Genomic DNA, 72,089 nt, shown 5'->3' with positions numbered 1-72,089 from the left:
GAAGGGAAACATGCAGTATTTCTGTAAACAACATGAGACGTTCATTGAACCGGACCTAATCACCTCAAAGCCTTTACAGAGGAATACAAAGTATTTTCTGTCTCAGAACAGAAATGGAAGTGTCTTTACTGTGACTATCAATAACATGAAGAGGAAGGATGCTGGGATCTACTGGTGCGGAGTTAGAACTGGTGTGAATAATGTGGCTTTGACCAGACAGGTGAATCTGAATATCACAGGTGAGATTCATGTAGACTTCTTTATTTATTTATTTGATAGGGCCAATGATCATTGATTGACAGACAAAAAGCTGTAAATAAGCCGGAGTTAGCTTGTGGATGCTGATTATTGTCCGTTGTCTACAGCCAGTTCTTAAAAAGGCAGCCTAGAATAAAAAGAGCAAACAGAAACATTTACGTTTCTGATAAGTTTCTAAATAAGTCTTCTTTGACTTTACTTGCCTCATAATGATTATTCTGCTATTGAAAATTAACTTACCGGTAATGCATATTTTGCTAGAACAAATGCACATTCTCAGATTTATTGCACTGTAAACTCCATGTGGTATGCAGTTTCAGGAGAAAGAAAAGGGAACTCAGCTGAAGTGAAAGGATTTACAAGGGGAGGCATTGTAATCCGTTGCAAATTTAATGACTGGGATGAACACAAGGAGAGATACTTCTGCAAGGGAAATGATACAACCTGCCCATACAATCGCCTCAAGCCTGACACTGACAGGAGAGTCATTCTTCTTCCGAGCGTTCTTTGGAACGACCTATCAGTTGTTATTACAAACCTCACCTTGAACGATGCTGGGATATACCATTGTGCAGAAGATGGAGAACTGCTTTACTGCAGTCCATCTGGGTATAGAGGAGGGTAAGGATTTCATCTTAGACTTTTGCCCAAGTGGTCTAAAAATTGCTTCACAGATTATACAATTTATGGATGTTTTATATAGAGTCTATGAGATGAAAGGATATATAACGCAAAGCTCACTGAAAACACTGACTGCTGTGGCCAAACCATAAGAATAACTGAAGGGGAGGGAGGAAAGGCCATCCTTCAGTGCAAGTACCCTGTGGAATTTGCAGACAACATCAAGCATATCTGTGCACATAAGACTTGTATGGAGATTAATCTGTCAGAGTCCAAACCAAACATGAGTAAAAAATTCTCTCTATCTGACAACAAAAGTGAGAACATCTTTACTGTGAGCTCCAGGTTTTAGGTGAGCATTGCATTTACTGATACATTTGACACGCAGCATACAATATCATTTATTCTCTTCTGACAATGAAAGGCAGGTATATATCAGACACATTTGTCTATGGACAGACACTGATGGATACAGTAAAAATCTTAATCGACAAAAACAAATCATTACGTTGTATAATATTTGCTCAAGGCAAGTTGATCAATGTGTTCAATATGTCTGGTAACCATTACTGTACATATCTCATGTATGGAACATCTGATATTAAGTAACTGTGTGAGTTGGACTGTCTGCTAACCAGCTTATGTTAGCAGTTCTTATACCATAATGCTGGACTCAACCTTTGCTGCATCCTGGTATAGGGGCTTCAACCATTGCTACAGTCTGTGATAGGGGCTACTGAAAAGTTAACAAACATGGCTGCAGTCCAGTGTAGGGGCTGCTTAAATATTAGAAACAATATCTGCAGTCTGGTAAAATGCTGCTAATGAAGATAACATTTGCATTTATTAATTTTTTTATTATATACATTTTTTTATACAAAGCAAAGCAAGTTACATGTGTATTATCCCCAGAGCAGCTCAGGGTTAAGTGTACAACGGGTGGAAGTCAGGAACAGAACCCGCAACATTTTCTGCCCCCAGAGGCGAGGCAAGGCATTACAGTTGAATAGGGATAGACAATTGAACTAATAGATATCACCATACAACTTCCCTTGTTGATTATTTACTTTAAGACAATATATTTTATTTGCATTTCAAGTTTAATTTTATATGTAAGTATGTCTATTATGCATTACCTGATTAATGATGTGCTAATTTGCATATACTTCAACTACAGACATCTGACTATGGGAGAAAGGCAGGTTCAACATTCTTGTTTTATGTTAAATTATTGACAAATGTATTTACAGAGGGAATTTTTATCACTCCATATTAAAAAATACCAATAAAGGAACTAGCCTGGTTAGCATGCAGATCTTCTCAATTGTAATTGAGAGTGGTTCTGGAAAAGGTTCTTTGACTTACGACTTCCAGCAAGAGTGTAACTAGCAGTGAAATTAAACTTAAAGGAGAAAGAAGTTTTCACATAGATATCTGTTTCTCGAGGTCACCAAGTACTGTCAGTACACAAAAACCCCCCGAAAACAATCGGTTTTACCTAGCTCAAGTTGCTGCAACCAGCAGCTATAGTGCTACACTCTGGGGGCATGTCTGTGAGCTCCCATGTACATGCCCATAAAGTGTTTGTTGGATTTCTCCTTGAAGTTGGTGCATTTAACTCATACTAAATTGTTTCAGAAGTGTAGCAGTCTCGTAAACAAAGGTTTTAAAGGCAGTTGTTTGCTCAATTGCAATGAAATACACACCCAGGCCGGATTAGCAATTGTATTTCCATGCCCACATTTTAAGAACATTGGAAATGGGCTTCGATGGCCTCTTGGCCAGACGAACCTGCAGAGCAAATCCCAAATTTGCCAAAGGTTCGTATGGGTATTCCCAGTCTTTAAAAGGACAATAACTGAACACATGTTTAAAGATAGTTTAAAAGTAAAGTACATCAATTAATAAAGTTTTATTTCATCCTTTCATCACCACAGAACACAGGTGTTTGTGTTGAGGTACAATTCCCCATGTATTGTTAACCATTCATTCGGCATGCCATTTGCGATCACATATCTGTGTTGATGATATGCCGGTCAAATATCCTATTATCGCTTCTTAATTAGTCAAGTTGAGGAAAACTGGAGACAGGCTATGTGGCTTAAAGAATGACATAATCAGGCTGAATAGAATGCAACATGTTCATTAGCCTAACTTACGTAAACATGCCTAACAAGATCTAGCCAGTATATGTATGTTTTCATGGACAGCAAGAGTCCGCTTCGTTCATTGTTTTAAAAAGGCTACGTTGTTTGTGGCTGCTACCCACGTTATCTCCAGTGGTGACTGTTTAACTTGCACAGATGCGCACACACAAGAATGAGCGTTCACACCACTACCCCCTAATGCTATGCCTCTTTATTTGATAACAATAAATTAAGAAATGTTTCCTATTCTGGGAAATGTTTAGTTTCTTTTTCTTTTGGTCCGCGGTTCAATGATACCGTTTAATTGTGACGGAAATCATCCGCGGACCAGCAATCTCCTCGTCGAGGAGGCCCTAACCCTGATGAAATTGATAGTACAGTGAGCACTGTCTATGGTACTGCACAATGTCCCAATACTCCTAGTGGCATCCCCACACCATGCACTGATAATCCAGACCCCACAAACCCAGCTAATCAGGAACCCAAATACACCAAGACACCAAGAACACGGTGTGTAAAACCCCTCATTCACCAACACACACTTCTGATGATCCTGACTATTCAGTGGTCTGTAGTCCAACACGTACTCGAGTCAATAGTGTTTATGTCAACACAAAACATATTATGAATAATGATGGCACAATGTGCGCTGAAAAAGTACCCTCAAAACCAATTGATTCAGAATGAACTGTTCAAGTAGAACCACGCTACCCTGGGATGTCAGCTGTCTGTATTCCATCAGATACAACACACACTGACTCCATACAACCCAGTTACCCTCACATAAAAATGATGATGACCCTGCATACCCCAATTTCTAGGTACCCATAAACCATGACAATGCTCTCACTGAATCCATGACTTCTGTTGATGAGCCTAACATTTATCCTATTCATGTTCCCACAAACCCCAGTCCTGATCACATAGATCTATGTGGACCCCATAAACCCCATTACTGAACACACACACACACACACACACGTCCCACACATTCCACTGATGACCCCACAACTCTTCCTATTTCCCATGAACCTGAATGTTGACCACAAAGGCTTTACTCTCCAGGGTTCTGCAATATCCACTGATTAATAATGAACTGCCACAGCTCGTGTCCCCATTAAACCCCAATGACGTGCATGTGTGTTTTTATATTAGTGACTATAAACCACACGACTAACCCCACACTCAGCCCAGTGATGCATAATCCACGTTTTCTATTTACACCGTTCACTATGTGTTTTTAGCACCCTCAGGAAAGTCAACTATTGGTTTAGTGTTACTAGTTTAGACTACTAGTGATTATCTAGTGATTAGCTAGCATGCTATCGAGCAGACAGGGCCATTGTAAAGGGAGGTAAATCACGAGGAGGAGGAATCTGTGTTTACATCCGTGACGAATGGTGCCGGGACACTGTAGTAGTATGCAAACACTGCTCACCACTGGCAGAGTTTATGATCATAAAGTGCCGACCTTTTTACCTGCCAAGGGAAATTACTGCGATTCTGCTAGTCGCAGTATACATCCCGCCTACCAACAACAACAGCGATAAGAACGCGGCTCTTAGTGAACTGTACCAGGCTGTCAGTGAACAACAGACGGCACACCCAGACGGTTTCACCATCTTCACTGGAGATTTCAACCATGCTGATCTAAAAACTGTACTTCCAAAGCTACACCAGCATGTTGATTTTCCAACAAGAGGAGATAACATCCTGGACCTGGTCTACACTACACACAAAGGAGCATACAAAGCCACCCCCCTCCCCCACATTGGACTTTCAGACCATATCACTGTTATGCTAATGCCGCGCATACAGACAAAGGGTAAAAAAACGAACAAACCCGGTTCGTAAGCAGGTAAAAGTGTGGCCTGAGGGAGCCTCCGATGCTCTTCAAGACTGCTTTGACACAACAGACTGGGAAATGTTCAAGCAGGCAGCCACTTACAACAACCCGGACAGACATAGAGGAGTATACAGACACTGTAACCTCTTACATCACCAAGTGCATTGATGATGTGACCCACACAAAAGACATCATCACTCGGGCTAACTGGAAGCCATGGCTGACAGGGGATGTCCTCAGGCTGCTGAGGGCCAGAGACAAAGCCTACAGAGCTGGGGATGAAGCTGGCATGAAAACAGCGAGAGCCAACCTGTCCCGTGGCATCAAGGAAGCAAAAAGAAATACACTCACAAGATAACCACCCACTTCAAAGACAGCAGGAACTCACAAAGCCTATGGCGGGGCATTCAGGCCCTCACGGACTACAAGCCCAGCGCCACAGGCTGTGAGAGCAACATCCCTCTGCTCAACAACCTGAACCCGCTTCTTTGCTCGCTTTGAAGCACAAAACAGCACCTGCCCACAGAAGACCCATCCCCCTCTACATGAGCAGCCCCTGTGCCTCTCTGCCGACAGCGTGAAGAGGACACTTGCTGCTATCAACACCGTAAGGCAACAGGTCCAGACAACATCCCAGGTCGTGCGCTGAAGGACTGCGCAGGGGAGCTTAAGGATGTCTTCACAGACATCTTTAACACTTCCCTGAAGCAAGCCATCGTCCCATCATGTTTCAAAGCTGCCACCATCATACCTGTGCGAAGAAAACTGCTCCATCCTGCTTCAATGACTACAGCCCTGTGGCACTGACACCCATCATCATGAAGTGCTTTGGCGGCTTGTCATGTCACATATCAAAGCCATTCTCCCCCACCCTGGACCCCTTCAGTTTGCATACCGAGCCAAAGCGGTCTACAGAGGATGCAATCTGCTCTGCCCTCCACCCAGCCCTCACCCACCTGGAAAAAAGAGACTCATATGTGAGATTGCTGTTTATAGACTTCAGTTCTGCATTCAACACCATAATACCACAACAACTCATCTGCAAACTTGACAAACTAGGACTCAGTACCTACCTCTGCAACTGGCTACTGGACTTCCTCTGTCAGAGGCCCCAAGTAGTGCGTGTTGGCAACAATACCTCAAGCAGCATCACACTGAGCACAGGGGCCCCCAAGGCTGCGTGCTCAGTCCGCTGCTCTTCACCCTGCTGGCGATGACTGCACTGCAACCTACAGCAACAATCACATAGTGAAATTTGCTGGCGACACAACTCTGGTGGGTCTCATCACCAAGGGCGACGAGACTCAATACAGGTTGGAGGTCGACCATCTGACCACGTGGTGCAGGGACAACAACCTCCTGCTGAACGTCAGCAAGACCAAAGAGATTGTTGTTGACTTCCGGAGAGGTCACACCCAACACCTGCCACTGACCATCGGCGGTGCTGTGGTGGAGAGGCGAGCAGCACCAAATTCCTGGGGTGCACATCAGTGAAGACCTCTCCTGGACCACCAACACTGCATCACTGGCGAAGAGCTCAAGCGCCGCCTGTACTTCCTCTCGAAAACTCAGGCGAGCAAGTGCTCCACCAGCCATCATGACCACATTCTACCGAGGCACCATTGAGAGCATCCTCTCCAGCTGTATCGCTGTGTGGGGGCGGAAGCTGCACTGAATACAACAGGAAAGCCCTGCAGCGCATAGTGAACACAGCTGGAAGGATCATTGGTGCTTCACTCCCCTCCCTGAAGGACATTTACACCACCCACCTCACCCATAAAGGCGACCAAAATTGTGAGTGATGCAAGTCACCCCGCTCACAATCTGTTTGATCTACTGCCCTCTGGGAAGAGGTACAGAAGCCTGCGCTCCCGCACTACCAGACTCACTAACAGCTTCATACACCAAGCTGTAAGGATGCTGAACTCTCTCCCTCCTCTCCCCCCTCCACCCTCAGCTACATAACATCCTGGACATTGGACCCACAATGGCCGCCTGCACTACTCCACCTGCACACTTGAACACTTGCACACTTGTACACTTTACAACTTGGTGTTGTTGTCCTGAAAACACAACACTTCTGCTGCTCTTACATAACTTGCACCACTATGCCACTTTCTTTATTACTTAGGTCAAACAGTATTTTTATAGTAATTTACAGTATTTGCACTAGTATTTTATTGACTGTCTATGCACAATGTCAACAAAATTTTGCTGCTCTTATTTTTTCATTATTATTATATGTGCCCTCTTATTTACTTATTTACTTACTTTTTTGTTTACTTGAATGTTATGTTTGTCTGTGGACTTAAAATTGGTCAAATATGTCTTGTCTTCACCGTGGGATAGTGAGAAACGTAATTTCGATCTCTTTGTATGTCTGGAACATGTGAAGAAATTGACAATAAAGCTGACTTTGACTTTGACTTTGACTTTGATCTCATTGTACCTCATCTTCGCTTACCTAGGCCATTAGCATTGCATATTGCACTGGCACTGCATTGTCTATTACCTTAGCAAAGATGGTGTGAATGCAGAATGCATTGGCGTGGCATGCATCAATATTTATATTATATGATTTATGTAAATATTTTTGTGTGTGTTTTTTATATTTCAAAGATTTCCATTATCTTAGATGAGTGGCAATGTACAGTCAAACATTATCTGCTTTATATAAAACATGTTTATTTTTTTTTGTCTTGACCACACTTCTGTCATTAATAAAGTACAAAATAAATGATCACACTAGTATGTTGCATTCCGTTAGTTGTGTTTATGTACCTGTCTATCTATCTGTTTATCTATCTATCTATCAATCTATCTGATGCCAAGCAAGGGAAAATGTTACTGAAGCCAAATTGAATGAAGCTCTATATCCACATTAAGTTGTATGCTCACTTAAGTTGAGTGATTGCCAACATGCAACACAGCCCTGGCTCTGTGAACTGGGAACAAAATGGCTGGAGCCTGTCCCCATAAACAATAACAAAACACTGAGTGGATCTTCTCAGGGAGAATAGATGAGAGGTGTGAACTAAATCTCGTGTGTTTTCTTAGGTGTCTGGTTCAAATATAATATGAGTTGCTTTGCCTTTGTACAAAAGCATCTGCACAGAAATCACATGTATCACATCACACAAAAGAGCTGTTTCTCAGCTTTTAAACAATGTTATCCGCTAGTTGTTGTGGTAAACGATTTGCAAGAAAACTTTAATTTAATCAAAGTACATTCTGTGCCCATCTCCCTAACCATCCATTTCCCTCAACACATGACAAAACCATATATCAGAATAAACAGCAGACATTACCAAACACAAAGGTGTAAAGTATTCCCCTTTACAGTTAGCCATTCCAGAGTAATCCGGTTTTAAACTTGTAGCAATGTCTACATGTATGTCTCCAACTTTGGGCTTTAGGTTTCACAGTGTGTTTAAATTATTCAATACATGATTTCATAACTGGCCAAATACAAAATAAATGTTACAAATATCTAGATATCTGTAATGCCTAGATATCTGTAATAGTTAAAATCAGAGGATATACAGCGGACTAAGAGTTTGTCAAAGTAGCCTTAATGATCACAAAATGCTAAGCATGCATGATTTTTTGGGGGGCAGCCGTGGCCTACTGGTTAGCGCTTCGGACTTGTAACCAGAGGGTTGCCTGAACCCCCGGTTCGAACCCTGACCAGTAGGCCCGGCTGAAGTGCCCTTGAGCAAGGCACTTAACCCCTCACTGCTCCCCAAACACCGCTGTTGTTGCAGGCAGCTCGCTGCTCCGGGATTACTGTGTGCTTCTGTTCACTGTGTGCTGAGTGTGTTTCGCTAATTCACAGATTGGGGAAAATGCAGAGACCAAGTTTCACTCACGGGATCAAAAGAGTATATATAATTAATACTTATACATGCAGGCTATGAGTTTATTAATGCTGAACTGTGCTTAAATTGTTCAATACATGATTTCATAACAGGCCAAATAGACAATAAATGTGAAATATAGCCTAGATATCTGTAAATATTAAAAACAGTTCTATGATTTACAGTTCTATGTAATATGTGATGTTTCATGTTTTTGTACTGTTTTATACCGTGATGCAGGTCTGCTGCTGTGAATAGGCTAAATATAACTTTTATATTTTTTATATTTTTATGTAGCCTACTGTACAGTTAACTTTGGCCTTGGTGCCCTGATGTGTGGCCTTTGTGCCCCACACCAAATATGCCCAAGTGAAGGCCTTGCCCCTAAAATTATGAAATTCCAAGTCTATATATATATAATATAGGTAGTCAATAACATATTACTCTTCTTGAGTGACTTGTCCACCACTGGTGAAAGACAAATGTCTGTGTGTGTGTGTGTGTGTGTTACAGCCAAGGCTCATATGGACCTAGCATGTCTAGGGGATGTGAAATCATCTGGTTGAGAGTGTCAGTGATTGGAATGCCAGCAGGAAAATCAGAGTGAGAGTGAATGTTGTATAGTGAAAGGGAAATGTATGTGAGAGTGAGTGAGTGAGTGAGTGCGTGCATGAATGTATGTTGTGAGCCTGAGTCTGTGTGTGTGGCTAAATTGTGTGTGTTATTCTGTGAGTATGTCTGTATCACATGGTATATGTCTAAGCATGTTTATGTGTGTGTCTGAAAGAGTGAGTACACAGCAAACAGTATATAACATTGTAAGTGTGTTTTTCTGTGTGTGTGTGTGTGTGTGTGTGTATGCGTGTGTTTGTCTGTACACACGCATGCGCCAGGATGAGAGAAGGGGTGGTCAACAAGGTAACTGATCACGAGAGACACAGTGACCTTACCGTTGGCACTCCTCCAGAAGCTGTCCCTCACGTGCACTTCGCAGGTGTGTCCAGCCAATTAAGCACTCTGCTGTCTCCAGCAAGCCAAGGCTGTAGCACAGACAGCCAGAGACAGAGAGGGTCATAAGAGTCTGTGTAAGGGCAACTTAGTATGAGTATCTGCAGGTTAACATGTTGCTGTTGGGCCCTGCAGACCCTGCAGCTTGCTGAGGAAGCTCTTTAATTAAACTTTAGTCAGCGCTTACAGAGGAAGCTCCTTATCTGCTCTTCAGCGCTAAACCACAGCCACTCTGACACAACCAACTTTAAAACACTTTTCCCCTCCAACTTTAAAAATGTTTTATTTAATTTACATAAAGTTCATAAAAAGACTATAATAAAACTCAAAAAGGGCTTATAATCTAAATGTTTATAGTCCCAAAGACACAGGATGGATGCAATAAATTGATTGTCTAGACTATATCTTCATAGTCCTTGTTCAGTGACGATCACAGGACCTGCCAATCTGATAGGCTACGTTATCAAGAACAGCCAGTCCTGCTTGCTGGTTGATAGTTGGTGAAATTGTAAGTTGCCTGTAGCCTGTAGTATCAGTCCTCTGAGCTTGCTGCGTAAAGCAGTGGGCAGCAAGGGGTTAATACACTAAGAGGGTGTAATGGGGGAGTAGAAACGAATGAAGAGTGTGGTAAAGTTCAAGTTAGGTCACAAGCTAACAGGAAGAAAGCCACCCACATCACCAGGGTCGACAAATGATAAATAAGGTCACAGGATGATATGCTCATTCAGAATGAAGGAGATCTTATTTTCACTCTATGCCTTATTTCAGTTAAACGATACACACATGGAATCAATGCTAGTTAATATTGGTTGTTGTTTTTTTGCTTTGAGAACAGAATGTTTTGGTTCCTGCTTTGTTGACTTCTGCACAAGTGCATCCATGCTGTTCTGGCTCTAACATATTAGAGACAATTTCTGCAGCCTGGTAAAAACGAGAAAAGACATTTAAATAGATAGATTGATAGATAGAAACTTTATTGATCCCCAAGGAGAAATTCAAGATGCTTCTAATGAAGATAACATACAATCAAGTAAACTACTTGCAGGAGAAACTGTCGTTTGCATGCAACATTAAACCAAGGTCCTGACTCACTGTGGTCATTAAAGATTCCATGGCACTTATTGCATAGAGTAGGGGGTTCCCTGGTGGCTTAATTCCCCAACCTGACTCACTGATCCTTTAATCATCCCCCAATCTAATTGGCACATTCACTCCCTCACTCTACACCTCAAGCTCAATGGCTGCCATGCATCTCCTAGGTGGGTGCTACACATTGCTGGTAGTTGGTTCACCTTTCAATGTGGAGTGCTTTTAGCCTGGCGGGCCATCCTATATCATTGAAATGTATAGTCTGGAATCGAACCATTCACCTCGCTTAATCCAAGGGGCGGGCAGAGAATTGTCTTTCAAACTGCCTAGGCATGCAATAGGCCAGCGCTACGACCAAACGGCAAATACATCCTTTTTCGAAAGGAATGACTTAAGTGCATTGTGGCATCTTTCAAAAAAAAAAAAAGTCCAACTCCTCCAAAGTTGACGCCAACGCTGATTCAAACAACCGCTCTTCGTTCGCCATAGCCACCTTCCTTGTTGTTCATCGTCGCAGGACTGTCGTTATCCTGTTAAGCCCGCCTTAAGACTCTCTAACAAAATAGAGCGCTGTGATTGGATGACATCCACGGCGTCAGCCAATAGAAATCCCTATGGTTTGATACTAGACGTACAGGCTGAGCAAATTAATTTGCCGCCGCTAGGGTGCGTCTAGATTTCTAGGCTAGAGTGCTTTAAGTGTGTAGTAAAGAACTGGTATATCAGAGAGAGAGAGAGTAGGTTGCAGGTGCTCGACTAGCAGGACCAAGCATAAGTATCACATCCCTGTGTCACTGCAATTTAAAAACTTAAACACCTCATCTGTTGTAACTGCAATTGTTAATGCAGCAGACACAAAATACTTTGGACACTTCTAAATGTGTGTGTGTGTGTGTGTGTGTTTACGTGCAAGTTTCTCACTACAGGTTAACATGTTGCTGTCGGGACCTGCAGCTTGGGGAGGAGGCTCTAGACTTTTTCACAGCTTACAGCGGAAGCTCCTTATTTCCTCTTCATCGCTAAACCACAGCCTATCTGGCTTAATTTTCTTTTAAAATATTACTGTGTAAAGGTAAAGCAGCAGGCAGTGAGGGGTTAATGCTGCTGGTACTGTGAGAAGGGGGGATGGCAGAGACAACTGAAGAGTTTTTTTAGGCAAGGATGTGTCTTGAGGTAAAGCCACTAGCTAAAAGGAAGAGACCCACCCAACCAACCAACCATTGCCAGCAGCACACACATACTTACTGAAGCAAGATGGTGCAATGACATTCACAATGAAGGAGATCATCATTTTTTCTCTCTGCCTCATCGCAGGTAAAATACACATCGGAAAGCAGTTAACTTTTTTTTGCAACTTTCAAAACTGTGTTGACCAAGCACAGGTGCACCAGTGCAGCAGTTGTATCAGTATATCCAGCTGTCAATGTTTAACGTTTTGTTGTGTTGATACCATCTGTTTTACTGTTTTAGTGCCTGGATTAAGCGCAAGAACTGAAATTCAACAACTGGAAAGTTTCACAACAGGTGGAATACTTATTTTTTGCAAATATGCTGATCAGTATAACGATAAGGAGAAGTACTTCTGTAAGGGTAATAATAAAACTGGTCATTTGAAGCGGTTTGCCCACAATTACAACGGCAGAGTCTTCCTGTATAACAATGTTCAGAGGGACTCCTTAACTGTTCTCATCACACACCTCACCTCAAAGGATCTTGGGAATTATCATTGTGGAGTTGAAAATCGAGGCTTGCATACTTCATTCTTTTTGAAGATAAGAAAAGGTAAGGGGGCGATTGCTCTGTCGCTAGCTTAGCCACTTTTTAGAGTTTAACACGGTTTTAAACTTGTGTTAGACGAATACGTCACATGACTTCTTACTCCCCATTGCTGTATCATCAACGCCTCTGGTTTAATCTGCAACAGCGTTTTACCTTTGATCTTAATTGCTTTGTCTTCAAAAGTTTCATATCAGCCAGAGGGCACCTGTAGGTGTAGTCTTGACATAGATGAAGTTTAAGGAAAGATCAGAGCGTTTTTATCCCTTTTTTTTAGTAAAGTCTGTACACAAACAAATTCCTCAATGTTCGAGTTCATGTGTAGAGACCCTGGTGGAACTTCAAGTAAAGTTTCATGTTGTGTCGAGTCTTCTTAGTGTTTTAAAAATACTTATACGATCATAGTAACAAAGCCCCTATCACTCCCATTCAAAAGGCTGTTTAACACGAAAACGACTATACGGTCAATCTTAAGTGGCGTTCCATCCTAATTATGCTTTTAAACAAAAGTTTCAACTTGGGTATATTCAGAAAAACCTTTGGTTGCATATTGGTGATAGTTACGCTTTAAACCTGGATCTTAAAATCAGCTGCACCATCGAGGGTAGCTTAAATGTAGCCCATTTTGAATGAGTTCATTCATAGGCTCAACACGGTATGGGACTGACAGCGTAACATAGTCTATTCTTTATCCTTTTATGGAAAACATCCTTATTTTTTGAGGATTCAATGTTAATTGCATAATAAGTCTGTGTTATGTTTGAAAAAGTGGTAACACTTTATTTGACGGGTGAGTTCATAACACATTCATAGCAGCTGTCATAAACTGCACATAAAGCATTCATGACTGTTTCATGAAAGTGGCAGCCGTGGCCTACTGGTTAGCACTTCGGACTTGTAACCGGAGGGTGGCCGGTTCGAACCCCGACCAGTAGGCACGGCTGAAGTGCCCTTGAGCAAGGCAACTAACCCCTCACTGCTCCCCAAGAGCCGCTGTTGTTGCAGGCAGCTCACCGCGCCGGGATTAGTGTGTGCTTCACCTCACTGTGTGTTCACTGTGTGCTGAGTGTGTTCACTAATTCACGGATTGGGATAAATGCAGAGACCAAATTTCCAATTTTTTCCTCACGAGATTAAAAGAGTATATATACTTATACTATGAATGTGGAAGACATAACGACGGCAACTTGTCAAAATAAAAGTCCAACAATCGCAAAGCAGCATTGCCGTTTTTGTTCCAAACCTCTTACCTGATCACGTCACATCTGAGTCAATGGGCTAATCCAAAAAGACAGAACATGATCAAGCAGTGACATTCGATATAGACTTTATAAGATATTCATGAAATATTTACAAAGGCTGGAGAGATTAAATTAATGGTATCCAGGTATACAAATGCAGGTCAGCTGAATGAAGGCTAGTCTACAAAAACGGCAATGCTGCTTTGCGATTGTTGGACTTTTATTTTTAAACCGGCAGCCTGCACACCTCGAACAGCATGGGACTCATGAGTTGTAGCGCTGTCCTATTGCGTGCAGAGGGAATTTGAAAGACAACCGATTATCCCGCCCCTCGGACTGAGCACTGCCAACGGCTTGAATACTTTTTGTAAGCACTGTAATGGATTTGTCTTTCCATATCAAGGAATCAATAGTTGGTCATAGCATGCACAGATCAACTGTGCCTTGGGCCGCATAACATCTGCACAAATGTAAGGGCAGGTCACAAATGGAATGCAGAGCAGTATAAAGCACATCCAATGGTTCGATGACAGTGAATAAAACATAATGAATGAAGTACTTATATTGCGGAAATTTTATTTTTCCTCGATGTAAAGGTTGAAATAAGAAATATGCAACTATTATCACATAATACCTTCCACATCATACAATATATGCGTAGCCTAGGCTGTCCAGAAAAAAAGAAACAAGCTATACCTTACAATTGCCAAGATAAGAGCTTTAAACAAAGTAAAATTATGCTGAAAAACAGCCCTGTTCAATATATTGGGAGTAATAATAGTGTGTCCTGACCAGACAGACATCGATATATATGACATCAGAACAGATCTGAGTACTTTGTGAATGTTTGACAGGTGACTGCTGTGATTCACCTTCTACAACTATTGGACATGAAGGACGACATGTGAAGATTCAGTGCAAGTACCCTGAGGAATCGAACATAAACATCACATATTTCTGTAAACAACATGAAAAGTTCATTGAGCAGGATCTAATAAACTCAAAACAGTTACAGAAGAATGCAAAGTACTCTCTTACTGACCACAAAAATGGAAATGTCTTTACTGTTACTATCCATGACCTGGAGAGGAAGGATGCTGGGATTTACTGGTGCGGAGTGAGAACAGGTGGGGATAATGTGGCCTTGACCAGGAAGGTGAATCTCCAAATCACAGGTGAGACTCTTTGTGATAAAGTCAACACATTTTATTAAACCATAGTGTGTCTTCGCTGATCTTACTTGCTACATTATGATTATTCTGCTATTGTAAATGGACTCAGATCAAATAAAAATTTTCAGAATCATAGTATGTCATGCTCTTTGTGGCTCACTCTTTTGTATGCAATTCCACAGAAAGGAAAATAATTCAAATTAAAGGATTTACAAGGGGAAGCATTGTGATCCTTTGCCAATTTGATGACCAGGATCAACACAACCAGAGATACTTCTGCAAAGGAAATGCTACAACCTGCATTTATAATTGCCTCACACATCACTCTGATAGCAGATTTAAGTGGCATGAAAATGTTGTCTGGAACTCCCTAACAGTTGTTATTACAAACCTCACCTCAGACGATGCTGGTACTTACCACTGTGTAAAAGATGGAAAATTGCACACTGAATTCCATCTCAGCATAGAAGAGGGTAATCACTTTATTTTTTCATAATTAATGTATATGAGAGAGAGAGAGAGAGGATGGGATTGCATGCTATCTGCTGAAAGCTCACTGAGAACTCACTTGACACAGTGTATCACACACTCACATGCACACACACACACACACCACACTGTAAAATCAAATAGCTATCCTTATTTAAAATGTTTAGTAATCTATATAACTCAGTTTTTGTACTTATTTTGTCTTTTGAGACTACTTGCCTAAAATGAGTGTAATTTAATGCTGTGGAAAAGTAACTATCGTTATTTTTGTTTTTCAATGAAGCTAACTGTTGAAAGATCACTGAGAACTTAAGCTTGACAAATGTTTTAATGTTTGACAGGTTACTGTTGTGACCTACCCATAGAAAAAACTGGAGAAAAGGGAGGATATGTCTTTATCCAGTGCAGATACTCTGTGGAATTTACAGACCACACCAAGCATTTCTGTAAAGAACATGAGGGGTGTAAAAAGCTAGAAATACTGGATTCCAAACCAAAAGCAAATCACAAGTATTCTCTGTCTGACAACAAAAGTGAGAATATCTTTACTGTGACTATCCATGACCTAGAGGGTAAAGATGCTGGTATCTACTGGTGTGGAGTTCAACCTGGTGGAAGTTATACTGTTTTGCTCAGAAAGATGGAGCTGCAGGTCTCAGGTGAGCAAGGCATTCACACATCCTGTTCACACATCCTTTCTTGACTTTGATAAACTGCTACATGCTAACCGGCTAATGTGTGGCCACACTGAATTCACATTTAATCCTGAACACTAAAGCCCCTGCCATAAATGTTCAGTGTGTGGTAACGCCCACTTCACAACTCCACAGCTATAGAAACTGGGTATGTCCTGACTCCCAACAGACCATTCAAAAGGCTACATGCTAACCCATATCACACCATATCCATTATTGAATTTGCCTTGTTCACCCGGCGGCCAGAACAGTCCAGCAGATGGCGGTAATGCACTCCGTTTGCAAACTGCCAAAAAAAAAAAAACTCACTGAAGAAGAGTAAGGTTACTCTTTTTTGTGGCAGTTTGCAAACAGAGTGCATTACCGCCATCTGCTGGACTGAGGTGTAATGGCAAGTGTACCCTGTAGCCTCGTTCTGGCGTACAATGGCCGCCGGGTAAATAAGGTGAATTCATGTGATGGAATATAGGCTGTCAGGTAGAATTTGAGTATGTTGCCTAATAGAAAGATACATGGAGTAAATCAAAGCTAATGGAGTAAATCAAATGGAGTAAATCAAAACTAATCAACTTTCTTTGTGAACCTTGTATGTACCTAATATGTAATATGAACAATATTTGTTCAAGTTAATCATTTTATTGAATGTTTCTGTATCATCAGGAAGTCCATGCAGCCATTAGATATCCCATATGTACAGAGCTTCTGATAATGAGTGTCTGCATGGGTAGTATAGTGTGTTAACACACACACACACACACACACACACACACACACACACACACACACACACACACACACACACACACACACACACACACACACACACACACACACACACACACACACACACACACACACACACACACACACACACACACACACACACACACACACACACACACACACACACACACACACACACACACACACACACACACACACACACACACACACACACACACACACACACACACACACACACACACACACACACACACACACACACACACACACACACACACACACACACACACACACACACACACACACACACACACACACACACACACACACACACACACACACACACACACACACACACACACACACACACACACACACACACACACACACACACACACACACACACACACACACACACACACACACACACACACACACACACACACACACACACACACACACACACACACACACACACACACACACACACACACACACACACACACACACACACACACACACACACACACACACACACACACACACACACACACACACACACACACACACACACACACACACACACACACACACACACACACACACACACACACACACACACACACACACACACACACACACACACACACACACACACACACACACACACACACACACACACACACACACACACACACACACACACACACACACACACACACACACACACACACACACACACACACACACACACACACACACACACACACACACACACACACACACACACACACACACACACACACACACACACACACACACACACACACACACACACACACACACACACACACACACACACACACACACACACACACACACACACACACACACACACACACACACACACACACACACACACACACACACACACACACACACACACACACACACACACACACACACACACACACACACACACACACACACACACACCAAAACTAATCAACTTTCTTTGTGAACCTTGTATGTACCTAATATGTAATATGAACAATATTTGTTCAAGTTAATCATTTTATTGAATGTTTCTGTATCATCAGGAAGTCCATGCAGCCATTAGATATCCCATATGTACAGAGCTTCTGATAATGAGTGTCTGCATGGGTAGTATAGTGTGTTAACCTGTGTGTGTTAGACATCCAACCTTTGTACTCTGGTATAAGGACCAGACATGTGGACTCGAGTCACATGACTTGGACTCGAAATCATGATTTTAATGACTTCAGACTTGACTTGATAAAATTCCGCATGACTTGCGGCTCGACTTGGACTTGAATACTATTCACTGAGACTTGACTTCGACTTGGCCTCTTTGACTTGTGACGACTTGACATGTCTCGAAATAAAACTAAATTTCCTGATCGTGGACCAGTCACCCCAGAGATGCTTTCCCTCCTCACGACTAAAAAAAAAAAAAAAAATAGCAGAGACAAGCGGCCAGTCCAGAGCACAGTTCAGTGCTGCCGCTACCCCCACATGCGTTACGCACTGTGTGTAGGGCACCAAGAGACAGAGAAACGACCAACATTTAGCCAATAACTAGTAGCTTTACTGCAAACTGATTTGCACTCTTGTTAGAGAACGTTTACAATGTCAAAATGCACCAACAGCATGTTACATAAAGATGATACTTTTCGAGTCCTCTCTATTAAGATCCAACTTGAACTTATGATAGCCTACTCCATTTAACTGAGAACCCCATCTAAGCACGCACGAGAGGGAGAGAAAACGAGTGGCAGGTTCCAGCTGGCTTGTCATCATTGATGATGATTGATATTTTCTTTTAAATATAAGAAACGTATAAAAGGAAATCATGAAGGCAACAAATACGAGATTAGGGGAAATAGCGTATTTATCCGGTTCTCACTACTGTTATAAACTATGAGATCCAGGTCACTATGACATAGGCTGCACTCACTGTGATTTGGAAAGTGGACAAGAATATGAAGAGTTGTCTTTGCCTTTGTTTAATGGAAATGGTGAGTCTTGAAGTAGGCCTATTCAATAATTTGTTTACATGAAGCACATTGATATGCCGATTGAAACGCATTCCACTCAGCTAGCTAGGTGGCTACTGGCTACCAGGCTCATAATTCACATTTAATTGCAAACAGAAAATGTCAAGCAAGCATCATGTCATACATGCATCTGTTTCCAAAGGAATGAAAGCTGTTTGTGCCAACTTAATATAATGCTTATAATTGTTAATATTGTGCTATACATGTGGCACAAACAATGTTTGAGTTTGTGGACTAGCCATAGGAATGGAGCTGGTAAAAAAGATCATTATGAGAATGTGTGGACAGTGGCACACAATGGGCTTAAAGTGACAGTGCACCATTTACAAATGAGATAAACAGCATCAAATGTGTAGTATTTCTTAAGAAATGAATACTTTAAAACAAAATTACTGTGTCATTATTATCTTTTAAATAATATAAAAGTGTTGACCTTGGCTTCCCTTATGAGTCGCCACTGGCAGACAGCCTAATAAATTGTTTGCAGGCAAATCTGTGGCCTAGCGCAGTGAAATGCCATCAGTCAAATTATTACTCATCCTTACAGTGGGCTCCGAAATTTGGAAAAACAATATATATATTTGTCATGTAGCTATCCGTTTTGTACAGATTACTCAGGTATGCACATGTGTATATTGTATGCGCATGCATATATCGTAAAAGATTTCAAGACAGAAACATTGAACATATTTTAATCTGCATTTATAAAAAAAAATTCTGTGGATTAGATGGAAGTGTTAAAATTATGATCAATAGTCTAATAATGCCATTATTAAGTGAAGAGTACCTGATGACTTGTTCAGGACTTGAAAAAGATTGGTACTTGGACTTGGACTCGACTTGGCTTTGATGAGACTTGGACTTGGACTCGACTTGCCCTTCTCTGTATTTACTTGGGACTTGACTTGGACTTGAGTGCTAAGACTTGGGACTTACTTGTGACTTGCCAAACAGTGACTTGGTCCCACCTCTGCCTACAAGTATCTGGGTCTCCACCTGGACAATAAACTGGACTGGTCAGCCAACACTGATGCACTCTACAAGAAAGGACAGAGCAGGCTGTACTTCCTGAGGAGGCTGCGGTCCTTCAATGTGTACAGCAAGCTCCTCAGGATGTTCTATCAGTCTGTTGTGGCCAGCGCCATCTTCTATGCAGTGGTATGCTGGGGAGGAAGCACAAAGAAGAAGGATGCTGGGCTACTTGACAGGCTGGTATAGAAGGCTGGCTCTGTAGTGGGAGCTGAACTGGAGTGCATCCCTTCAATATCTGACAAAAGGACCCTAAACAAACTGATCAACATCTTGGACAATGAATGTCATCCGCTCTACAGCACTATCAAAAACCAAAAGAGCTTGATCAGCTGGAGACTTCGCTCACTGCCATGCACAACTGAAAGGCTGAGGAAGTCATTTGTTCCTAGGGCCATTGAACTGTTCAATGCCTCACTAAAGGGAAGAGGAGAGATAGACTTCTCTGCTTAGTCTGTCTGCCTCTCCACCCTCTCCATGTCCATGTTTGAGTACTGACTGCCCACTACTGCTTACTACTGTTTTACTACTGTACACAGCCTAATGTTTTCACTACGGTTTTACTGCTACACTGTTTTTCATGCTATATTAGCACACATGATCAATGGCTGCGGTCAGGCTTCTGCTACAATACTGAATGAATGAATGGCTATAACCCTGTTACCTCAACCTGTTCTTGCACTGAAATTGTTTTTTATTTTACCTTGTCTACATTATACTTTACTCTCCTATTTGTCCATATTATTTATGCTGGTCTCTAGACCTTCACCATGACACTCACTCCCTTTAGCACCTTACCAGTCCCGACCCTGTCACTACAAGTGTCTTGATCACCCTCAAGCACATTGGACTTTCTTAATTTAGTTTATATAGTGTATTTAGTTTTGTTAGTTTTCTTATTTTTCTTATCTTCTACTGTCTTTATTGTACAGTGGAGTTTAGTTATATGTTTATACTTATACTTATGTTTACAATTTCTGCTGTAAGTGCATGTTGTGTGTGATGTCTGTATACTACTGAGACCCTTGAATTTCCCCTTGGGGATCAATAAAGTATCTATCTATCTATCTATCTAAAATAACAGGCCGGGGAGAGATGATACGTCTCACTGCTATAACTGTCACGCTATTAAAGAAATACATCTTCAGTCACATTGTCAAAAGTTAAAAGGACAGTCAACTACACTGTAACAACGTAACGTAATTAATAGCTAATTCCGCTTCACTCTCGGCTTATTTAACAGCAGCAAAACTGGACATTGTTTTCATGAATTTTGTCATGCTTATTTGAAAACTGATGGGGATGTTCTATTAATTGTTATTTCATGCAATGTATGTCTTGTGACCAAATCACCATGAACACACTTCACTGATGATCTCACTCGCCTGATAACTGGTTCTCTCTGCCCGACTCTGGCTGGATCAGCAGGTTGCAGGATGTGTGGCGCGTTATACACGAGTGTTGCCAGCAGGGACGGTGTAGAGTGCCCTCTGGTGGACAAACTATACAACGCCAATACTCATGACATGGTTGAAGGGTGTTTCGTCCGTTTTTATTTTATTTTTAAAATATTCATTTATCGGCCATTATAAATGCCGATACCGATAGTTTGGAAAATGCCTAATATCAATCCGCCGATAAATCGGTCGGGCTCTAATTTAGAGCTTCAATTTTGAAAGACATTCCAAACATAACATACCGTTTGGACTGCTTCGATCCGAAACAGATTGTGATGCTTTCACTATAGTTGCTGTCATTTGCATTCACAGATCATGAGAAATCAGATCCCACAGATGACAAAACGATTCCTGTTCAGAACAAGCATAATACAGCTGTGTTGGTGTTGGTAGTAGCACTAGTGTTAGCAGTTGCACTTTTCCTGTGCTACAGACCCAGACAGAGTGGAAAACAGGGTAAGTAGTGACATTTCCTCTGCCACCTAGTCATACACACGCGTGTGCGCACACGCACACACACGCATACTCAAACGTGTGCGCGCACACACACACACATTTAGACAGTCACATTTTATTTATATGATGTTAACAGTATATCTGTGTTCTTCAGATAGATCAAACATAGTGATCTTCCACAAACCAGAGGTGAGTAAATGTGATAATGATTGAAATTATAATCAGTCATGATGTATAGTGTGATATTACTGCACTTTTGCCCTGTGTGTCTCTCATTTGAGTAGGGTTCGGTTATGATATATCATGAAAACTAGGATGTAATGTGATGAAAGGACTTTTACTTAATATTGATTTCAGATATATATATATATATATATATATATATATATATATATATATATATATATATATATATATATATATATATATATATATATACACAGAGGGGACATAATAGTGTTATGAGTAAAAAAGTGGAATGGCACAGGGAAAAGTATTGAACACACTAAGTAGTTAGAGAAATTATCCCTCCTATCTGTACAAATTGATATAAGCTGGGTTAGTACATACTGGTGGGCTATAAAAAGGTTTTTTGTAAGCAAGGTGTCACACAAGAAACATTTCATGATGGGTAAAAGCAAAGAGCCCTCCCAAGATCTTTGCAACCTTATTGTTGCAAAACATATTAATGGAACTGGTTACAGATGCACTTCAAAACTTCAGAATCATCCAGCAAGCAGCATTGGAGCCATTATTTGCAAGTGGAAGGAACATCACTACATCATCAACTGGCCATGCACAGGATCTCCTTGCAAGATTTCTGACCAGGAAGTCAGAAGGATAGTCAGAAGAGTAGCCCAAGAGCCAAGGACCACTCTGAGAAAGCTCCAGAAAGATTTGGAGGCAGCAGGTACAATTGTTACAGAGAAAATCAGGTAATGCACTCCACTGCCATGGCCTCTATGCACGCTCATCCCGCATGACTCTATTGCTGAAGAAAAACATGTCAAAGCTCGTTGAAAGTTTGCAACACAACATTTGAACAATCCTATGAAATACTGAGAGAATGTATTCTGGTTAAAAATGTAACTTTTCGGATGTCATACTACACACCATATTTGGAGGAGAAATGGTGTGCATCTGTGCATCACCCTAAAAATACCCTACCAACAGTGAGGTTTGGAGGTGGTGGCATCATGGTGTGGGCTGTTTTTCATCTCATGGTACTAGCAGACTTCATACAGTTGAAGGAATGATGAATGGAGTCATTTTGTTCTGGGAGAATCTTTACATCCACCAGGATGATGAGGATGAGACATTGCTAGACTTTCCAGCAGGACAATGATCCAAAGCATTCAGAAAAGGAAACTCTCAACTGGTTTCAGAGAAAGAAAGTCAAGGCCCTGACTTCAATTCAGTTGAACAGTTTTGGAAGTTAGCTAAAGATCAGGATTCACAACAGGGACCCATGAAATCTTCAAGATTAAAGGACTATCTGTTTAAAAGAATGGGCCAAACTTACACCAGAATACTGTGACTGATTAGTTTCATCATACAGGAAATGCCTTGAAGCTGTCATTACGAATAAAGGCTTTTCCACAAAGTATTTAAGACATTTCAGCAGGCGTGTTCAATACTTTTTTTTTTCCTGTGTCATTCCACTTTATTGCACATAACTCTACCTATGGTATTATTATAATGATTATATATGGTAATGATTATATATATATATATATATATATATAATCATTTTGTATATATTATATATAATCACTTGGTTAGAAAATGATAACTTTACAGCAAAATACTGTATGCTTTCTTCATAAAATGAAAGTGTTGAAGTGAGGCTGAAGTTGGTATGGTGTGATTTTTTGTCTTTTCTATATCTCTGTCAGAACCATGACCCAGATGGTATTTATGAGGAGATTGAGGACATTGGTCCTCCTCCTCCTCCTCTGACTTCAAGATGCAACTATACCAAGGTAGACAATGCAGGTGACCCTACCTACTATACTATCCAGTCACCCCCAAACCTTCCTGATGATACAGGCCTCCACGTTCTCTCCAAGACATCTCACACCCAGATCAACACTGTCTATGTCACCGCTGAATTACCTACAATCCCCTATGTCCCCACATACTCAAACATCCAGTCACCAATACACACTTCTGCTGGCACACACCTTAGCACTGGTACTGATGAAATTGATAGTACAGTGAGCACTGTCTATGCCAATGCACAATGTCCCAATACTCCTAGTGGCATCCCCACACCATGCACTGATAATCCAGACCCCACAAACCCAGCTAATCAGGAACCCAAATACACCAACGAGGACACGGTGTGTAAAACCCCTCATTCATCCACACACACTTCTGACGATACTGACTATTCTGTGGTCTGTAGTCCAACAAGTGCTCAAGTCAATATGGTGTATGTCAATGCAGAACTTCTTACGAATAATAGTGGCACAATGTGCGCTGAAAAAGTACCCTCAAAACCAACTGATTCAGAATTATCTGTTCAAGTAGAACCAAGCTACCCCGGGATCTCAGCTGTCTGTATTCTATCAGGTACAACTGACCTCCATACAACCCAGTTACCCTCACATGAAAATGATGATGACCCTGTAAACCCCAATTTCCAGGTACCCATAAACCCTGACAATGAACTCACTCAGCCCCTGAACCCATGACTTCTGCTGATTACCCTAACATTTATCCTATTCATGTTCCCACAAACCCCAGTCCTGATCACATAGATCTAACATTCCAGGGTGGAATGTGGACCCAATAAACCCATTACTGAACACACACACACACACATCCCACATATTCCACTGATGACCCCACAACTCTTCCTATGTCCCACACACACACACACACACATACACAAATGTTGAGTGTCACACACAACTACTATTTCCCATGAACCTGAATGTTGACCACAAAGGCTTTACTCTCCGGGGTTCTGCAATCTCCACTGATTAATAATGAACTGCCACAGCTCGTGTCCCCATTAAACCCCACTGACGTGCATGTGTGTTTTTATATTAGTGACTATAAACCACACGACTAACCCCACACTCAGCCCAGTGATGCATAATCCACGTTTTCTATTTACACCGTTCACTATGTGTTTTTAGCACCCTCAGGAATGTCAACTATTGATTTAGTGTTACTAGTTTAGACTACTAGCGATTATCTTATTGTACTTTATCTTCGCTAACCTAGGCTTACCATTTACATTGTTTATTGCACTGGCACTGCATTGTCTATTACCTTAGCAAAGATGGTGTGAATGCAGAATGCATTGGCTTGGCGTGCATCAATATTTATATTATATGATTTATGTAAATATTTGTTTGTGTGTGTTTTTTTATGTTTCAAAGATTTCCATTATCTTAGATGATTGTCAATGTACATGCGCTATACGTGAAAGATAGTAGAACAGCCAAACATTATCTTCTTTATATAAAACATGTTTCATTTTTTAGTCTTGACCACATTTCTGTCATTAAAAAACAATACAAAATAAATGATCACACTAGTATGTTGCATTCTGTTAGTTGTGTTTATGTACCTGTCTATCTATCTGTTTATCTATTTATCTATCAATCTATCTGATGCCAAGCAAGGGAAAATGTTACTGAAGCCAAATTGAATGAAGCTCTATATCCACATTAAGTTGTATGCTCACTTAAGTTGAGTGATTGCTATCATGCAACACAGCCCTGGCTCTGTGAACTGGAAACAAAATGGCTGGAGCCTGTCCCCCTAAACCAGTGTTTCTCAAACTGTGGGTCGCGGTGAAAAACAGGAGTTTTATTTTATTTTATTTTTTATTTGTAGCCTAGGCCCAGGTAGCACCCGATGCGCAATGGTCGTACTGTGTTATTCATAGGGTAGCACTCGTGTCAAGGCAGCTTAGTTAGTCCCGACCTACATGAGATTTTGAACGTTGTTGTGAGAGTGATGAATTTCATCAAAACCCGGTCCTTAAAAGCGCGTCTATTCTCCGCACTTTGCGAAGAGATGGTAGCTGACCAAAAGGCTGTACTGTTTCCCAGCGAGGCAAGGTGGCTTTCCCGAGGTAAAGTGCTGTCGCGCGTGTTTCAGCTCCGAGTCGCCTCTTCTTGGAGGAAGAGCGCATGTTTGAATCTGCAAGCACGTTCACTAATGAACATTTCTTGACAAAGCTGGCCTATCTTAGCGATACATGAGTTAAATGTCCAGTTACAAGGCAAAGACAAACACCTACCTCACCTAGCAAATAAGATTACTGCATTCACCAAAAAAACTTGAGGTATGGGACAGGCACCTCAATCGCGACAGTATTATGTCTTTGAGATTTCTGAGCGAAATCGCTGAAACGTCTGATTCGGGAGCCTCTTGTGATTCCCATGTGTTAAACAGTAGGCCTACATCACATCCCTGCAAAGTTTATTTCAAAAATATTTCCCAACCAGCAGTGCTCTGTATGACTGGATTATGGATCCATTTAATGCAGCATGTTGGTATTTCATTGAATATATTGTACAATGCTGTAAAATGGCCTATGCTTCCTAATATGTTGCTGGAAAACAGAAATATGTGTGTTATTATGTATTTATTTATTTATTATTATATCTGCAGCACCAGCTGATTTTAACTCTGTTGAAGAGGATATATTTAGAACTTGTCATTATTTCAATAAATTTGACAATTTTAAGCTTAACCTACCACTTTCTTAGAGCAATGAGGGACAGGTGGGGCTCGAGAATGCCCCCTTGATCAAAGTGGGGAATGAAAGAAAACGTTTGAGAACCACTGCTCTAAGGAGTGACTCAGAAAGTCACACAGACAACTGTCTCACTCTCAAGACACTAACTTATAGCTGTCTCACTCACAGGGTACTTAGCTACACAATAACATAATGGGAATTTGTTGTCTAGTTCATTGGTTCCTTATACCTTATATAGCTTAGGAAAGCTAACAGCTTTCTATAAGGATCTAGTTTGTTAACTACCACAGTCACGAGTTGGGTCGCGATAGTCTGTCATTTTTAAAAAGTGGGTCCCCAGAAAAAAAGTTTGAGAAACACTGCCCTAAACAATAACAAAACACTGAGTGGATCTTCTCAGGGAGAATAGATGAGAGGTGTGAGCTAAATCTCTTGTGTGTTTTCTTAGGTGTTTGGTTCAAATATAACATGAGTGGCTTTGCCTTTGGACAAAAGCATCTGCACAGAAACATAAACAAACCTGACACAATCCAGCATTGTTTATCCTATATTTATCGGAACATTCACCCTACTCCATTTACTGGCATTTGGAAATCACTTTATCTCCCTACTCTATTTGCGCATGCATGTGTGTCTGCGCGCGCGTGTGTGTGTCTGCGTGTGTGTGTGTGTGTGTGTGTGTGGTCATTGCAAAATGACTCCTTATCTCCCTCACTCTCCTCAAACTCTGTGCAACGTAGCGTGAGGAGAGGCGGTTAGAGCCGAATCTGTACTGTACCGTACTTTTGTCCTGTCCTCTGTTTTGCGGATGTTGCGTAGTGTCTCGCGGCACTGTCTTGCGGAAGTTGCGTACTGTCTTGTGGCACTGTATTGCGGAAGTTGGCTAGTGGTATCAAAGATTCTAGACAGATCACAAACAAAGCTATTTTTGTCTTTATTTGTTTCATTGGAAAATACAATTTCAGTGTCGGGATGTTAGGAAGACATGTGGCTTGTAGAAAATGGGTTCATAACTTGCGACGTCTGGTCAATATTATTCTGCTGTAAAACATGTTTTTGTTTATCCAGCATTGTCTTGCTTAAGTTACGTTGTGCCTTGCAGAACTGTCTTGTGTAAAGGTGTGCTAGGTGTGTAGCGCTGTCATGATGGTTGTCTCGTGGAAAGTGTAAAGTTAGGTAAAACGCCAAATAAAAACACAAGTATCCGTTGTCGACCTCAGTTGCTTTGGAAATGTTTTGTTATGCCACCTAGGCCTATAGGCTACCTTCCACCTCTTTCTGTTCTGTTTGTTATTAACTTGTAGCCTAGGCTACTTGTAACCAAGAAATATATAAATCACTTCTTACTTACAACAAATAGCCTACGTGTATTAAACACTTAATGTATATTGTTGATATTCCACAAGCAGCATTAGTTCAAGTTCAAGTAGTTTATCGTCATGTAGGCTACGCATAAAGGGAATATAGGCCTAATTAATGAAACTCCTTTTGCCAGCAACATTTTTAAGAATAAATAATAATTGTTTAGATTATTATAGGCAAATGTGTAAATATTGAGGCATCTTACCAAGTCTCTTAAGTCATAGGCTTGCTTAACCAAATGTTGTAGCCATCCATGGGTAGATGATCACAAAAACAGACAACTGGACAGTTTTGGAGAACACATTTTAATTCTAAACATAAGAACAAAAAAGCTTTGTATATCTAAATACGGAAAACCTTGCATGGTTCAAGCTCATGTTCTCTCTCAGAACAAAATACACCATAAATTTAACTTGATACCAAAAAAAAATCAAATTTCCCTAGTACACACATATAGTAAATAATGAAATGAAGATAATACATTGAAATCCAATAAGACATAAAGAAATAAATAAAAAAATAATACATTAAAAAAGAATAAATACAGAAAAAAACAGCAATGCTTGTTACTCCAATGCCGGATGCATGGACATGAACCTCTCAGCCAGAAACCTGCAGAAACCCTCGTGGTTCGTGACAATGTTAATGGAAACCTTCAAATGCAAACAGATTTCAAATTGGAAATAGCATGAATGTAGTGACAATATGCATGTTTGGTATGGTTTGGTTTATTTATTCTGGAGAAACCACACTGATCATAATATGGCATGGCTTTTATATTCACATTTCCTTACCTCAGGCATCATTACGTCGAGCACAAGGTCAACATCTATGATATCTTCATCACAGATTATGGCAGTCTGTAACATTTTTGCTAGTTTCCTGGACTAATTGGGTTCCATGCATGCATTACTTGAAAAGAACTAGCTCCAGTTATGTATGAACAGTGAAGGTAACGATCTCTTGTGAAAAACTTGAAGAAGTGAAAATTGAATATGAACTATGAATATTGAACAACTTGAAGCTACATCTATAAGTGTGAACATGCTTAACAAAATATGGGAACAAAACATGGGAACTAAACGTGCATTACGAATATATTCAGTGGGAGCCCTGCTTGTTTCCCTGCAACAAGAAGCTTCCATCTGGGGGTGATGGAAGACAGTGACACCCTCAGTGTGTTTGAAATGTCCAGTCGATTGCGCAATTTGTCTAGTTGCAGTCATTGCCGAAAACCCGGCCTCGCATACATACGTGGTGGGAAGCGTTTTCAGCGCTTTTACGGCTATCTCGGGATATTCTGCTTTGGTTTTGATCCAAAAACCCGCCAGAGAGGTTTCCTTATACACACTCTTAAGACCACCGTCATTTGCAATTTCGATCAACTGCTCTTCCTCCTGCGCTGACAAGTTAGGACTATTCGGGATATTGACAAATGGGTTGCGGACCCACTCATTGGTTTGCCGTGAATCTTTGAAGGATGGGAAGTAACGCTCAAACTCATTTGAGAGCGCAACAAGGTGATCGCGCACCAGCTGTGAGAGAAAGGGCCCTGCCTCACTCTCTCCGAAAACCCCCACTACTTTTTGGAACATATCAAATACACCCCGGTCCACTCGTCGTCCCTACAAATCAAGCTTGGCTTTAAATGCAGCGACTTTATCTGCCAGTTTAAAGACAGTCGTCATTCTCCCCTGGGTGACAGGTTGAGGTCATTAAGCAACCCGAATATGTCACACAGGTAGCCTAAGCGAGTTTTGACACCCAGTCCTCATCACTAAAATGTGCAGCTAACGGTGACTTTTTTTCTGTAAGAAATCTCTGCAGCGGCTCTCGCAACTCAAACACTCTGGCCAGTGACCTGCTAAAGATGCTTATTTTTTGTTGCACATTCTAGCAGTTTAGCTAACTTCGTGTGACACTACCGTTCGCCAAGAACTGATCAAGTGAAGTGAGCTGACCTGAGGCTGCGCAGCGCTGAAGGCAATATGTAAAAGTGTTGAAGGCGGGACAGACAGACGTAAGAAAATAGACCTTGCAAAATGCAAACATGCGTGCAATCAAACAACTGCATATAGACCTATGCCATGTAAAAACGTGACATTATTGCAAATTAAATTTAGTTTAGTTTGCATGCATTTTTTTTTTAAACTCATGTCGTAGGGTACGGCCCGGTTAGGAATGTCCTGCGGCCCGGTGGTTGGGGACCGCTGCTCTATGGTAGCTACGGCCATGATCTCCCTAACTATCCATTTCCCTCAACACATGACAAACCATATATCAGAATAAACAGCAGACTTTACCAAACACAAAGGTGTAAAGCACTCCCCTTTACAGTTAGCCAATCCAGAGTAATCCGGTTTTATACTTGCATCAATGTCAACATGTATATCTCCAACTTTGGGCTATAGGTTTCACAGTGTGTTTAAATTGTTCAATACATGATTTCATAACCGGCCAAATACAAAATAAATGTTACAAATATCGCCTAGATATCTGTAATAGTTAAAATCAGAGAATATACAGCGGACTAAGAGTTTGTCAAAGTAGCCTTAAAGGTGCCATGTGTAAGAATTGAGGTAAAAATATCCCAAAAATGTGCTACACGCATCAAAAGAATGAGAAGAAATAAAGTTGATGATGTCATTAAAACAATGACAAGGAATAGTGCTGCAGAGATATCAGATAAGATATTTTTTTAAGCCTTAGGGGAAGGCCCAGGAGAAATTGTTTGGCCTGGGGGGAGGGCCGAGGAAAATTATTTTTTGCATATAAAATACAAATACACGTTATTTTATCTTGGTAGTTATGTTAAATGAGATGTTTGTTGGTAGGTAGGCTGTCACGAGGAAAATGTGCACCAGGTTAGAGACTGTAACTGTGCTAATGCATTAGTAATCAAATGGGTGTCTAGGTTCTTGGTAAGTTGAGTTATCAACTGATCCCAAAAGCCTTTATGTTTCGTGCATCTTGGAATTGTTCATTGAAATTCATATCCTAAATTACAAAGGAAAAATATTATATGACATAGGCTATGTTATTTTGGTAGTTAAGTTACATGTTAGAAGAATAGGCTATTGGTAGACTGTGCACAGCTGACTACTGAACAAGACCGAATGTAACCATGGGCAGTGCTTGAGTCCAGTGTAGGTCAATATGAGTGTGTATGTCAGCTAATTTCAGAGACATGGAGAGCATGACATTTGCAGCTTGAGGCTACATGTCTTGGAGCGACTTTGGCGGGGGAAGTAACGCCGCAATATATCCCACTTAGTCTTACTCCACAGTACACCCGAGGCAAATAAATTATAACGGCAGACTATCGATGTAAATGTCTGTGTTTATAGTTTTTTGTCTAACATTATTCTATCCTTGCATTTCAATGATCGCATAACATTTTGAGGGACTAGTTTCTTAGCAGTGGTAGTAGCCTACTGCGCCGAAAAGTAAACAGAGAAGAGCACTCCAATCGGGATACTGTCGTGGAAAATGTCTACCCTGGAAATCCAGAGTTCTCGCGAGAGCACAATGGAATGAGCAATGATGCACGTTACTTTTACCCCTTGCATCTCGGGGAACCAATCAAATCGGCGTATCTGATATATGCGGGCCAGAGGCGAGCTAAACTGATGATAACAGCGCTGCAACATTGGAGGTCAGTAAACATTGGTCATAGTGTTATCCAATTGCGTGCAGTGAGATTTTCAAATGCATGTTTGGTGCCGCCCCTCGAGTTGGGCCATTACTTTGTTTGTGGCCAGACGTTTTCTGAGTCTGACAGTAACACTTTTAGCTCCAGCTCATTGAATCAGATTAGACCGTTAGCTTATAGGAGAGATTCTAACGGTCTAATCTGATTCAATGAGCTGTAGCTAAAAGTCATATGCGAGTCAAAGGCAATATATAGTGCCTATATCTGCAGTATAATGTAGGTCTCTCTGGCTATAGGGCTAATACATGAATTCCGTTGATGAAGGGCTAATACATGAATTGTGAATTTGCATTGCAGGATTTGCTTAAGAAATAAGACGACAAGAAGAGAAAATACTCTGGTAATGTCCTGTAGTTCCTGTTGTTCTGATTTCATCATGGCAATTCAGCTGAATTTGAATATCCTGCCCCCATATGTTTGGTCAATGTTGAGTATGCTCAACTCACCCTCTTCAGTGGCCTCACTGTAATGCACACAGGAGTCCCAAGTGTGGATTAATAACGACTACAAACATCAAACCAGAAACGGGGACAAACCCAACAGAGAGGTAGAAACACAGAGGCCAGATCATAACATGGCAAGATAAGAATCCAGGCCGAATCCAACTCCAAAACAGGCACGGTCACATACAGACAATCAGTACACAGAAAATGCTCTGCAAATCCACAATATGGCTGGAGCCAATGGGACCAAATGTGCAAATTGACTGCAATTCCAAACAGCCAGGCTCATTAGTATGATGGCCAGTGCATACCCAACTGTAGTGATGTGAGGGATTGATAAGCATTGAACAGAGTAATGGTGCTTCACAGAAATGATTCCTCACAAAGAGCACACAACTTGTGGTGGATTAAGAAATAGTCTACAGGTGCTCAGGTGACACAGACCTCTGAAGGGCTGACAGGATTTACATGATGGAGAATACTGAGCTGTTGTTACACTCACACTCAATATGGAATAGTAAAGCATGTTAGATATTCATGTTATTTATACTCAGAATGGAAATCATGGCAACATCATGCAGATGTACCTGAACCCCAACACCACCCAACCTGATGCAGTTTACCAGAGGTTGAACCCCAACACCACCTAACCTGATGCAGATTACCAGAATCTGAACCCCAACACCACCCAACATGATGCAGTTTTCCAAAACCCTGAACCCCAACAGCCATACAAATTTAGTTGATCACAAACCCAGCTGCAATTTCTTCTGTCTTTACCAAGAAATATAAAGCAGCAGCTCAGTGTTAAAAAAAACTTGCTGAGTCAATATTACTCACTAATGGTTTTGTCTCATCAAGTTAACAGCTGTGCTCATCTCTGTCTTCCTGCAGTTACTCTGACCAACCAGAGGGGGAGCCCTCTGTGATCTACACACTGTCCAGAAGAGAGTGTTAGGAATGTAAAGTGAAGTAGCTATGAACAGTTATGAGGATGCAATCAATTATTTGACTTAAGCATTTCACCTGTATGCATGTAGTTTATTACTCTTAGTCAGGGTTCTAAATTACCTTTTTGATCACCAGCCAATGTGGCTGGTAACTTTCTAAAGTTACTAGCCAATCAGAATTTCAACTAGCCAATTTTTTCCCGGTGAAAATAAGATAATTGTGAGTTTCTGAAATGAGTGTCACTGAATGCATTTGATCATTTTATTAACATTGTTGGCATGAATACATAGGCCTACCACAAAATATACACAGAAAGTGCAAACACTTCATTTCATGTTTGGGATATCTATCTATCTATCTATTTCTCTGCCATATCCTCATCTCCTGCTTCATTTGTCTTCTCGCCACCATAAGTCACCATAAGTAACCACTGTCACATTTAGTTTAATCTTAACTTAATAAAAAGGAGATATCAATTATCATCAACAATGACAAGCCAGCTGGAACCTGCCACTTGTTTTCTCTCCCTCTCGTGTGCGCTCAGACACATTCTCAGTTAAATGGAGTAGAGCCTACGTTCAAGTTGGATCTTTATAGAGAGGACCCAAAAAGTATCATCTTTATGTAACATGCTGTTGGTGCGTGTTGACATTGTATACTTTCTCTAACAAGAGTGAAAAATAGTTTGCAGCTGGCCTACAGCTACTATTTATTGGCTAAATGTTGGTCCCCTGTCTGTTGGTGCCCTATGCACAGTGTGTGAAGTATAAGTAAGTATATTCTTTTGATCCCGTGAGGGAAATTTGGTCTCTGCATTTATCCCAATCCGTGAATTAGTAAAACACACTCAGCACACAGTGAACACACAGCTTTCAGACCAATGCCGTTCTGGGAACGCAGGAGACACCGCAGCCCTGAGGGAACGTCGGCGACGGAGGGGTGGCCTGGCGTCTTGTGAGGGGGTGGAGGGGTCTTCCGGGGCAGTTACGGTGGGAGCGGAGGGGCCCTGTGACTGGCACGGTGGGGTTCCAGGTGCTCGAACACCGACGGGCGAACATATCGATGCCGCCCGGGACTCCCTCCAGCGCCTCCGGACCTAGAATGGCTACAACCCTCTCCTCCTCAGCTGTGAGGGGAGGCAGACTGGTCCTCCCACCACCAGTCCGCTCCCTCTCTCTTCTGTGGGTTGCAGCCTTTCTTTTTGTGACGCTGGAGTAGTCCCTCCATTTTGCCCTGATGTCCTCCACGGTGCGCCGGCAACCGAGTCCCACTGCATTGACCCGATCCGTGATTTGCTGCCACTGCTGTGTTTTGGCAGCATTGCTTCTTGCATTTTTGAACTTGCTAAACAATACTTGTCTGTGTTGGTCTACGAGATCGACCAACAGAGACAGCTCTTGTGAAGTGAAATTTGGCTTTCTTGCCATGATGTGCTTCAAAGGATCTCCGCTCATTGCACAAGGGTTTAAATAAGCTATGGTGTAGATCATCTACAACCAGCAGGTGTTTGCTGAAATATATTTCACCTGTTTCACACAGCTAATTTGAGGGAATGGGAGAGCATACGTGTGCGACTGTATGTGTGGGCCTATAAGAAATGTTAAGAAGTGATATTTATTTCAAATAGCGTCTTGTGGGCCTATGTGATGCCAGTTTTGATAGAACATAATATACAATTTTGGTTTAGCCTAAGCCATTGATAATGTCCCTGCGCATCTTCAGAAAAATAACACACAAGCAGTAGTGACTCGAACCCATCACAAATTCCAGTGAATGTCAGTGAACCATGTTTAGTTAAGAGCCTATCTCATCGAGCTACAGCGGCTTGTACCCTAAATGTAATCAAGCAATGTGGTATTCATCAGTGTTACTTTATTTGCCTTATTCATTGAAACAGTGTGTGACCTCTGTTCAATTTGCATAGCTTAAAGACAACTAATATAGGCTATCGTGGAAGAGCGCATATGGAGAAAAAAGAACAGATCACTGGACCACAGAATAGGCTACTGTGGGCCTATAAGGTAGGCTAGTAAACATGGTCTCCATAGTTAAAAGTAGGACTACAGGTTCTAATCGATTATAGGAATATTTAATGATTGAGGCTATGCAAGATTCCAATACCATTGTAAAATGAACATAGTCCAGGTTCGAACCTACGACTGCAAGTTCCCAAATGCAGATGTCTATCCTTTCACGCCACACTGTCGTGCTACAACACACGTAAAAGTATTGGCTAGTATTTATATGTATGTAGTGTGTTTCATTAAATGTGTAACTTATTTGTTCACATTTCCTCGGTTGGCGATTTATGCTTCACTGATTAATTAGTAGGCTACCCTGTGACGTTATTATTGACATTATCATTATTATGCCTATTATTATTATTAATAGCCTAATATATATATATATATATATATATATATATATATATATATATATATATATATTTTTAAAAGCATACATAGCCTAGGGCCTATTGAGATTACTGCCTATTGTTGTAATAATTATTATCATCATTATTATTATTATTATTATTATTAATGATATTATAACTGCTGGGCCCAGGAAACGTCATACGATGTCAAATTTTGTTACTTTTACGTGACTTCATGCGTTCGGCTCTAAACGACATAGCCCGACATTCTCCGAAAACACATCTGCAATCATTGTAGTCTGAACTATGTTGGTTGAAACCAACATGGTTCAAACTAACAAAGTACGACGGTTTTGGGAAAACAGTCGTAACTTACATGTTGGTTAGTTGAACGATACTTTAACGATCGTACCACGTTAGTAAAAAGCTAACCTCCGTAGTTGTACGGGAAACGCACCTCAGGCTAACATCCAAGCTAAGTTAATTCTAATGGTAATTATGTGTTATTGGTTCAATTGGTAATTTTGTCTTATTGGTTCAGCTAGCTGTCATTCACATCAGACCTCCGTGCTAATTTTTAAGGAGCTTTATTCCATTTATAAACAAATTGCTAAAAGTATTTGCACGCAAAACTGCCTACTACCATATGGTTATTATTTTAATTGATAGCCTTATAATTATTAACATAGACCTAGGTACTCATTGTTTGCTTATTTTATTGATAGACGTTTGATGAATAGCCTACTGTAGTTGATTGGAAGTGGAGGGGCAAGTTCTCGAAGGTATTTTCAACTATAATATTAAGGTATATCACACTATGTGCATCTTTGCAGTGGCAAGTGCTTTCTTAATGACGTAGTCTATATCAAAAGCGGTGGCTCACTTTGTGTGAATGACGCTATTTTCTGCGTCTTTTTTATTCCAACCGTGGGCATTTTGGAGCAGAAACGAGAACGCGCAAACATCCTGAATTACTTACAACTGGCTTGACATAGTCGCTCCTACTCATCCTGGATTGGCATTAGTGAAACGAGTTGAGCTAGGATGACCAGACAACGCTATGTCAAACTTCGCTTTATCACTTATCTTGGATGTCTTAATTCCGCCTTTGTGAAATACCCCTCAGGTTCTTTGTAAATGATGGAGACAATGGCTATCAATGTCCATATCAATACTTATGGCCTCTTTAAGTGAAATGCTCATACCACGGGACACCAGGGCCAGGTTTCTGCTGTCCTCGGGACCCCTGAAATATATCCCGTATCTGGACAGCGAGAAGCCACCAAAACTCACAGGTTGGGCCCCCATCATCCACTGCACCTTCTTCGGTGTCATTATCTTCGACAAACACAATGTTTAGCCGGTGTTCTGGAGAGAACGTTGGCCTTCAAAAAGCTCTCCAGCACACGGTCACAAATGTCATTCACTGTATTCGAGGATGGTATGGCCCCCGTATTTGTGTTCTGCAAACCATACAGGATGGTCCTGACATCAATGGGTTTACCAAACAAAAAGAAAATAAAATTACCTACACGGTAAGACTCCACCAGCCTCCTGGGGAAGGTCACGCTGTACCCACAGGTGGGAACTTGTAGACTTGTTATTTTTTTGGCGCGGTCACTCGGGCCAAAACAGAAACCTCCGGAGTCTCGCAGGGGAAGGAAATGCCGAATGGACGGTTTCAATCACAAACTGGTGGTCTCCATCCCATTCTATAAAGGTCACGACCTTCTTTCCGATACCGCACGAGGCGTAGAAGTGTGCCTCCTCCAAACCGGGCACCGTGTCAATGTCCAGTTCAGGGAGGCACACAAACACATGGCTCCAGGGTCCCTTTTTTTTCCTTGCCTCGACTGTTGCCCTCCATCCTCCTGCTGTCCGGGACCTGGGCGCACAACAGCTGATCCAAACGACACAGAAGATGACATGCACAACAGCTGATCCAAACGACACAGAAGACAACATGCACAACATTAAAACCAAACGACATAGAAGACGACATGAACAACAGCAGAATCAAACGACACAGCAAGCGACATCCATAGCTGAATCAAAGCGACACAGAAGATGACATGCACAACAGCTGATCCAAACGACACAGAAGATGACATGCACAACAGCAGAATCAAGCGACACAGAAGATGACATGCACAACAGCAGAATCAAACGACACAGCAAGCGACATCCATAGCTGAATCAAAGCGACACAGAAGATGACATGCACAACAGCAGAATCAAGCGACACAGAAGATGACATGCACAACAGCTGATCCAAACGACACAGAAGATGACATGCACAACAGCAGAATCAAACGACACAGCAAGCGACATCCATAGCTGAATCAAAGCGACACAGAAGATGACATGCACAACAGCTGATCCAAACGACACAGAAGATGACATGCACAACAGCAGAATCAAACGACACGCAACAGCTGATTCAAACAACACAGAAGCTGACACCCACAACATTAAAGAGCCAAGCGGCGTGAGGAGCTGACGACGTATTGCACAACAGCAGAATCAAGCGACACAGCAAAGCGACATCCATAGCTGAATCAAAGCGACACAGAGATGACATGCACAACAGCTGGTCAAGCGATGACACAGAAGATGACATGCACAACAGCTGATCCAAACGACACAGAAGACAACATGCACAACATTAAAACCAAACGACATAGAAGACGACATGAACAACAGCAGAATCAAACGACACAGCAAGCGACATCCATAGCTGAATCAAAGCGACACAGAAGATGACATGCACAACAGCAGAATCAAACGACACAGCAAGCGACATCCATAGCTGAATCAAAGCGACACAGAAGATGACATGCACAACAGCAGAATCAAGCGACACAGAAGATGACATGCACAACAGCTGATCCAAACGACACAGAAGATGACATGCACAACAGCAGAATCAAACGACACAGCAAGCGACATCCATAGCTGAATCAAAGCGACACAGAAGATGACATGCACAACAGCAGAATCAAACGACACAGCAAGCGACATCCATAGCTGAATCAAAGCGACACAGAAGATGACATGCACAACAGCAGAATCAAGCGACACAGAAGATGACATGCACAACAGCGACATGAACTGCAGAATGAAATGACACAGCAAGCGACACAACATTAAAACCAAAGGACAGGGAGGACGACACACAACAGCAGAATCAAACGACACGCACAACAGCTGATTCAAACAACACAGAAGACGACACCCACAACATTAAAACCAAACGACGTAGAAGACGACGACATGCACAACAGCAGAATCAAACGACACAGCAAGCGACATCCATAGCTGAATCAAACGACACAGAAGATGACATGCACAACAGCTGATCCAAACGACACAGAAGACAACATGCACAACATTAAAACCAAACGACATAGAAGACGACATGAACAACAGCAGAATCAAACGACAAGACGACATGTGCAACAACAGAGTCATGGCACAACATCACAGTCAACACTAGGGGGTGTCGTTTTGTAAGGTGAGCAATTACATGAACGAAGGCCATTTTGTCACGTCTGTCATAAAGTGAATGTGGCATAGACATTTTCAGTGGACATAAGTAGTCGACAAAAACAATATTTAGTTGACATAAGCATTATTTTGGCACTAACGGAACGCCATAGTGAGCACATATACTGTGCGTTACTAAAGAGAAAGATGTGAAGTCTGATCAACTGCTATAAATCATGATGTCCAGCAGATTTCATTGTGTGTGCGTGTGTGTATCTATATGTTATTGTTTATAGCACATAGTTAATAGCATGCTCTCTGTGATTTATTATGAAGTTCAGTTCAAGTATAGTAACAAAGTGTATTTCAGCTTTAACAAAATATTGTGCTGCTATAAATCATAATGTCCAGCAGAGGTCTCTGCTGTCTGCCAAGGAGTGTGTGTGTGTGTGTATGTGTGAGTGTGTAAGAGGGAGAAAGATTGTCTGTGTATAATATACATATTATGTGTGTGTGTGTTTGTGTGTAAGAGGGAGAGAGAGTGTCTATGTTTGTGTGTGTGCGCCTGTGTGTATTTATCTCCCTCACTCCTCTCACTGTGCAACGTAGCGTGAGGCATCACGCCGTCTGCGCTGTTATCATGCTGCTGTGGTTTTGGGTCTGTTGTCAGCAACTTTACCCTTTTTCAGTGTTTCACAGCAGGTTGATGTGTTGCTATAAGGACTCGACTAACATCCTGTCTAGCTCACATAGGAAGCACTATATTTAGACAATCTTCATCACCAGAGGTTTTTTCAGGAAGCTAAATTACCTAAATATAAAGGGTATACAATACAAGTAATCAATAACATATTACTCATTATGTATTAAAAACATAATGGTGAACCATCAAATACCCCCAAATGTCAGTGCCCATCTGTCCCAACATTTAGCAATATAATCAAACAGTCCAAAAGTAAATTAAATCCCAAACCAAACCGAAAATGTTATGCTTTTGATAGCCTATGGTATGCCGCTCCAAACGAAACGCATGTCTAAATGCAGGATAGAAATTTAAAAAAATAATAATAATTTATGATGGTTGTAAACAAACTGGCTTGATATCCAACAGAATGAATACAAGGTTGTGCAGTGATGTGATTTGCAGATGGCTGTTGTTTGTGATGTGATGCTGTTAATGGGGAGTTTTACATATCTAGCGTAAACCTATAGATTATTATTTATTCAGCCTATACCAGGCTTTTTTCCCTTATCAAATGTGAGGGGGACGACGGCCACCTCTTCAGCACAGCAGGGGAAATATCCCCAACGTCCCCTGTGCCGCCGGAACACCTGTGTGTCAGCATTTGGACATTAGAAACAATCTCTTTATCTCCCTCCTCTATTTGTGCATGCATGTGTGTGTGTGTGCTTTTGGTCATTTGCAAAATGACTCCCTATCTCACTTCCTCTCCTCTCGGTCTGTGCAACATAGCGTGAGGCTGCGCTGGCATCATACCGTCTCCAGGAAACGCTGTGGTTTTGGGTCTGTGATTTACGTCAGAAACGTTAGGTTCATGTCTTGCTATTAGGACTCGACTAACAGCCTGTGTAGCTCAAATAGGAAGCACTATATTTAGACAATATTGTTTGTTTCAGGAAGCTAAACTATCTAAATATGTACGGTAAGTAATCGACAACATATTACTCTTCCTGAGTGACTTGTCCAACAGTGGGGAGAGTCTTATGTATGTGTATTAATGCGCCTGGATGTTAGTGTGTGAGTGTGTGTGTGTGTGTGTGTGTGAAAGATAGAGAGTGTGTGCAGGTTGCAGGTGTGCATGCTCAACCAGCAGTACCATGCATTCCCCTGTCAAACCATGGAAATTCAAAAATCCTATTAATTAAGCAGAGAAAATATACTTTGGACACTGTGCATGTATAGAGCACTGGAGCCATGACATAGCGTTGTCAAGGCAGCAATTTCACTGGATCTAAACAAATCAATCCAGCCATTATATTCACCATAGCGGTGACTCTCTTAATCTATTTAAATAATTTTTCAACGCTTCCAAGACGTTAGTATATTTTTTTACACAGTTGGAATCACACACTACTACATATTCATACCAACATTGTTTTAGCATGGGCTTCCTCCATAAAAGAGACATGCATGTAACTTCACAGCATGCGGTTAAAATCCTTAAATTCACAGACGTGTCGTGGCTTTATTTTTGAGGCAAAAAACAACATGTCTACATTCATTGATATGAAGCCACTTCGAAAGTTGGTTTAAACTTTAGATCAAAGATTCTAGAGCGCTCCGCTGTAGAATCTTTGGTTTAGATCCAGTGACACTGCCGTCATGGTACTCTATTTAGTTTTTCTCACGTTGAGTAGCCTATTTCACTGCTGGTTAGCATGTTGCTGTTGGGACCTGCAGACCCAGACTGCAGACTTTATTCAGCGCTTACAGAGGAAGAGGCTAGAGTCACAGCCTCTCTGACACAACCGTCTCTAAGCCACAGCCTCTCTGACACAACCGTCTCTAAGCCACCACCCCCTTTTATGTTTTATTACATATGCATAAAGTCAATCAAAACCTATTTTAAAAAGGACTTCATCATGAAATCATATCTGGTCCCAAAGGCACAGGTTGGCTGCTATAAATGGAAACTGCATCTTTTCAAAGGTTGTTCAGCGACCACTGTGAGAGTTGACAAAGAGTGTAGAAAATGATGGTTATCTCTGTTATGTAATGATAGTCATTGTTCAGTCACAATCACAAGACCTGCTAACCTGATTGGCTTTTCTAGGTACTGTACAGGCCTCGTTGATCTGAGTTTGCTGTGTAAAGTAGTGGGCAACGAGGGGTTAATGCTGCTAGTGCTGTATGAAAGGGGGATTACAGCGATGACTGAAAAGTGTTTTTTTAGGCCAGAATGCATCATGAGGTAAAGTCACACGCTAACAGGAAGAAAGCCACCCACATTGCCAGCAGCACATGCGCTACCTAAACCAACTTGTGTCGACAAACGATAAACAAGGTCACAGGATGATATGCTCATTCAGAATGAAGGGGATCTTATTTTTCGCTCTGTGCCTTATTTCAGGTAAATGATACACACATGAAATCAATGCTAGTGAATATGGGCAGCTTCTTGCTTTGAGAACGTAATGTTTTGGTTCATGCTCTGTTGACTTCTGCACAAGTGCATCCATGCTGCTCGGGCTCTCTTCATGACTCTTTGTGACTCTAGCTCTTTTCTCTTCTCTTTGTCTGTTTTAGTACCAGGAAGAAGTGCAAAAAGTAGAACGCTGAAAGCTTATGTCAATGGGGGAATACTAATTTTCTGCCAATTTGGTGACACACATAGAGAAAAACAGAAGTACTTATGCAAAGGTGAAGCTTCAACATGCCCTTACAATCGGCTAGCCCACAACGACAGCAGAGTCATCCAGTATGAGAACGCTCGCAGGGACTATTTAACCATTCTCATCAAAAACCTCACCTCAGAGGACAGTGGGACTTATCACTGTGGGATCGAAGATGGACGCTTAGATGATAAAATCACTTTGAATGTAAAATCAGGTAATATTTATGTAACTATGTATTTCAATGCCATATGAGTTCTAATTGAATTAGATTTCACAATTATATTATGTTTAAAATGACTGGATAAAAGAAAAGAAAGAGACTGACGATAGATCTGAAAACGTTATGGATGTTTACATTTACATTTATTTACATTTACAGGTGACTGCTGTGACACACCGTTTTTTAGAACTGGTCTTGAGGGACAGAATATCAACATTCAGTGCAAGTACTCTGCTGCAGAAAATAGAGACAATACCAAGCACTTCTGTAAGCAACAAAATGATGTTATTGAGACAAATCTAATAGAGTCAAAACCATCAGATACAGAACAAAAGTATTCCCTGTCTGACAACAGAAGTGCAAACCTTTTTTCTGTGACTATTTATGAGCTGGAGAAAAAGGATGCTGGAATCTACTGGTGCGGAGTGAGAACCGGTACAGAAGATGTGGCTTTGACCAGCCAGGTGAATTTACAGATCACAGGTGAGATTCAGGCAGATATGAATAAATATGAAGATTTTACAATGTTAGCAACAAAGCAAATATATATTATTTAAACATTAGTATGTTATTTTCACTTAACTTTAGACACAACTTAAGTCGTAACTTAACCTTTAACACAGTTTGGATTCAAGTAAGGGATAATGTTAGCCTGGGTTTTCCCATGCTGCATTCTGCAAGCGATTTTATTCATGCTGCTAGAAGCCGTTATGAGCTACGTACAGACGCATTTGATAGACATTCGTAGCGCCCAATAAACAGCTCTGGGCATTCGTAAACCACGTTTCAAATACAAGAAAATGAATGTCTAGTTCCCAGACCCCATCTCAATGAGATGAGGTCTGACGTTAGCCAGGCTAGGATAATGTATAGAACGCTGGTCATTCTCGGGAAATAGGTCCAGACAGGGCGAACCGGACTTGTTCCGACCTGAAGGGACCTATTTCCCGAAAATGACCGGCGATCTATACATTATCCCGCTTATTACACAGCTACTTGCCAAAGCGAAACAATAAACTCCCCACGATATGACTCTTCATGTATGTAGGTCATATATGACGATATGACCTACATAGCCTATTTGCAGAGGTGGAAAGTAACGAAATACATTTACTCACGTTACTGTATTGAGTAGTTTTTGTGTGTATTTTGTATTTTTTAAGTAGTTTATAAAATCGGTATTTTAAATTTTACTTGATTACATTTTGAGTGAAGTATTGTACTTCGCTACATCAAAAATCCCATCCGTTACTTGAGTAAAAAAAAAAAAAAAGTTGAGACTGACGAAAACGGAAAGGGAGAGAAAAAAAATTGCGCCCTAAACCACAAGCCTAGTGATAATGATCAGCGTGTAGCCTACAACAGGACATGAATCAAGCTGGCGCCATGCAGTCTTTCTGAAAGTGATGGAGCTGGATCACGAGATGCATCAGATTAGCCTAACCTATGAAAGTGTATTTTCCACTATTCCAATCGGGTTGTCTCAGTTCATTTTAGCACTAATGATTGCTGAGATATTTAAGCAAACATCATGGGATTTAGTGTTTTGACGCTTGTGCTCACCTTTCTTTGGAAAGAAGTTTATTAGCAGTTGTTGTTTCCCCTCATTTTGATGTCTCTCTTTTTCCTGTTTTGGCCTTTGTTTTTAGTAACCTGACTTGGCTTTCTTGGAGAAAGACATTGCACCAGCAGCAAAACAATTAGCGGTCCACTACTAGCGATGCTCAACTAAATAAACAAAAGATAGACTACCTTATGAATGGTGCAGGCGGACTAAACCATTTAGCTCTTTAGCAAGGGAGAGTGAGAGTGACCTTACACCGTTTTCACTATGTTTTGTATACAAAATCCAGTCAGTCAAACTTTAAATTTCGTCTGACATTCATTTTGACATTTAATTTGGAAGTTAAAATATTCAGGTAAAATAAATATATGGTGGAAATAAGTATTGAACGCTTAATTGTTTTTTCAGTAACTAGCCTAAACTTCCAGTGAGTCTATTCGAAATTTTCACCACACATTATATTAACACACATATAAAAAATCCAAACATAAGAGTTTTATGTATTAAAGTGGAATGACACAGGAAAAAAAGTATTTGTGCCTACTGAAATTTCTTCAATACTTTGTGGAAAAGCCTTTGTTTGTAAAGGCAGCTTCAAGACATTTCCTATATGACAAAACTTATTAGTGATTTTGGCCCATTGTTCTAAACAGATTCCAGGGGTCCCTCTTGTGAATCCTGATCTTTAGTTACTTCCAGAACTATTTAATTGAATTGGCTGCCTTCAAGTCTTTCTGGAGCTTTCTCCGAGTGGTTCTTGGCTCTTGGAATTGACTATCCTTCTGACTCCCTGGTCAGAAATATTGCGAGATCCTGTGCATGGCAGGTTGATGATGCAGTGATGTTTCTTCCACTTGCAGATAATGGCTCCCATGCTGCTTACTGGAAGATTCTGATGTTTTGAAATGCATTTGTAACCAGTTTCATTGATATGTATGTTTTGCAACAATAAGGTTGCAAAGGTCTTGGGAGAGCTTTTTGCTTTTATCCATCATGAAATGTTTCTTGTGTGACACCTTGGTAATGAAAAACCTAGCCCATTAATATTTAGGCTACTAACCAAGCTTATATTAATTTGCACAGATAGAAAGGATAACTACTCTCTATACAGATTCCAGCTCGTTCCTTCCCTTTCCTTGCCTTAGTGCTTTTTCTTAGCGTGTTCAATACTTTCCCCCTTTGTTATTCCACTTCATTACATGACTCTACTTATGGAGTTGTTTGGATTTTTTATGTGTGGATTACCTGAGTTATTACTAATGCCTGGTGAAAATGTTGTGCCCCCTGTATTCCACTTTTCACGGGCCCTCTCCTCCATTGGGGCCCTATACTTCCCACTTTCCCCTCCAGTACGACGCCCTTTAATCTGCTGAACCTTCTGCTCGTTTCCAAATATAAAAAAAACTCTCTGCAACTCAATATTGGCCTGCCTGCCTCAGCTGCCTGTGAGGGGCTTTTCAGTTGTGCTGGATTATGGTTCACTGCAAAGCGACCCAAGGATGAGTGCAACTAACTTTGAAAATCAACTACTGCTCAAACTTAAAGGAGAACTCCGGCCCTCGGGCGGCCATATTGCAACACTTATCGTGCATCTATTTCAGCAGAAATGCGTGAGCGTAAAGGCTTCACTACACCAATCTTGCTCCAGCAGCGAGATCACAACAGATGATTGGCACGATGTCTTCACAGCACACCACATGATTGGCTCAATGTATTTTACAACACACCACATGATTGGCTCAATGTCACATGTCGACGTTTTGCATGGAAGGGTTGTGATATGTGTAGACATATGATGTGTAGACAACTGCCATATTGGCGTTTGGCCCCATACTTACTATGGAGGATTTTTTGAGTGCTGTATCTCCTCATTAGAAAGTCTTTGGTAAAACTGGTTGTTCTGGTACCCACCCCCAAAAAAAAAAGTAACTAAGTAACTTTTACTTAAAAGTACATTTTAAATTAACTACTTTTTACTTTTTTACTTGAGTACATTTTCAGATCGGTATTTGAACTTGTACTTGAGTAATATTTCATCAAGGTATTGGTACTTTTACTTGAGTACAATATTTTCATACTTTTTCCACCTCTGCCTATTTGTTACTGTTTCATGGTGGCTTTTGCTGAGAAACAAATAGTTTGCTACACACACTGAACTTCAATCAAACATTGTTTTTGTGGAGTGATATGAAAGACATTAATTAGAAGCACAAAACCCATTTTCCTTGACAGTGGTCTGTTATACTTACCAACAGTCTGTTATCGAGAATTATCAGACCTCCGAACGTTGGGCTGGCCCACTCAAGTGAATGGAGCATTCTGCAGAATTATGAAGGGCCATGTAATAACTGTAGATTAGTAATTATTGCTGTCAGTGCTGTCAGCAATTATTATATTCTGTCAGTGTTAGGCTTACTTGAATGTCAGACATGTTATGCTATTTTTGAGTAAATGTTTCAGATTGTTTTATTTGTTTTATTTCACTGTAAACTCATTCTGTTTCCTCATTACAGAAAAACAAAAGGGTCCAGTGACTCTGAGAGGATTTAATACGGGAGGCATTGCAATTCTTTGCAAATTTAATAACAAGCGTAAACACAAGAAGAGATTCTTCTGCAAAGGCAATTCTACAACCTGCCCTCACTACCGCTTCACAAATGGTACTGACAGCAGGTTCCTCCAGTATGAAAATGTTCAGGAGGACCATCTAACAGTTCTGCTCACAAACCTCACCTCAAAGGATGCCGGGATATATCACTGTGCTGTTGAAGATGAAGAAATGCATACAGCATTCAACTTGAATATAAAAGAAGGTAATGTGTTTTAGTTTATATTTGAAAGCAATGGCATTTCTTGTTCAATGAGCTTTGAATATTGTTTACATTGTGGGAAGGTGGCATTTAGGTCTTTGAAATATGGACCCAGTCACTATGTGAATGTTTGACAGGTGGCTGCTGTGAATCACCTAATACAACTACTGGACATGAGGGAGGACATATAGAGATTCAGTGCAAGTACCCCGAAGTAGCAAAAACAAACGTAAAGCACTTCTGTAAGCAACATGAGGCATTCATTGAGTTGGATTGGATCGTTTCAAAGCCTTTGCCGAAGAATAGAAAGTATTCTCTGTCTGACAACAAAACTGCAAACGTTTTTACTGTGACTATCCATGACCTGAAGAGGGAGGATGCTGGAATCTACTGGTGCGGAGTGAGAACTAGTGAGAATAATGTAGCTTTGACCGGACAGGTGAATCTACAGATCACAGGTGAGAGTTACTTATTCATATTACGTAGTTTTCAAAGAACATTAGTAGGGCTGGGACAACGCGTTGACGTAATCGATGACGTCGACGCAAAATATGCACATCAATGTGTCAAACATAACGTGTGCCACTAAATAATTTTACACCTTCAGTGTTTCCCATACGTTGACTAATCTATCGCTGGGCGGCACGAAATCAAAACCGGCCACCACACATTGATGTTCTATGTTGTACTATTTAAATTAAAGATAAGATAAAATCCTTTCATTGAGCTGTGCTTTTTACGCACTAAGCCTTTCCTTGCCCCACCCGCTCTCTCTGGTAAAGAGCCCGCTGCCCCTCCTCTGCATACGAGTGCATTTAACAAAATATTCACGATTGTTGAAGGATTGTTGTTGCCACATAGAAGCATTGCATAGAACACGGCGGGCTAAATTGCTATTAAATCCACTTACCATCGAGACTATGCTGCGCAAATTTGTTCAAAACTCAAAAACCTGCTGCATTAAAGTTAACTCAGCTAAGGTCTTATCACAACATAGTAAATTGAGTTGACTGAACTAAGTTAAGTTATGCAATCAAGCAGTATCTCAAAGCTAACGTTAGAATACTGTTTGGATGTCAAGTTTAGCATGCTTACTTGCAGTTGCTTGTCAATTTCGTTACTCATGCAGGGCTCATTTTATTGACTCTGACACTGAACTGTTTGCAAAATCCCGATGTAAATGGAAAAGTGTTTTCCAAGACTCAAAAGTGCTTGTCCCAAGGAGAAGTACGAACTGTTGTTTGTTTAAACTAACTACGTTATGAATTGCATCCCCACATCAGCAGCCTTTTAACTCTGTTAATGTTACAATTGCAAGGATTCCCTCACGAACGTTTTAAAGTGACAAGCACTCAATTAGACCAATTCACTGCTGAACTTTATTGAATGCTACCTCTGACTAAGAATGCATTACTTAGCACTTGTATAGTCTTTTATTTTGGAATTTTAAGCGCAATAAACATATATTGCAATGTTAAGGAATTCATGTTTTTTTCATTCAAATATGTAAATCAACATGTATAAGCTGCTATTAGTCAATTAATGGGGAGATAATCGAATAGAAATCGAATCCAACTGAAAAAATGAATCGTTAGATTAATCGATGCACCGATCGTTAATAGTTTATCCCAGCCCTAAACATTAGCACATAATCTCTGAAAATTAAAGTTTGGATTAAGCTATTGGGTCAGTACTGTAGCTTTACTATTGTAATTTTGACTTGCTACGTATTGCCTAAAGCAAAGTGTCCACATTAGTGGATGGACTAATTTGAGGTTTCACTGTTGGTGTGCCAAGGTCACATTCACGTATCTTTGTGGAAATGCATCTCTAATTATATCCAATTATATCCCGGTGACATAGAACACTGCATTAGCCATTTATATATATATATATATATATATATAATTTATGGTATATGGAATTTTAGTACAGAGCCCAGGCAAGTTTCTGGTATATTGGATTCTAGTATGGGGCCCAGACATCTGTTGCTAGCTCATATCTCGAAGAGTGCATCTTTTATACTTCGAGCTTTGTAAGTGCCTATTCTGTCCTAGCAATTGTGTCCTTGCAAGGCGCAAGGTAGACAATAAAACATGCATATCCACAGTTGTTCTTTCACTCTTTAGTCAAACTCTTGCCACGTTGAGGACAGTGGTATGACATCTTTCCTGTATGAAAACGCTGCCTCACTGGGTGCAGTGGTATATCTTCCCAGTGTATTGTAGAACAGGATACAGGAGACCCCGTGGCAGAAAGAGATCTTTTTCTTTTCAAAGGACAACCACAGTGTTCTTCACTCTCCTCTTCTTCCTCAGCTGTTGCCGTTGTAATTCTGTCAACTGGTACAGTAGCAGCAAAGCTTGTTTAGGGCGGGCCAACATTCTTTTGTAACAGCGTGTAGCTAGCGAATGCTGTGCCCCAAGCTACACGTGTCTCGGTCTCAACCATAGGTTATTCGGTCCAAGCTACTACGTGATCTTTATATACCCTCATTTGCCTAAACCCCATTTCCGTGATACCTTGTTTGGAGGACCACCATGATACACGCTAGGTGATAGCCTATTAAACCAGGAAGCTAAGACTCATGAAAGCTACGAGCATATCTCTAAATGTGTCAGTATACAAACATTTTCTTAAGTCTATGAACATAACCTTGGTTTACTGAAACCAGAATGTTCTGATATATATTACGAAGACTCTAGGGTAGATTTACTAACACTTGTGCAGTTTGCGTTGCGTCTGTTTATGCAAGTTCAGTATTAGGGCACATTGTGGTTCCTCATTGTGCGCAGTATTTATCAAACCAGCAGTTCATCTGGTAACTAACTTTTCTCCGCCCTCTACCGCAATTTACAAGCATCTACAACTGAATGGCATTCTTCAATCAGAAGGGCAGTTGAATGCTGCGTTACGATTGTTGGATTTTTATTTTGAAACGTTGTTGTTGTTATGTCTTCCACATTCATGAAATATTTGGTATGAATGTTGAGTCGTGTCTCATGAAACAGTCATGAATGCTTTATTTGCAGTTTATGACAGCTGCTACGAATGTGTTATAAACTCACCCGTCAAGTAAAGTGTTACCAACATATGTAGGCAGTTACTATTAGGATGGATATGATAAGCAAGTTGCTATAACCAGCTTGCCATGCACAATCATATATCTGTGCTGTTTCCACAGAAAAAGCCCATGTTGAGGACATGAAGACCCCTGTAGTCATGGTAGCCATAGTGATAGTAGTCATGGTGATAGTAGCACTGGTGTTAGCAGTCACATTCTTCCTGTGTTACACACAGAGCAGGAAGCATGGTAGGTTTTGACACCCTACCACACACACACACGTACACACATGTATAACCACACACATTCACACTTTTGACACACACACATATCAAAACATATACTGTGTATGCAGACACATACATACACTCAAAAGGAGTGGGACAACATCAAATAATATATGTATATATTTTTTTTTATCAGACAGGTCAGGCACATTTATTTACTATAAAGCAGAGGTGAGTACACCTAATATGTAAAGTTAATCCTTTTTAGAGTCTTGGTTTGTAAATTTACTATAAAACAGAGGTGAGGACACCTAATCTGTAAAGATTTAGAGGTCAGTACACTTAATCTCTAAAGTTAATCCTTTTTAGAGTCATGGTTTGTAAATATTTATAGTTATTGTTCTAATAAAGACTTGCTGTTGTTATTGCCAATATTGGTAGCCCTATGCAGACTACATGATTTCAGCTCAATTTTGCCGTAGCCGACACATTTACAATGTCCTGCCCTAATAGGAAAAATTGGGACCGACACAGACGGAGTATGTGGCATGTTCAATGACCCACGATTTATTGTCTGTGACTGTTCCACAACTCCTTAACCAAAAGTCTAGCATGTCAGATTTTTTTGTTTTGGATAATCTCCTACTGCTCTCATGTTGACGAGACAGGAAGGCTACAATAGCTAGACTACATGATCTTGTAATGTGGCTCCAACATTTGGTGTTCTCTTAATTTCTAGTCTGACATGGTCAATCGTAAAAGACCATCGTCGAAGATAAAAAAAATTGCTTAATCTGCAAAGGGCATTAAAGGTTAAAAAAAAAAAAAAACATGATTATGTTTTACATGTTGATGCCCACACAACAGTAATGTGCTGTGGTTTGTCTTCGTTCATTTATCTCTGTCAGAATCCGGACCCAGATGGTATTTATGAGGAGATTGAGGACATTGGTACTCCTCCCCCTCCTCTGACTTCAAGATGCAACTATACCAAGGTAGACAATGCAGGTGACCCTACGTACTACACTATCCAGTCACCCCCAAACCTTCCTGATGATACAGGCCTCCACCTTCTCCCCAAGACATCTCACACCCAGATCAGCACTGTCTATGCCACCGTTGAATTACCCACAATCCCTGGTGATGTCTCCACATACTTAAACATCCAGTCACCGATACACACTTCGGCTGACACACACTTTAATACTGGTTCTGATGAAACAGATAAAACAATCAACACCGTCTATGCCACTGCACAAATACCTAATAATCCTAGTGGCATCCAGTCACCAATACACACTTCTGCTGACACACACCTTAGCACTGGTACTGATGAAATTGATAGTACAGTGAGCACTGTCTATACTACTGCACAATGTCCCATTAATCCTAGTGGCATCCCCACACCATGCGCTGATAATCCAGACGCCACAAACCCAGCTAATCAGGAACCCAAATACACCAATGAGGACACGGTGTAAAACCCCTGATTCACCCACACATACTTCTGATGATACTGACTATTCTGTGGTCTGTAGTCCAACAAGTACTCAAATAAATATGGTTTCTGTAAGAGATGCACCGATAGATCGGCTGGTGACCGGAATCGGCCGATTTTCACGTGATCGGCCATGACCGGCGACCGGCCGGTCAGTCTGAGACATGCCGATTTTATGCCGGTCAAATACACTCGTGCGCCGCAATTGTAACAACACCCAGCTGAGTTTGCAAAGTTTGAAGAAGCTAGCAACCAGGCCAACACTCAGGGCTGGATGTAGGGCTACAAAGAAAGCGCTAATAGGCTACTGAGTTTTTCTATGCAGCAAACGCTGTGCTTTACCATTGGCCTACTGGTAGATTTACTAAGCTGTCACTTCATTAGGCTACGTAAACATCGCTCATCACCGCCCGTCACTGCCGCTAATTGCGTGCCCACAGCTGAACCACAAGCCTGCAGAACGGAGATAAACGACTGCGACATTAAAAATAATCAAAGATGTCAACAAGCAGCAACATACAGTAGCCCTAGTAGTTCTACTCCACTGAAAAAAAAAATACTCTAACTATTTACTGCACGTAGACTAGGGCTATGTCTTAAAATACCCTAGTCTAGCAGATTGAGAAGTGGATGTCGTGAAAGTGAACAAACGATAGCCTATTAGAAAGGCAAACCAATGTTAAAGTTGCTTTTGACATAGTAGCCTACAATGAAGAAAACCGATGCTCTGAATACTGAATCAGTCGTCTCTGAAAGTTTCTATAGCCTAATTGATGCATTTAATCGGAATTTGGATTTAAATCTTTCACCGCAAAACAGACGTGCACTGTTTTCATATGGTGGAGCACCTAATCGCTATTAGCACTTCTCCCCTGCGTGATAGCCTAGGCTGCTACCACTTTTCCCTCGCCCTCCCATAAATTCATCAATGCATATAAAAATATGTTACATGGTAGTATGTTCAAATGTATCATGAAAATTGTTCTTAAATCTTTAGTTAGATATTGGATGTGAGAAGCATAAAATGGGTGTTCCATAACTTAACTTAATCCATAATTTGATACTGCATCTGAAGTTAGACTTGAAAAAGAATCTGTCTGCTCACCGGTTCCATTTTTTTTTAACAGCCATTTCATCATTGATAAGTTGATTACACGTCTATATTAACATGTTCTATCAAAGAAAAGATAGAAACATAACTATTTGTGTGTGTGCTGTAAAATGGTTAGAAGAAATGAAATCGGAATCGGCTAAAATCGGTATCGGCAGGTCAAACTCTATGAAAAATCGGAAATCGGTATCGGCCCAGAAAATTGCAATCGGTGCATCTCTAATAGATACTTTATTGATCCCCAAGGGGAAATTCAAGAAACAACATGACTGATCCTACATTCTGCCCACAGCCAGCCCTACGGAACACATGACACACATAACCATGTTGGCTCCACATTTTTTATCATAAGCTTAACTGTCATCTTGACAGCGCTCACAAGTTGAGTGTCAATGCAAACACACACACACAGACATGCACACACACACAAAAACACACATACTCTCTCTCTCTCTCTCTCTCTCACACACACACACCCTTGATTTGTTCCTTGATGGTTTCTGTTTTGTACATGTTTGTTCATTTTCTTGGCCTACATAAAAAGTGTGTCCTTGAAATGTTTTGTAGAAAAGATTTAAGTGCATCATTTGAAGATATTCATATTATTTGAAATGTCTGTCAATGCACATACGCACAACATTTTAGCACTGCCAAATATGTTCCTTTCATATAAAATGTTATTTAGTTACATCTTGAATCTTGCTAATTGTCAAACTGTATTTCTAATCTCAATAATAAACAACTGAATCAATCAATCACACAAGAGTATGTTATACATTTTTATCACTTTATCTTCACATCACCTATCTTTCTTTTATGTAAATTATATTTAGATAGATAGAGTCTATCTATCTATCTATCTATCTATCTGTCTCTTACCTGACATCAAAAACAGCATAATAAATCCACACCATCTTCATTTTAGTCCTTTTACCGTGTCCTAATGATCAAGTCTGTTCAAAAGTGACTTCAGGCTATTGAGGTGAGAAAGATAGACTTCTACTTTTCAATCAGTTTTGGCACAACCCACTGAACTATTATTGGTTCCTATCTCTCTCACTTGGGTACAGTCCACAAGATTATAAAAAATAGATAGATAAATAGACAGATAGATATATAGTTTATCGGAGTGTCTATTTACACCCCTGGTACGAATAGCCTTGGCCACACAGCTGAGCTATTCATACCCTGTGACATAACAACAAAAAGACGTTGCTCACGTGCACAAAAAACATGGCGGACATTCGTTTTTCGTCAGCAGAAAGTGAAGAATTCTGAAAGGTTCTTCTAACTGTACATTGATGCAAACAACATGCCTTATTCAGAGTGTCTATTACACAGCTGAGCTATTCACACCCTGTTACATAACAACAACAAAAACATGTTGCTTGTTTTTTTTTTTTAAATATATGATTACATTGTGTGATCAATATGCCAGAATAAATGCACAGGGGTGCAAATAGCATACACTGATATTTGTACCAGACGGGGTACTAATAGAACACATTGCTGTGTGCACCGGGGTACGAATAGAATTCACTTCTTATTGCACCAGGGTACGAATAGCATACACTGCTAATTTTACCAGGGGTGGAAATAGCCTTACCCATAGTTTATTCATCCCGAGGGAAATTTTCAGAAAAGGGAGAGCTCATAGAACAAACCCCCTCTCTGATCAATAATGATATCTGCCACAGAAGTGCATTTATACTGTTTGGCCACTAGAGTCTCATGTCTGTGACTCCATTAGAGAGCCATTAGAAAGGAAGAGAGATAGAGGCAGGGACGGATTAAACAAATATGGGCCCCTGTGCACAATATCAAAAAAGCCCCCCACCCTCCCCCTCACCGCGACGCGTGTGGGCACGTTTGCGCGTGCAAGTGACGTGCGCGTGCAGCCAGCGCTTCTCTCTTTGCTGTCGCTGTGCAGGCTGGTGCACAATTGCACACAATGAAAATGTAGTACATTATGTCATATATTATAACTCAGGCCCACACAGAAATGAATTCCAGCAGCTGTTTTTACTATTAGGCTGTAATGTCCCTTTGCTGTCCAAACAGTCTACAGCAACATTTTTCAAACGGACCGGACACAGTTGTCATATCTGACGGACCGGTAGCAGGGACGTTGATAGTTTTTTTGTGAGAGGTGGTGCTGATCATATTACGGGGGGTTCGGGGGTGTCTCCCCCTGGAAAATTTCGAAATTCTGGCTGTTAAATATACCCTTTTAACGCAGTTTGGAAGGGGCATACAAACTTTAACAGCAAGCAGGGCCCGTTTTCTGTCTGACTCAGGTGACGTGAACATTGGCTACCTGCATGATAAGGTTTTCACTTCACTGCTGCTTGACACTACCTTGCATGGAGACATATTTCATGTTAACAGTGGAAATGTTAGCAAAACTATAGCGTTTGGTAAATGGAGATGCAGATCATCTCCCTAATTAATTTCTTTGCGCAACAGCCCACATTATGCGCTCACTCAGCGAGACGAGTGAAATAAGTGTAGGCCTATCTGTCATCGGCATCGCCATAGGCTATTTGCTACGATATAAGATACTGTTAGGCCTACAACAAGTCGCGATTTATTTGGCTATCCAATCACTATGCTGTTTTCATGAACATTGCAGGAATCCACTTCATTCACCTACCCACGAGTGGGTCAGTTTCACTTTCGCAAACACGCATACACATTGAATGAGCACTCATAGCCAACCACTTCCACCTAATGTTATGCCTCTATATTTTATGAATTAAGAAGTATTTATTGATCAGGAAAACATTTAGTTTATTTTTCTTTCGGTCCGCGGTTCCATAACATCATTCAAATCATCATCAACATCAAATGAACAGACAGAAGCACCGGGCATAATCTAGCCTAAATTCATGGCATTTTTTTTTTAAATCCGAGGGCCCCCATTGGCTGAGGGCCCCTGTGCACGTGCACACTTGGCACAAGCCATGACCCGTCCCTAGATAGAGGGAAAGAAAAAGAGATATGAACTCACATACTCAAGTCATGAATATGAAATGGGGGCAGTCGTGGCCTACTAGGAGAGCTGCTTGTTCAAACCCCGACCAGTAGGCCACGGATGAAGTGCCCTTGAGCAAGGCACCTAACCCCTCAATGCTCCACGAGTGCCGCTGTTGTAGCAGGTAGCTCACTGCGCCAGGATTAGTGTGTGCTTCCCATCACTCTGTGCTGAGTGTGTATCACTAATTCACGGATTGGGATAAATGCAGAGACCAAATTGCCCTCACGGGATCAAAAGAGTATATATACTTACTGTATACTATGAATAGCCCAGCCATATGTATGCCTACACACATACACACACAAACACACACACGCACACACCCCACACATACACTAAACACAATCATTCTCTCCCTCTTACATAATTTCACTGCATTTCTTACTTCCAGTAACTATATGCATGTGACAATAAACTTCCTTGTATCCTTAAGCCTACACCCATTGTCTTTGTTTGAAAGCCTGTCAAAAGAGGAAGTAGCAGGATTTTGTAATGGCAGCAGAAACGAGAAACAAACCTTTCAGAGTTTCCACACACTCAAGAACAAAGAGGCACTCTCAGGTGGGAGCCATAGCCTCTCTGCGTCCACAGCGATGAGCTGTCTCTGACTACCGGAGCGTGTCACATTCCAAACGAAACCAGGCGAGATGAGAGCCGCCGTCATGTCCTTCATTCTCCTTATCGTAGGTAAAAACAATGTTTCTGTAATGGCACCCGGATTAGATTCACAATTTTGATCGGTCAATTCTTGTTTTGAGAGTTCCTTCTTTCAGTTGTGTTGTTATCGTTTAACCATGTTCACTTGTGTATTTGTTGACTATGTAAATAAAGTTAAACATAATAACATAAATCGGCACTATTTACATGAATTTACCATGTAGAATAGCTACACATCAAACATCAAAATGAGAATGGCGTGAAATGGGACTGGTCATATGAAAGACTGCTGTGGTGACACATTTGCCCGTCAGATTAAAACTGCTGATGTTGAAACCAGCTTCCTTATGCACAGGGTCTGGATGTTTTTTATTACTTTCATGTGTATTTCAGGTAATATCAGTTGCAGTTGTTTTGTTTTCATTAAGACAAATCAAATAACAATAATCCAACAGAAGTTTCACTGATATTACCATACAGTAATCAAGGTGTATAACGGGACAGTGTAACAGAATATAACTTGTATGAAAAGATTGGACTGGTTTATGTTTTGTTTTGTTGGGGCAGCCGTGGCCTACTGGTTAGCGCTTCGGACTTGTAACCGGAGGGTTGCCGGTTCGAACCCCGACCAGTAGGCATGGAGTGCCCTTGAGCAAGGCACATAACCTCTCACTGCTCCCCGATCACCGCTGTTGTTGCAGGCAGCTCACTGGGCTGGTATTAGTGTGTGTTCTCTGTGTGCTGAGTGTTTCACTAATTCACGGATTGGGATAAATGCAGACACCAAATTTCCCTCACGGGATCAAAAGAGTATATATACTTATACTATACTTACTTATACTGCACATTCCACAGTGTATATCAAAAGCTGCTTTCTAGAGCAGAACACAGGGATCACAGTGATGGATGAAAGTCTATTTATAAACAATGTTGTGGGCTCTTTCATTCCTTCTGATGACTGAATCTCAACTGTCTTCTCTTGCAGTGTCGGAGAGCGTGTGTGACATACAAGTTAAAGGATTTGTAGGTGGTGCCCTCCTCATTAAGTGTACATTTGACGAGAAGTATAAAAACAAGAACAAGTTTTTCTGCAAGAGCAGGGACAACAGGTGTCCATTCGAAAGTCAGGCCAAGGACAGCAGATATAAAGAGTTCCATGAAAGAGCTGAGCGGCTGTATGTGGTCTTCATCAAACAACTGGCCCTTACGGACACTGGGGATTACCGCTGTGTGCTGGACAATGATGAGAACAAGTACACTGAGGTGACGATTAACATTAAACCAGGTGATTAATTCTGACAGTGCAGAATCCTGATGAGTAGGCCAGCCCAGCCAGTATGGATGTTAATGTTGCTTTATAAAACTGATGATGAGGATTTATCAGTGCTTGTTGCATATCTTAGTTGTACATCTTAGACATTTTACATTTACAAGTTGAAATGAAATATCTAAAGTCATTGTGAATGATTGGCAGATGATTGCTGCACCCAGACCCTCACAGTCAACAGTCATGTTGGAGGACATGCTGACATCCCCTGCAAGTATCCAAGTGAGTCAAAGGACAACAGGAAGTTTTTCTGCAGGCAGAGGAATGTATTCACCTGTGACAACCTGATCTCAGCCTCCAGCAGGAGGTTCTCTGTTGCTGACGATAAGGCCCAGAGCATCTTCACCGTGCGCATAAGTAACGTGTCCAGCAGCAGGGATTCTGGGGTGTACTGGTGTGGAGTCAGGACCGGGGGCAACACTGACAGCGTGACTCTCCTCACAGAGGTCACACTAAAAGTGCAAGGTCAGAGCATTTCACATTTTACATCTTTGGTCGTTTATTTTCTTTAAAGGGACACCAGGCAACGGTTTCGTGTTAGTTACTTATCTTCGTAAGTCGGTATATAAATGACTCGTTACAGGGCGAATGAAGACTCTCTCGCCTGCCCCTACTGCCTGTAGGAAGAATATCCCGCTTGCAAGTTCAGTGTATCCTACCCGCCGACCGAAGCAGGCAGGCTAAAGAAACGCTAGCGATTGTTGCAAACGTGTGTATAATGTCTGAGCCGGCGAAGAAGCAACGAAAACCCTTGACAGAAGATGCAAAGAAAAGGAAAAGAGCTTCAGACCGAGCGAGGGGGAGTTTCGTAGAGAAAAAGCATCAGGCTTGCCTGGTGTCCCTTTAAACTGTATTCAAAATTCTCATAGTCCTTTGCATTACCAATCTGAATCTTTTATTTGCAATGAATTAAAGTAGGACAGCACTCAACAACACTGTTTACCTAGGTTTACAAACTACTTTTCTTTTTTAATCAGTCCACAATTAGCTGTTTAGAAACAAGAAGTGGGTTAGCTGTTTTGAAAAAGCATAAGTGTGAAAAACAGTTGTGTCCTCCCTCCTTCCTTAACCACAAGTAAACGACATCTTGGCTGGGGAGGAACAGTGCCAAATGTACTTAGTTGTGTGTTTAAAGACATCAACGAACACGTGTTTGCACTCACTACAATGCTTATACCACTGCTAGGTTGAATTTCTTATTGTGATGCACTCTTTAGAATGTCAATAGAGTATCAAAGTGTGACGTTCTGTTTCCATGACGGCAGTGTCACTGGATCTAAACAAACTTTCGAGGTGGCTTCATAGCATTGAATGTAGACATGTGGGATTGTTTCTAGCTAATAAGTAAGGCAGGGGTTCCCAACCTTTTTTGGCAGGTGACCCTATTTTGATTTCACAAAATGTTGGAGATTTTTTAATTTCCCCTAAATGTTCTTGCGCGCCTGGTTGTTTTGTTACTTTGTTTCGAACATTGATCAAGCATAATTCTGTCAGTTAAACATAGCATGTGGCCTGTCTAAGTTTATCTTTACTTAGCTAAATTATAATGAAGGATCAGTTACTTAACTTTTTTATATTTTATTATTTAATATATGTATATTTTAATGTAATGTAGACCTACTGATACATTTTAAGATGCCAATTGACCTGTCGCTAAGCGCCACCCTTAGAACGCTGATGAGCCAATGACAGTCCAGCCTCTACGGGACTCGGACATCAGCTCGGACAACTCCATAGGAAACAACAGGGAGGAGGCATGAAATGACAAATTAATGGTTATTTATGGAGTTTATTAACTCAAAAAACCCCGACGGATAACCATGGTCAAACGTTTTACATGGGGGACATGTAATACTGATAGCCGGTACCCCGAGAGGCTAGAAAACAGGGTATATTTTCATCAACAGTAGCCTACAGGACGTCTCTCGTGTCTGCAACAGCTCGACGTAATGTAGGCTACTAAGCCAACAACGTGGGCACAGGTTCCCAAGATGAAAATGCACATTAACCAACTACTATATTCTTACTACATCAAATATTAACATAACCTAACATATCTTAGTATCAATCGTCCACTAGCTAGCTAGCTAGCATTAACCTCAGTGGTTTTTGCACGGTGATTAGCACGGCTACTCGCCACAACTGCTTCACCTTGATTCTAAAGTTTTGAATACACCCCTCCATAGCATAATTAAGTCCCTTTTGACAGCTTCTGGAGGAAAGTAAATCCTTTATCGACCAAATCGTCCTCAAAGCCTGCTTTCATATACTGTCAGCTGCCATTGTCCACAATGTATTTCTAATCAAGTCTGGTTTGTTTGTCCGAGTTTTCACACGGTAACAATGGGGGGCGGAGTTTAGCGACAGGTCAATTATCTCAGGAGACCCATTTGAATTTCAAGCGACCCCACATGGGGTCCCAACCCCAAGGTTGGGAAACGATGAAGTAAGGGATAATGGCCGCCAAGGTGTCCTGTTATACAGAATTAATGGATGAGGTCGAGAGGCAAAGAACTCCCCGACGCACAGCAAAGGGGAGTCGCTCTCTGCCCAAGTCCATTCATTTTATATATTTTTAGCACATATTACTCTGTCATTTCTTAATCTTTTCACATTGTCATGATTTACAGACCCAGAGAGGCCGACTCAGCCTCCATCGCTGCCACCAGCAGGTAAGATAATCTTCTTCTCACTCACTACCACTCACTCCCAAACAGTTGTTACACTGAAACACACACACACACACACACACACACACACACACACTCACACACACACACACACCATTCCTGCACAGTGTTGGCCTGATGCATCATGCTATGAGGATCAGTATAAGTATATATACTCTTTTGATCCTAGAGGGAAATTTCGTCTCTGCATTTATCCCAATCCGTGAATTAGTGAAACACACCCAGCACACAGTGCACACACAGTGAGGTTCACCTCCCAAACAGTTGTTACACTGAAACACACAGACAATTCCTGCACAGTGTTGGCCTGATCCTATGAGGATCACCACCAGGTGTTGAGCTTGAAGGTTGCCACCAAGTGTTAAGGTCGAAGATAGCGCCGCCAGGTGTTGAGGTTGAGACTAACACCGCCAGAAAATTTACAGAAGAGTGTGTGAAACTCCAAATCCCAACACAGAGTAAAAAGTTAGTACACACTCACTGTTATTGCCAGCTCGTTCCCAGACCGAAACTTAGAGGGACACGGAAAACAAGGTTCATACCAAATATTAATTTATTAAAGTAAAGCAAAAGGTTATCACATAGCAAAACGTCTAGGGGAAAATGAATGGGAGTGATGGCGTGCGTGTATGCGTGTACGGATGCAAAGATGGTCAGTATGTGAGAAGCTAGATAAAGTCTACAGACAAAGAAAGAGAAAGAGAGGTAGAGAAAGAAATAGATAGATATACAAATGAGGGGAGAGAGCAAAGTACAAGTGTGAGAGAATCAGAGTGAGTGAGAAAGGAAGAAAAAGTGAAAGAATGGGAACCCCTTATATAGCCCCACTACAGTATAACCTAGCCCCACTACCTAGTATAACCTAGCCCCACTACAGTATAACCTAGCCCCACTACCTAGTATAACCTAGCCCCACTACAGTATAACCTAGCCCCACTACCTAGTATAACCTAGCCCCACTACAGTATAACCTATAGCCCCACTACCTAGTATAACCTAGCCTCACTACAGTATAACCTAGCCCCACTACCTAGTATAACCTAGCCCCACTACCTAGTATAACCTAGTCCCACTACCTAGTATAACCTAGCCCCACTACAGTATAACCTATAGCCCCACTACCTAGTATACCCTAGCCCCACTACTGTATAACCTAGTCCCACTACCTAGTATAACCTAGCCCCACTACCTAGTATAACCTAGCCCCACTACCTAGTATAACCTAGTCCCACTACCTAGTATAACCTAGCCCCACTACAGTATAACCTATAGCCCCACTACCTAGTATACCCTAGCCCCACTACTGTATAACCTAGTCCCACTACCTAGTATAACCTAGCCCCACTACCTAGTATAACCTAGTCCCACTACCTAGTATAACCTAGCCCCACTACAGTATAACCTAGCCCCACTACCTAGTATAACCTAGCCCCACTACCTAGTATAACCTAGTCCCACTACCTAGTATAACCTAGTCCCACTACAGTATAACCACAGGTGCAATAAATAACGCCTTATAGTCCCACCCTAGTCCCACTACAGTATAACCACAGGTGCAATAAATAACCCCTTATATAGCCCCACTACCTAGTATAACCTAGTCCCACTACAGTATAACCACAGGTGCAATAAATAACGCCTTATATAGCCCCACTATAGTATAACCACAGGTGCAATAAATAACCCCTGATAACCCCACCCTAGCCCCACTACAGTATAACCACAGGTGCAATAAATAACGCCTGATATAGCCCCACCCTAGCCCCACTACAGTATAACCACAGGTGCAATAAATAACGCCTGATAGCCCCACCCTAGCCCCACTACAGTATAACCACAGGTGCAATAAATAACGCCTGATAGCCCCACTACAGTATAACCACAGGTGCAATAAATAACGCCTGATATAGCCCCACCCTAGCCCCACTACAGTATAACCACAGGTGCAATAAATAACCCCTGATAGCCCCACCCTAGTCCCACTACAGTATAACCACAGGTGCAATAAATAACCCCTGATAGCCCCAATCCTAGTCCCACTAGTGCAATAAATAACCCCTGATAGCCCCACCCTAGTCCCACTACAGTATAACCACAGGTGCAATAAATAACGCCTTATAGTCCCACCCTAGCCCCACTACAGTATAACCACAGGTGCAATAAATAACGCCTTATAGCCCCACTACAGTATAACCACAGGTGCAATAAATAACCCCTGATAGCCCCACCCTAGCCCCACTACAGTATAACCACAGGCGCAATAAATAACGCCTTATAGCCCCACTACAGTATAACCACAGGTGCAATAAATAACCCCTGATAGCCCCACCCTAGCCCCACTACAGTATAACCACAGGCGCAATAAATAACGCCTTATAGCCCCACTACAGTATAACCACAGGTGCAATAAATAACCCCTGATAGCCCCACCCTAGCCCCACTACAGTATAACCACAGGTGCAATAAATGACCCCTGATAGCCCCACCCTAGCCCCACTACAGTATAACCACAGGTGCAATAAATAACGCCTGATATAGCCCCACCCTAGCCCCACTACAGTATAACCACAGGTGCAATAAATAACGCCTGATATAGCCCCACCCTAGCCCCACTACAGTATAACCACAGGTGCAATAAATAACCCCTGATAGCCCCACCCTAGTCCCACTACAGTATAACCACAGGTGCAATAAATAACCCCTGATAGCCCCACCCTAGCCCCACTACAGTATAACCACAGGTGCAATAAATAACGCCTTATAGCCCCACTACAGTATAACCACAGGTGCAATAAATAACCCCTGATAGCCCCACCCTAGCCCCACTACAGTATAACCACAGGTGCAATAAATAACGCCTTATAGCCCCACTACAGTATAACCACAGGTGCAATAAATAACCCTGATAGCCCCACCCTAGCCCCACTACAGTATAACCACAGGTGCAATAAATAACCCCTGATAGCCCCACCCTAGCCCCACTACAGTATAACCACAGGTGCAATAAATAACGCCTTATAGTCCCACCCTAGCCCCACTACAGTATAACCACAGGTGCAATAAATAACCCCTGATAGCCCCACCCTAGCCCCACTACAGTATAACCACAGGTGCAATAAATAACACCTTATAGCCCCACCCTAGCCCCACTACAGTATAACCACAGGTGCAATAAATAACGCCTGATTGCCCCACCCTAGCCCCACTACAGTATAACCACAGGTGCAATAAATAACCCCTGATAGCCCCACCCTAGCCCCACTACAGTATAACCACAGGTGCAATAAATAACGCCTTATAGCCCCACTACAGTATAACCACAGGTGCAATAAATAACCCTGATAGCCCCACCTAGTCCCACTACAGTATAACCACAGGTGCAATAAATAGCCCCACCCTAGCCCCACTGATAGCCCTGCATAGCCCTAGCCCCCTGATAGCCCCACCCTAGCACTACAGTATAACCACAGGTGCAATAAATAATGATAGCCCCACCCTAGCCCCAACCAGGTGCAATAAATAACCCCCCAGCCCCACTGCCCAGGTGCACTGATAGCCCCAGCCCCACCACAGTATAACCACACAGGTGCAAAAATAACACCTTATAGGCCCCACTACAGTATAACCACAGGGGACAGGGTCACAGGTGCAACACACACACACACACACATACACACACAGGTGCAATAAATAACCCCTGATAGGCCCCACCTCTAGTCACACACACACACACTATATACAGTATAACCATTGACGGGTTCCCCCCAGCCTTTGAATAACATCTCAGAAAACATTATATGCAAATCAAATAACATCTCAGAAACATTATCAAATCAAGAAAATATCTGCAAAATAATTATAAATGAAATTAATTATAATTGTGTGTGTGTGTATGTGTCTGTGTGTGTGTGTATGTGTGTGTGTTTTAGTTTCACCTTTAATCATAGGGGGTTGTCTGACTCTTGCTGTGCTGATGTTAGGCATCATTGTCTTCATGTACCTCAGGTGCAGACACAACAGAACATCTAGTAAGTCTCTGTCTCTTTCTCTCTCTCTTTCTTTCTCTCTCTCTCTCTCTCTCTCTCTCTCTCTCATTCAAAAAATGTTTGGCCACCCACTGGTCATTTTGTGCATAGCAATTTAACCTGAACTGACAAAAGTAATAGCGCATAAGTTACCATGGAGATGTAGTCAACAAAGCTTACCTTCAATAGTTTTGATCTGTATACAACAGGTGTATGTGCGTGCGTGTGTGGGGGGGGGGGTATATACTTGCGTATACAGTATACTTGATTAATTCACTAATGAACATTACTTTGTAGAAATACAGTTTGTGTTGTGATCGTGCAGCTGGAGCAAGGTTGTTGTCATGAAGCCTTGCACATGCGTAGTTCTGCCTGAAATAGATGCATCCCAACATGCGTTGCAATATGGCCGCCGAGTGGAAGGACTTTGCCCCATCTCTCCCTCCCACTCGATTCCTTAATAAAGCCATGAAGGCCAAAACATATACTTAAAGCTAAACTATCTATCTCTCTAAAGCCAGGGGTTTCATGTAAACCATTGTATGATACCTATAGGCACTGGTATCACATGTGTCATTCTTGCTCCATAGATCCCACCCCCCCATCAGGTGATCTTATCACAAGGACGCCCAGAGACAAGGAACAGGTCAGTAACAAATCTATGACCGTTTCAATACCAAGAATGTGTGGTCATAACTCAGCTTCTTATACTGAGCTAATGTTTGACCACAACCACTATTTGCATGTCAGTGATGTATGTATACTTATGACACATACACATGAATCACAATTACACATCATTGCAGAGATATTCAGATTAGTTTTAATAAATGTTTTACACATTTTAAATTACTGTAAACTCTATGGGCCAGGAGATTTCCATCGAAAAAGTTTGACTTGACTAGCTAGACTTAATCCATGTACCCCAAACTCAATGATGACCCATCTATTCATTGTAGTGTATATTTCATTTGTCCCCATCACCAGACCTGTGCTGATCGTGAGATTAACGACCCAGACCGGCCTCCTCCTCGTCCGCTAACAGAGCGCAGATCCCCTGTCTCAAATACCCGGGAAGAAGGTCACCCCGCCGACATCATTGACCCCTCGGACCCTACTGACCTCTCCGACGGCCCCAGCTACGCCACCGTCCACTTCCACAGGAATCCTGAGCAGCGGAGCCGCGACAGCACGGGTGATGCTCAGCAGGCGGAGGACAGCAGCTGTGAATACGCCACCGTCAAGCATTAGTGCTGAGGAACGAGGGGAGACACACACACACACACACACAAACACACACACACACACACACACACACACAAACATTACTCTGTGAATATGCCAATGTAAAGCATCAGTGCTGAGGGAAAGAGGGAGACACAGAGCGTCTGGGTTGGAATGAGTCTCTCTCTCACACACACACACACACACGACACAAACATGTAGGCGCTTCACACATGTAACTCTACCACTACTGATAACTCTTAAGAATGAGCCAGGTATGCACAGAGGGATCTGTGAATACGCCACCGTCAAGCATTAGTGCTGAGGAACGAGGGGAGACACACACACACACACACACAAACACACACACACACACACACACACACACAAACATTACTCTGTGAATATGCCAATGTAAAGCATCAGTGCTGAGGAAAGAGGGAGACACAGAGTGTCTGGGTTGGAATGAGTCTCTCTCTCTCTCTCTCTCTCTCTCTCTCACACACACACACACGCACACGCACACAAACATGTAGTGCGCTCACACATGTAACTCTACCACTACTGATAACTCTTAAGAATGAGCTAGGTATGCACAGAGGGATGAATACCTCCACTTGTTCTTGTACAGGCCATGGGTACCTCCAAGATGGACTATTGTAACTCACTGTTAGCTGTTAGCCTACCTGCTTGTGTAGTAATATTGTTACAGTTGATTCAGAATGCTGCAGCACACCTGGTCTGCAATTATCCAAAGAGGACACATGTAACTTCTCTCACAAGTTACTCTCCACTGGCTGCCTATAGTGGCCAGAATTCACTTTCTCACTTTGGCCTATAGGACACTGACTGGATCTGCTTCCTGCTGTCTTAATTCAGCGATCAAGATGTATATCCCCAACCGCCCACTGCGGTCTTCTGATGAGCGTATGTTGTGTTAACCAGTCATAAACGCTAGGTCAAATTTAAGACTCTTCCTCAGTGGTTCCATGTTGGTGGGTTGGTGGTGTCCACTCCTGTGATAGTTTTGGGCCTTTCAAGAGGAGTCTAATGGCATATAGTATCTGTTCAACATACTTACTTGATTAAGTGTTTCTTATGGGTGATGGTTTGTATAGTAGAATTAGTATTTGTTTCTTTTCATTAGGCTATTGATTAAATTGACATTGTTGTTTATTATTGCTAGTCTCCTTAATGTAGTCTTGCCAACGTTTTAAACTGTTTACTGTTAAATTAAACTATTGTTATTGTTGTTATTTGTATGTTGCTTCGGACAAAAGCTTCTGCCAAATCCTATAACCATAACCAAAACCATAACCATAACATTACTCTGTGAATACGCCACCGTGAAGCATCAGCGCTGAGGACGGAGGGGAGACACACACTCACACACAAACACACACACACACACACACACACACAAACACACACACATTACTCTGTGAATACGCCACCGTGAAGCATCAGTGCTGAGGAAGAGGAAGATAAACAGGGAGAAGTGTCTGGGTTGGAACGTGTGTCTCAATTCAGGGAAAAGCTTTAAATTCTTCACTTTTTAATAATGTGTGCGTTAGTTGAAAGACGTTTTAACAAAAAAAAAACCAACATATTTATTTTACTCTGCGTCTTCAAGCTCGTGATAGTTTAAGTGACATTAGACAATCCAAGGTTCTTGACCTGGTACAGCACAGACATGTTTGAAAACAAGAAAGCCGCAGGCCTAGAATGCAGCAATAAACAAAATGTATATGAATATTTTTGTGTGTGTGTGTGTATGTGGATTTTTTCCCTCTAGGTGTTAGAGGAAAAGGTCAGACCTTTTTTAGATGTGCTGATGTTTTTCAGAGGAAGAACGTTATTTACCCTGCTCTGCGCACTTTTGAGCACTTCCTTTTACATGACTGTAGAGCGGCCCAGATTTCACTGAGTGGCATCACAGCGCGTGGTGTCTGAGCGAGTTTTTACCTCGATAAAAATGAACATTACTCTCCTGAGTTTGGTCTTCGTCCTGGTTTCAGGTAGGACCGAGACAACAGTCTGTGCAATTACTGAGATAACACTTGGGGCACAGTCCGTGTTGTGATTGTCTATCTTCCCCTTTAGTTTTCTGTGAATCTATTTCCTGTTGTTGAATTTTTTATGTACTAATGACCAACTACATTTACCTATCAAATTCTAATTATTTATTTTCTGAGAAACAGTTTATATTCCGAACAAGCAGAGCGGATATTGGAAATTGGATTTTTAAAAATACTTTATTTTTTACAGAGGGCCTAGTGAAGGGAGATCTCCAACTTAAAGCCTTTCGAGGAGGAAGTGTCCTCATTAAGTGTAAATTTGAAGGTGAATTTAAAGTCAAACAGAAGTACTTCTGCAAGGCAGACCCAGGAACAAAGACATGCCCATTTGAAGGACTGTCCACTGAAAGAAACATCCGGTACACTCCGTTTGATAACACTGCTAACGGAGTACTAAGTGTCCGCATCCAACACCTCACTCCTGAAGATTCTGGAATGTACCTCTGTAGAATTAACAGTGTGGCCAAACACATCAAAGTGAGACTGGACGTCAAGGGAGGTAATTCATTTCATACTAATATCCACATGTTCAATGGTTTATCACATCAGAGCAGGGGCGTAGCCAGGATTATTTTATAGGGGGGGCCAGCTGGGTCCAGACTTTTTATTGGGGTGGCACAAACTACTATTTGAAAACTACTCAAAAAGTTTTGAAGATTAGGATAGCCTATTTTAATAATGGCAATAAATTGTGCAAAGCCAACACTGATACACAGGTCAGTTTGTTGGCCACTCCAACATATTTTCCATAAATAGGTCAATGCCAATAAAAAATATTATGATAATCCACCTTACTTAATCAGTTTTATTCAAATGATGTTAACTCAAAGAACAATAATAAATACTACAAATATTGTATGTATATATTTGATCTCATACTGATGGCCAAACTATTTATATTTCTGATATCCACTCCAAGTACTTGGCTGTAAGTAACATGGCTCTGAATTAAGAAATTAACCCTTAGAACCCTAGACTGTTTTAAGGGCTTTTTCACTACCTTAGAAACATTTATCCTGGTCAATGTAAGTGCCATACACACATGCTATATATTGTTTTTTAACAGAGTCTAGGCTACCCAGAGCTGCCACTATTTCATGTATTAATACTTGCATTGATTTCATTTTGATTTTTAAATAATAAAAATACAAATAGTGTATTATAAAAATTCTAATATTTTGACATGTATCTCACCACTGCAAGCTGGAACATGTGTGCATAGGGCAGACTGTTCTGAATCTGGCAATATCATTGCCATGGTGGAGGGATTCTCTGGGGCTGAGCAAATGTGAAAAATATGTGGTGTGTGCCTTATGGAAATAAATGCCATTTTTTTATTTAGCCCTATGTCTACTCTATTTTTGGCCATTCTCACTGCCTTTAGTTATAAGCAGTTATCCTGGTCATTGTAAGTGCCATTGACACAGTAATGAAAAATGCCCTTTCTGCGCTCACATCTGTGACACGAACTGATCTGACCTGACTGAACCCGAGTTTGCATGTTCTGTGTGTACACTCATGATGATCCTAAAACAACTTTTTACTGCATTGTCATGAACAAAGTGAAGGCAAAAAGGTGTTTCTTTGTCGAATAAATTGGGATGCAATGTCTCGAATTGGATGCCATGCAGGAATTCGCTAGGATCTCAAAACCGGATTATGAACATGCTTTGCCATAGAGAAACACATGATAGCGTTGGATTATGAACATGCTTTGCCACCACAAAAACGTGGGGTAAGTCGAGCTATATGAAGTTATTTATTTTGTTAATATATGAAGTTAATTATTTTGATGTCATTTCGTCTGTTTTATAACCCAGACCGGTGCACTTGGTACCAATAGATCTAGATGTCTCCTCTTTCTTCTGATATGCTTGCCATATCTATGCGATCACGGTTCATGAAAGTAATTCAAACGAGTAATGGGTGCGCAGGTGAACTGTAAATATTAATCAATGTTATTTAATTACATGATATTTATTTTTATTTTCATACTTGATCGCACAGGCAAGTGTTTAGTCTCGTTGGAAAGCCCCACTTCTGCTCTGTCACGCAATTAGGTTTCATCTCGCTGCGATGAACAGTTCCGGAGCAATGTAACAAAGAATTCAGGCAAAGCAGCCTGCCTCTGCCTGACCAGCTATTGCAACAGGGCTCTCAAGTTTTGAAGTTTGCAAGGAGTGAGACTGTTTCTCAGGGGGAAGGGGGCGTGCCATTGACACAGTGTCACGCCCCCTCCCCCCTGATCGAAGTACATGAAAGTCCTACGTCTGCTTGAACTACTCGTGGCGCCACGCCCCCTCCCCCCGATCAACAGAGACCCACCCTCCCCGTGTCCCACCCAGCTTCATGAGAGAGCACAAATTCCATTATTTCAAACACACTGTTTTATTTATTCTAGAACCCTATAGTAAATAATAATAAATAATAATAACATAAATTATAATAATAATTTCACCCAAATGGGCCCTTTGAACAGCAGTGGCTCATTCTGCTCTATAAACAAACAGAAAACAACCAAATGAGAAAAAAGCACATTTAGCCCCAAAATGGTCTCCTGAACAGTGGTGGTTCTGTCCGTGTGTGTGTGTGTGTTTATGAGTGATGTTGTGTGATGTAAGTCTTTGTGGCAGATTTTTGATTCATCAGGTTATGCAGGTTATGTAGACCAGCCTTTCTCAAACTTCTTTGACCTGAGGCCCAGTCATGGCAGACTTTGGGGTCATAGGGCTCATCTACATGTACCCAACCCCACTCCCTCCCAATCGTCATTATCATTATCACAAACATTATTATGCCTATATTGTTATACATGCACTTTCACTTAAATGTTTTGTGCCATGCACATTAGAGGACTGCTTTACTAATGTAAGATATAATTAGTTTCATTGCTTTTGCATGGTTGCATGATGCTTGCATAAGAAAATAAATACTTCTCAAAACAGCAAGAATTATATGGGTGCTATTGTTTTGGGATGTTTCCCTCATGCAACCATCATACATTTGTAGGAAATGGAGAAAAAAAATACATGTTTTTTAATGAAGTTTAATTTGAATGCCTGAATGTAAGGATTCAGGAACACAATACCAGCTTTTTTGGCGAGCAGATAGGCGTAAATCACTGATCTGTTGATCTTTAACAGAGAAGGCTAGCTTTTGGCCACGTTATATTCAAATTTGACTGTACAATACTCAGTGCTATACAGTGTATTATACAGTCTCTGCTCTGTTTCTAATGAAGTTCCAAAAATCAACGTTGTTCTATTAAAGTCAAGTCAAGTCAAGTTTATTTATATAGCACATTTCATACACAGAGGTAAAGGTGCGATCTGTAGGATTGTTACCGAACGTCCTGTAGGCCAAAATCAAAACACTGGTGAACGTTCTCAAGACTACCAGACGCGAGCCTCTTCTGGGTTGCCAGATGTAGGCTAATGAAGACTTAGCTAACGTTAGTTGACCTGCAGCTGCTTTAACGTTTCTCCAACCATGACCCAGCTACACATTACGGAAACAGTGAAAACAAAAAATACCTCTCTAACCAATGTAACATATTTAGCTGAAGTTAGCGATGCAGATGAAGTTTAGCCTAGGCTACCTTTCGTGGAGAAATATGGCCAGCTCTGCGTCAGACTTGATATTCTTCGTTTGACGAAGACGTCACCATCTCAGGAAGCTCCTCCGATGTCCACTTAATTTGTTTATTGTTTTAATTTTGGAAATTTGCCTGCCTCTCATAGGCGTTCATGAGTACAACTGACAGCTGTTGACAGTTGGCCTTTGCTAATTTGGCAACACAAATAGGAGGACGCGCTAGCCCATTATTAATTCTATTCTAGAATTAATCGTTCAAAACATAAACGAAAAATTCCAAGAGATTCCGCCCCGTAACTCATTTTTTTCATGGGTTTTACAGGTTAGAGTAATGTTGTCAAATAAGCCATTACTTCAATTCATCGTGTTTCCTTACTCTCTGACAACATATGGTGATCATTTTTGGAATGGTTACAGTTTATTTTCCATTATTTCCTACATACTGGACCTTTAAGTAATAAGGCTATAGGTTACACTGAGGGGTGTTAAGTCAGCTACAGGGTGTTGTTAGGCACAACATGCAGCAGACTCGAGAGGCGTGTCATGCCTAAAACCCCCTTAGCTGTTCTAAGATCAGTGTAACCTAAAGACT

General features: G+C 41.3%; 2 protein-coding genes across 2 annotated transcripts; both read left to right on the top strand.

Moving 5' to 3' along the window:
- The first annotated feature begins 40,592 nt into the window (after positions 1 to 40,592).
- LOC125298230 (polymeric immunoglobulin receptor-like) lies at positions 40,593 to 51,867 on the top strand. Its single transcript, XM_048248936.1, has 8 exons — positions 40,593 to 40,678; positions 42,283 to 42,585; positions 42,751 to 43,074; positions 46,669 to 46,968; positions 47,103 to 47,423; positions 50,150 to 50,278; positions 50,453 to 50,487; positions 51,165 to 51,867. Exons 1-8 carry the CDS (start codon positions 40,672 to 40,674, stop codon positions 51,735 to 51,737), a joined length of 1,992 nt encoding a protein of 663 aa, XP_048104893.1. The 5' UTR covers positions 40,593 to 40,671; the 3' UTR covers positions 51,738 to 51,867.
- A 4,635-nt stretch (positions 51,868 to 56,502) lies between these two features.
- LOC125298100 (polymeric immunoglobulin receptor-like) lies at positions 56,503 to 65,960 on the top strand. The gene is made up of 7 exons (XM_048248777.1): positions 56,503 to 56,589; positions 57,545 to 57,844; positions 58,034 to 58,351; positions 60,517 to 60,558; positions 64,506 to 64,604; positions 65,192 to 65,247; positions 65,589 to 65,960. Exons 1-7 carry the CDS (start codon positions 56,550 to 56,552, stop codon positions 65,850 to 65,852), a joined length of 1,119 nt encoding a protein of 372 aa, XP_048104734.1. The 5' UTR covers positions 56,503 to 56,549; the 3' UTR covers positions 65,853 to 65,960.
- The last annotated feature ends 6,129 nt before the right edge of the window (positions 65,961 to 72,089 follow it).

This window comes from Alosa alosa, chromosome 7 (assembly GCF_017589495.1).
Source record: "Alosa alosa isolate M-15738 ecotype Scorff River chromosome 7, AALO_Geno_1.1, whole genome shotgun sequence".
Lineage (NCBI taxonomy): Eukaryota > Metazoa > Chordata > Actinopteri > Clupeiformes > Clupeidae > Alosa > Alosa alosa.
The sequence above is the reverse complement of the archived record's forward strand: the minus strand, read 5'-3'. Positions and strand labels throughout refer to the sequence as shown.

Bases quoted from the DNA above. Each gene is read 5' to 3' on its own strand.
- LOC125298230 (XM_048248936.1), top strand. The intron at 47,424-50,149 runs GTGAGAGTTACT...CTGTTTCCACAG, and splicing joins GGTGAATCTACAGATCACAG to AAAAAGCCCATGTTGAGGAC. The intron at 50,488-51,164 runs GTGAGTACACCT...TATCTCTGTCAG, and splicing joins TTATTTACTATAAAGCAGAG to AATCCGGACCCAGATGGTAT.
- LOC125298100 (XM_048248777.1), top strand. From the start codon at position 56,550: ATGAGAGCCGCCGTCATGTCCTTCATTCTCCTTATCGTAG. The intron at 56,590-57,544 runs GTAAAAACAATG...CTTCTCTTGCAG, and splicing joins CTTCATTCTCCTTATCGTAG to TGTCGGAGAGCGTGTGTGAC. The intron at 60,559-64,505 runs GTAAGATAATCT...TGTGTGTTTTAG, and splicing joins TCCATCGCTGCCACCAGCAG to TTTCACCTTTAATCATAGGG.